The 63,173-nt window shown below is 34.6% G+C and overlaps 4 protein-coding genes across 10 annotated transcripts; 1 reads left to right on the top strand and 3 right to left on the bottom strand.

Moving 5' to 3' along the window:
- Positions 1 to 3,813: 3,813 nt before the first annotated feature.
- LOC107962062 (protein GRIP-like) lies at positions 3,814 to 8,314 on the bottom strand. The gene is made up of 2 exons (XM_016898286.2): positions 8,163 to 8,314; positions 3,814 to 5,998 (listed from the first exon to the last, which is right to left on the bottom strand). Exon 2 carries the CDS (start codon positions 5,111 to 5,113, stop codon positions 3,872 to 3,874), a length of 1,242 nt encoding a protein of 413 aa, XP_016753775.2. The 5' UTR covers positions 5,114 to 5,998; positions 8,163 to 8,314; the 3' UTR covers positions 3,814 to 3,871.
- A 10,031-nt stretch (positions 8,315 to 18,345) lies between these two features.
- On the top strand, positions 18,346 to 22,060 carry LOC107927182 (acyl-CoA-binding domain-containing protein 4). Its single transcript, XM_016858209.2, has 9 exons — positions 18,346 to 18,682; positions 19,237 to 19,764; positions 19,860 to 19,925; positions 20,028 to 20,194; positions 20,294 to 20,450; positions 20,551 to 20,641; positions 20,740 to 21,155; positions 21,275 to 21,379; positions 21,469 to 22,060. The coding sequence occupies exons 1-9, from the start codon at positions 18,539 to 18,541 to the stop codon at positions 21,745 to 21,747; spliced, it is 1,953 nt and encodes a 650-aa protein (XP_016713698.2). The 5' UTR covers positions 18,346 to 18,538; the 3' UTR covers positions 21,748 to 22,060.
- Positions 22,061 to 25,420: 3,360 nt separating this feature from the next.
- Positions 25,421 to 48,502, bottom strand: LOC107927272 (nuclear pore complex protein NUP160). Of its 7 annotated transcripts, none has more exons than XM_041104734.1 (28): positions 48,271 to 48,502; positions 47,528 to 47,769; positions 47,055 to 47,428; positions 46,896 to 46,962; positions 45,732 to 45,892; positions 43,132 to 43,217; positions 40,991 to 41,095; positions 40,771 to 40,865; positions 39,888 to 40,008; positions 39,394 to 39,576; positions 39,110 to 39,302; positions 38,424 to 38,995; positions 36,796 to 36,958; positions 36,388 to 36,665; positions 36,079 to 36,266; positions 35,479 to 35,555; positions 35,043 to 35,383; positions 34,487 to 34,555; positions 34,066 to 34,384; positions 33,243 to 33,368; positions 29,880 to 29,988; positions 29,707 to 29,778; positions 29,467 to 29,590; positions 28,519 to 28,626; positions 27,723 to 27,863; positions 25,925 to 26,098; positions 25,768 to 25,831; positions 25,421 to 25,633 (listed from the first exon to the last, which is right to left on the bottom strand). In XM_041104734.1, exons 2-27 carry the CDS (start codon positions 47,698 to 47,700, stop codon positions 25,790 to 25,792), a joined length of 4,461 nt encoding a protein of 1,486 aa, XP_040960668.1. In that variant the 5' UTR covers positions 47,701 to 47,769; positions 48,271 to 48,502; the 3' UTR covers positions 25,421 to 25,633; positions 25,768 to 25,789. The 7 variants fall into 7 exon arrangements, 6 of the variants coding, with proteins under 6 accessions (XP_040960668.1, XP_040960670.1, XP_016713805.2 ...); XM_041104736.1 differs by having other exon boundaries at positions 47,528 to 47,701; positions 48,271 to 48,499; XM_016858316.2 differs by having other exon boundaries at positions 25,421 to 25,831.
- A 1,905-nt stretch (positions 48,503 to 50,407) lies between these two features.
- On the bottom strand, positions 50,408 to 54,019 carry LOC107927313 (proteasome subunit beta type-4). The gene is made up of 7 exons (XM_016858381.2): positions 53,791 to 54,019; positions 53,606 to 53,670; positions 53,423 to 53,499; positions 51,681 to 51,810; positions 51,345 to 51,504; positions 51,070 to 51,255; positions 50,408 to 50,734 (listed from the first exon to the last, which is right to left on the bottom strand). The coding sequence occupies exons 1-7, from the start codon at positions 53,794 to 53,796 to the stop codon at positions 50,621 to 50,623; spliced, it is 738 nt and encodes a 245-aa protein (XP_016713870.2). The 5' UTR covers positions 53,797 to 54,019; the 3' UTR covers positions 50,408 to 50,620.
- Positions 54,020 to 63,173: the final 9,154 nt, after the last annotated feature.

Genomic DNA, 63,173 nt, shown 5'->3' with positions numbered 1-63,173 from the left:
GAGATCCTCTGGACACATATCTCGTTCAAAAAGATTTTCTAAGTCCATAGTAGAGTCACTCATATCATTGATATCTTGGACCTGTTATAGGTATCAAAAAATGTACAGGGAATGTATGAATTTAAGGATTCTTATTTAGTATGACCATGAATGTATGAAAAAAGAATTGAAAAGAATATATACTCAAAATGCGAAGATATATTTCATCACAATGTCCACATATAAGCCTATTTCAGTTCACAAAGTTTTCATTTTCTCTAGTTAGAACAATTAATGTTTGAATATTACTCTGGAAAAGCTCTAAAAACTTCAGGCATTTCTTCCGCAGTCCAATTGTTTAAACACTCCCAGGTTCAACGGGATAGATGCCTGACGTACTTCCTCTTCAAATTCTTCTTCACATATGGCATTGATGCTTAAGTTCTTAACATTTCCTCTGCGGTCTTCTTTCTTGGAGCCCTCAGTTTAGAATACATAGTTCCTCCCGACATGAATGTCCTGGATATGTGGGGGAAAGCCATAGGTTCCCAGTCGACTTCTTTTCTGTTCAAACGCGCCTTCCTTCTATCTTGTCTCTTTTCTAACTCTTTCCTTCTCTGTTTGGTATTTGGTTTAAATCCTAACCAAAACGATCTTGTTTGTATTTCACTACTGGTGCCCCCATCCTTCCCTGAAGGCATCTTCCAAGTCCTTCCAGGCACAGCTCCTTTCCCAACTGTCGCTTGTAATCCATCTTGTGGCTTTAGACATGCTGAGCGTCGGAATCTTCTTTCCCCTATGACAAAGGTTGCATTTACGAACTCCAAAGATCGAAAAGAACATTCAACTGCCTCGTCGTCTATTCCCAAATATGGTGTATCATTGGTTACCAATGCAATGATATCTTCCTCGGCGTCAATTGTAATTAACCGGCCTTCTATTACCAATTTTAACTTCTGGTGCAATGATGAAGGCACCGCCCCTGTCGAATGAATCCAGGGTCTTCCTAATAAGCAATTATATGACGGCTTGATATCCATCACTAGGAAGTCCACATCGTATGTATTTGGGCCAATTAAAAGAGGTACTTCTATTCTTCCTATCACCTTTCTTTCGGTACCATCAAATGCTCTCACTATATTTTGGCATGATCTCATGTGAGAGTTATCCACCGGTAACCTACTTAAGGTAGATAGGGGTAAAACATTCAAGGCTGATCCATTGTCATTAGCACTCCAGCTAACATATACTCCCGCAACGAGCAGTGATGTGTAATGCTTTGGTAGATCCTCTTCCCCCTGGCGGTATTTCATCATCATTAAAAAGATGAAATTATCGGCATTGATATTATTAACCAAGCGGTCCAACTTATTCACCGAGATATCTTTAGTGACATAAGTTTCATTTAGCACATTAATCAACGCATTACGATGTATCTCTGAACTTATAAGCAACTCAAGTACGGAGATACGAGCCGGTTGCTTATGTAATTGTTCTACCACGCTGTACTCGCTATGTTTCAAGAATTTTAGAAATTCTTTGGCTTGATTTCAGTTACCGGCTGATTGACACTCGATTCAATTTCGTCTGTTTTTGTTTTTCCTAGCTCAACTGCTAAAGCTTTTTCTTTTCCAGATTCCACTATCGCGTCTGCCGGATCATAGCGCTTTCCACTTCGTGTATAGAATCCTTCCTTCTTTTCTGAAGCATTTACCGAGCTCTCTTTTCCTGGAATCATCACATTGCAATCGTAACTCCAAGGAACCTTTTTGTTATCCTTGTAAGGAAAGGATACAGGTTTTTGGATTATAACTTTTGGCCCTATTTGTATTCCAGATTCTTTGTTCATTGGCTTTGAAATGATAACCACTGGATGACGAAGCTTTTGGGTTCTCCTTGCAGATCCTTCTCCTGTAGCACAAACTTCTTCCTCTTTTAACCCTTTGATTTCTTCATAAAACTCCATTTCTTTGCTATCCATAAAGTTTTGCACCACGATTCTGAACTCGGTGCATTCCTGGATGTCATGATCTTCTTCTGCGTGGAACTCACAAAATCTCTTTGCTTGTTCAGGCCTTTCTATCGAATCTTGCTTGATAAGACCTCTTTTTACCATTTGTTTCCAAACCCATCCAAGAGGGGTTTTATCTCTGCCACGTTGGCTTTGACTCTTCTTCCTTCATTCTCACTTATCGCGTTTACCCTATTATCGTCATGATTGGGCAACGGATTTTCTGCTACATTTGGCCCTGATGAGTCGCCAATCTTTACGATCCCCATATTGATAAGTTTCTCCACTAACTTCTTGAATGCAGTGCAGTTCTCAATCGAGTGCCCCTTAATCCCCGCGTGGTACTCGCATTGGGAGTTTGTGTCATACCATTTGGGGTACGGAGGTTGCATGGGTTTTAGGTAAAATGGAGATACCACATGTGCATCAAATAAATTCTGATACAATTCTTTATACGTCACCGGGATGGGTGTGAATTGAGGTCTTTCTATATTTGGCCTTGAATTGGACTCCCGTCTCGAAGAACCTTGCTGATTAGTGGTTGTTGCTCTGGCTTGTCCCACCGTGATTGATCTAGAATGGTCCTTGTTAAACATGCTTGTGTTGTTTATCTCATGCTCCTTCTTTCTCGGTGCTGACCTTTTAGCACTTTCTCCTGCTTCTATCTTGCCACTCCTTATGGCATTTTCTATCATTTCTCCAGACATCACTATGTCTGAAAAGCTTTGGTGGCACTACCCAGCATGTGATTGAGAAATGGAGCTTTCAAAGTATTGATAAAAAGCATGGTTATCTCTTTTCTAAAAGTGGTGGTTGAACTTGTGCTGCTACCTTCCTCCATCTTTGAGCATACTGGCGAAAGCTCTCATTAGTTTTCTTTTCCATATTTTGCAATACAATTCGATCGGGTGCTATGTCCATCACATGTCTGTACTGTTTTATAAAGGCCTGCGCCAAATCTTTCCAAGAGTGGATTTCAGCTCGACTCAATTGATTGTACCATCTAGCCGCAGACCCGATCAAACTATCCTGAAAACAGTGAACCAACAGCTGCTCGTTGTTGATGTACCCGGTCATTCTTCGGCAAAACATAGTGATATGAGCATCGGGACAACTTGTCCCGTCATATTTTCAAACTCTGGTATTTTAAACTTAGGAGGGAGGATTAAATCAGGCACCAAGCTCAGATCTTTAGCGTCCATTCCTCGGTGGTAATCAGCACTTTCCATGGCCTTAAACTTTTCCTCCAGCCATTTATATCGGTCTTCCAATTGCTTTGACAGATCCACTTTCGTCTTTTCCACTTCTGCCACGTCATCGAGGTCAGGGACTATGAGATTGGTGGGATTCTCTCCGGAATTGTTACTTATTCCGATTGGAGGACTCGTTTGGAATTGTTGGGGTCTAATTGTAACAGAGGGTCTTTGTGGATACATTTCAGCTTGAGTATGCGCGTGCAGAGGGGTAAAGCCTGGAGGGTAAAGGGGTTCATCACTATTTCCTTCTTCAACATTAACAATAGGGTCATTTCCCTTGTCTTTTCCTCCTTTCAACAGTTGCGTTAACTTTGCCATCATGTCGTATTGGGATTCTTGCATCTCTCGCTGAATCTTTTCCAACCGCTCTTCTATCTGATCTTGCATATCTCTTTGGAGCTGCTCAAGTTTTTCTAGTCTTTGATCCATGTTCCTTGACTTCGCTCAAGTTCCGTAAGAGTGACGGTTTTCCAGGTTAACTGAAATAATTTTATTTAGTTAGGGTTTTTTAATGGTCATTAATGCATATAATGCAATGCATGAAATGAATGCAAAAGGCGTTAATTCTAGTTCAATTTCATTATGAAAACTTTACTAGAAAATAAACTTTTTTACATAAGGTGGATTATATATACGACTTAGCCCTAAAACTCAAAATTCTAATCCTCCTAAGCAACGAGGCTAGCTCCTGTCCTCGACTCGACTCTAATTCGTACTTCACACTTAACACATCAGCTTGTACTGCTAACGTCTGCAAGTGATCAGCCACCTCTCGGATTTGAAGCACGGCTTCTCCCATGATTTGATCTCTATCTCTTACTTGGTTCTGAAAGTAGTGCAACTGCTCGGTTTGACGATCTTCATTAGATCTCATGTGCTCAATCCGCATCTCGCAACTTCGCAATGCTACTTCTAACTCTTCAATTCTTCGTTTCATCTCTTCAATTCTACTTAGGCTTGCTTTTAATTCCATCACAGAATTTCGATTTCGATGCCGATGGAGAGATTCTTCTAACTCGGACACTCTATTTTCTAGTTCCCCTTTTTCTTTCTGATTCTCTGACAGACTCTTCTTTAAAGTCTCGTTCTGGGTTTGAACTTCTTGAAACCTCGTTTCCCATCTATCAGCTTTGTTCTTTTCTTCTTGAACTTCCTTGCGCCATTGTTCAGAAGTCTTTCCTAACCCGGCGGTTCTCATTGATGATCGCAACTTCTTGTAATCTGTTTTCAGACTGTCCAGATCTTCTTCAGCCCTAGCTTTTCCTTTTCTTAATCGCTCCATCTCGAGCTTCTGGACATCTACATCCAACCTTAAGTTTGTTTTTTCTTCCTCCATTTGCTCTATCTGTTTTTCCAATTCTGCACTTCTTCTTTCAAAATCTTGCTTCAAAATTTCTAGTTCAGAAGGGATGACCCGTAAGTGCTCCTCTATCGAATGACTGCCTTCGGGGCTTGATTTGGGGATATTGTCATTGATTCTTCTGACCCTCCATTCTTCATATTCGGGGGTTGTCATTGGTCCTACAGCTAATCGCTTCATTTGGCGAGTCTGATTCCACGCATTGGATATCTCTCGAATCCTCTTTTTGTAGCCATCACCCCCATACGAGAATTCACACTCGGCCAGCCCCTGGGTTGCGGGTATAAACTGTCTTGATCTGTACTGTCTGAGCACTAATAACGGGGCATAGCCAATAGCTCCCCAGATTCCAAGCAAAGGGACCCAATCAAAACTACCGCATCGGTACAAAATTTCGTCTGGAAGTAACCACGGAGCTCTCCATTCAATGTCTTCTTCATGCAAGTTTTGAAGAATTGCCATCCATTTTTCCATTGAAATGTCGTCCCTTCTCGGTGTAGCTATCATCTCCTTTAGCGGCGAATAGTTTTCAGAGAAGACCCGATATGACACCTTATCCACTTTCCAAAAATGACTGTGGAACCACGCAAGTAACAACTATGCACATCCAATGAACCTGCCTTCGCCCGCTCGCCGACAGGTACTCAATGATCTGAATGTCTCCGCTAAAATTGCTGGAACCGGGGTAACTCCTTTATCAAGGCGGTCGAACAAATCAGTAACCGCCTCATCAATATGCCCCAAAGCTCTAGGAAAGATAACTAAGCCATATATGCTTAGGGCGAAGATATCTACCCTCTTTTTTATATCCGGGTGCACTAAAGCCACATCTTTCAAACTCCTCCAAGAAATGCACTTGTTATCCCCTTTTTGTTTAATTCGGGCCGTAACCCACTGCTCACTCATGCCTGTTATGTTCATTAACCTTCTCAAAAAGGGTACATTTGCGGCTCTTGAGTAGATTCTGTCGACTTGACTCTTTCAACACCGAAGTAAAGCCATATATTCTTCTATCGTAGGCACCAAGTCAACTTTCCCGAACGAAAAACAACTATAGGCGGGATTCCAAAATTGTGCGAGAGCCCGGAATAGGTGCTTATCTACCTTCATATCTAGCAGGTACGGCAAGTCCCCGTAATGGGAATAAAACAACTGTCTGGCCTCCTCGTCCCAATGGTCCCAAATTCCTTTCAACTCTTGTAAATCGTTCTGGGTTATGCTAATGCGGGTAAAGTCCCATAGCTCTGATATATATCCTTCAGCCAAACTATCCCCTTTCTCTTGCTGTGTCGTTTCCGACCAAATTCGGACTGCCGCATTATCTTCCACCTTATCAAGAAACCTTCTTTCCATGATAAGCTTTCTTTCTAGAAACCGAATATGAACCAACGCCTTGAAATAATGAAATGCCATGCAGTTGAAATGTCATGCATCCAAAGTAAAACAACAAATATCAGTACCAGATATAAACATATAATCCAAGACAATTCAAAAAGAATAAAAGCACATCAGGGTATCTACTAGGGTTTGGTGTAGTTCTACTTAAGGTGAGTTCCTAAGGTTTACTACATGGGGTTTGGTTCTAAAGCAAAGGTACCCGAACCAGCAGATTCTTCGATCTTCACCCATTATAGGCTCATATAGACCGAGTTCGGTTCAGGAGAATACATTTCCCTATGGCTGCACGGAGATGAAAATCTCACGAAGACATAGGTACGGATGTATCCCGAAAGCGATCCACTATCCTGCACGAAGGTGAAAACCTCACGAATGAGTAGCTTCTCACTCCCACTTAAAAGGTGTGACCAACGGTCATGCAATGCAATGCAAAGATATAAAAGTTTAAAATACGAAACATGATGAAAACTATAGCTCAAAACAAATGAAATGCAATGAGAAGATCGTATATTTAAATCAAATTTTCAACTTTCGACAAAAAGACAAAAAATAATCAACTCGTGGCTTGACTCACTTATTTTGAAAAAGTCCCCAGCGGAGTCGCCAAGCTGTTGACACCATTTTTTGGATGAAAACGGGGTCGACTTGGATTTTGAAAAAAAAGAATGAAAACGGGAGTCGCCACCAATCCTTTTTTGACGAGGTGTGATTGGGTCACCTCAAAAGGTGATTGTTTTTAATAAATGATTTAATTTTATTAAAACAACGATTTTGGTCTACGAAATTCAGAAAAATGAGTTCGGGAGTCGGTTACGCACGAGGAAGGATTAGCACCCTCGATACGCCCAAAATTGGTACCTAGTTGATTAATTAGTGTCTTAGTGTCGAAAATTTGAAAACTTGAAAGAATTTAAAATACGATCCCTCTTTGTAAAGAAAATGCTCAAATGTTAAGGACCTTCTCGTCTCACAATATAAAATGTCACATCCAGTAAGTTAGGACACGACATCTTGAATTTTCGAGAACGAGCTTGCCTTTTATATAAAAATTCGTGTATTTCAAAAGGTTATTCAGTTAGTTAAGGTGAACGAGGAAAATCGAAACCCAGTAAGTTAGGGCACGTTTCCTCGAATTCCCAAACACCGAATATTGCCTTTACTTGCAAAAATCTTATTTCGAGGTAACGAAATGCCATACCCAGTAAGTTAGGGAACAACACCTCGTATCTCCGAGAATAAGCATTTTTCAAAACTCATGTCACGATTTAAAAGAGTATTCCGTTATTTAGGTTAAAGGAGAAAAATCGAAACCCAATAAGTTAGGGCACGATTGTCTCGAATTACCAAATACGGAATATTACTTTTATGAAAGAATTATTATTGGGTTGGATATAATGATAATAAGAATAATATTAAAGTAAAGTAAACAATAATACTATATATAAATGTATATATATATATATGTATATAATAGAAATACACACTACTATATAATAATAATAAATATAGAAATACAAAAAGCAAATATAATAAAAATATTAAATTAAAGTAATAAAAATAATACTATATATAAAATATATATATACATAAAAATATACACTAATATATAATAGTAATAGTGATAGCAAAAATAATAAAAATATAAGTAATATTAATAATATATTAGAATACAAAAGTAAAGTAATAACAATAGGGGTGATAATAATAATAATACAAACAATAATACATATATATAATAATAGTAGTTAGAAATAAAAAATAATAAAAGTAACAATAATGATAGTAATAATATAAATAAATATGGAGAGGGCATATATAATATAATAATAATATAAAAATAATATATACATGAGAAATAATAATAATAATATAAATAATAGTTAAAATAATAAAATAATAAAACAAAGCTCTCAACTCTCTTTCTCCCTCTTTTCTAAATCCGGCCGTTGGTCCGGCTTTGCTTCGGTCATGGACCCCCACGGGCCGCCATCGGCGCCACCGTACACGGCGGCCGGACCTCAAAAAAACCTTTTTCGATAATGAAAATATGGGTAAGCTTCTTACTTTTATTTTTACTTTCGTATAAAAAAACAAAATAAAATTGAAAGGAAAACAATAAACAAACAAAGAACTAAAGATAAGAATAGACAAAAGAAACCTCTTTTGCTTTGATCTTTGATTAATCTCCAAAAACTAGCCTTTCCAAGAAACAAAAATAACCTTTTTTACAAAAAAACACCTCCGAAAAACAAAAAAAACCTCCTCCAAAACAAAGAACAATCCTTCTCCAAAAAACCAAAAACCCACCCCTAGAAACAAAGTCTTGAATGGCTTTTATAGCCAAATTTTACAAGTGGAGTGGTTGGGGTGGTTTAGGTGGCCAAGGGTGGTGGAGTTGGTGGCTAAGGTGGGTGGAGTTGGTGGCTAAGGTGGGTGGCCAACAAAGGTGGTGGAGTAGGTGGCCAAGGTTTTTATTTATTTATTTATTTATTTTTTGTGTTTGGGTTGGGATTAGGTTGGTTTAAGTTGGGCCAAAATTGGGCCTTTACAGAAATGACTAATTTGCTCTTTCATCTAATATAAAAGGACTAATTTGCCCATTTTTTTAAGTAAAGGGATCAAAATGCAATCTGACTCCTAGTATAGAAGCCTCCATGATACCTTACCCGACTTTGTATAATACAGGGTGTGTATGGAATTGATGCATCTACCAAGTACACTAATGGTATCAGAATGTATGTATGTATGTATGTTGTTGGGAAAGCCAGAAGATATACTGTTTTTCCTTCTGCCGTTTAATTTCTAATGTTGTGTATTAAGGTTCCATTGAATCAAGACCAGCCCATCCTCCACTAACCTACCAACTTAATTAGCTGTAACTGGAAAAAAGGGTTGTTTTGAAATATGGTATATGTATATGTATTTTGTGAGTTTATGTGCTATAAAATGTCGTGGTTGTTGGGCCCTCTAGTGCCAATTGCAGTTCTTCTAAACAGTTAAGGTGTTGAAGCATTCATTGAGAATGTCAGGTCCATTAAGGTTCAATGGCAAAGGCATACTGGTACTTGCATATTGGTATATGCACTAAGGTTGCATTGAATCAAGACTAGCCAATTCTCCACTAACCTCTAACTTAAAAAAGGGCTAATTTCACTAGACCTCCTTGAACTATCCCCAATATTCTAAATTTGTCTCGAACTTTAAATCGATCTAATTGAGTCTTAAAAGTATTTGTATCATACCATTCAAGTCTTTTGATGGGTCTAACTATAAGTTTGAATGTTAAATGTCATTGACAATCTATTTGGATAATTTACTAAAAGTAAATAGTATATACAAGAAATGCTTACGCAGTTCAGACTAAACCTATATTTGCAGAGTATTGCACAGTGAACCAATCCGCTAAAATTTTCGCAACACAAAAAACAATGATTTAAACTCAACTCATTTCTCTCAAATTGTAACTTCACTTTTATACGATCTAACTTTAATTCTAACACTTTGCTCTCTTAACCACTTAGCAAGTGTTTATAACAATCATCTAAAAATGATTGAAATTACCACACATCAGTATCTAGAATGAACAAATATTTTTCTTTCCAATTAACTCACTACCGATAACAATTTGAAGAAACTAGCCTATAGTTGTAAAAATATTTGAACAATGCTAAGAGTAGTGTCAACTGCTTTTGGAACTGTGCAAGAAAAACGATCAACACAAAATAATTGTTTATATAGTTCGATTTCTTTACATTTGTGAGGCTTTGTCTAGAGAGAAAATCCATTATCTTTCAATCTCATACAAGTGATTTAATTCCTAATACTCACTTGTTTAGCAAACTCACATTTGCACCTAAATAACTACATCTATAAACCAAGTGACTTACTTGTTTACTTACAAAAATACACTCACAATAATAAATTCTTCAATGAATAGATATCTGCTAAAAACCCTAAATCCCTTACCTATGCAAGTCTCAAACTGAAATATCATTTTCGATTTATTCTAGATTAAATACAATTAATCTCTCCACTAATATAACGATATAAAAAAATAAATATGATAATAATTTATAATAAAATTAATGTTAAAAAAACTTCCTTTATTCAAATTCTCTCAATTTTAAAGGAATCTTCCAACTTAAACTAAATTTAAAATCATTGATGAAATCAAACGTGTACCAACATCCGACTAGAAAGGATGCTCAAATTCATATGGTAAGAGCTCAATTTCATAGGACCCAACTGAATGGATTGACCCGAGATTATTTATTTGAATATCACAGTTAAATTTTAAGATGAAATGGTCAAACACAAACAGTACTGAATTGCGTTAACCAAGTAGTGTAAGTGGCGTCGCTCATGGGGTATTGGGTTTCGTATACGGTCAACGGCACGTACCCGTCACGCAGTGCTGTGCAGTGCAGGGCAGTGCAGGGCAGGGCAAGGGCCCGCCTCGGCCTCAAATTCCAATTACTTGCACGGTATCTAAGACGCAATCCCAAAACTAACAACATACACCTTCTTCCAATCTTTTTTTTTGGTAAATTTTGCTATTAGTCCTCCTAGTTTAAGAAAGTTATACTTTTAATTTGATCATTTTTCATTCTTTGTTTTTTAAATATTAAAATTCTAGTCCTTGTCACAAACGCTACAAAAAGATTGCTTGAATTTAAGAAAGAGTCAGCTTGAATTTATCCATGATTTCTTTATTCCTTATTTCTAAAAAGAATCTTATCTCTATTTCTAAAATCCTATTTTAAAAATTCAAATTATAGAATTAATATAATAAATAGGATTTAGTTTTTTATTTTATTATTTTTTATTTTATTATTTATCATTTAAATATATAAATTAAATATATTAATAATATATAAATAATATTAATAATATAATAATATAGAAAGAAAATATGCGCTATATCGAACTAATTATATACTTATACTTAATATATTATATACCTAATGTCATATTTTCATTTTCTCGGGAAGTAGTGACATACGAGCACTTGATTCGATTTATTTCTTTATCTCCCCGTGAATTGTATGTGTGTAATAATAGGGACAAAATTTCTTCAATTCCAATGGACTGGGCGTATTGTGTCGATTTTTTTTGAGTAATATACCTAGAAATACCTGTTGATTCCTTATTAACGTCGTTTCGAACACAACTGGTACATTCCAAAATAATCGTTACTTGAACATCTTTACTCTTGGCCATGAACCTCGTTTGAGTTTTTAATTCACCCAACTTTTCTATTTTTCGATCAAAAGCGAAGAAGAAATGAATGAAAAAAAAAGTTGCTAATTCAAAACCAAATCTTGAAAGATTTTGTTGCAATCAATATAGTAATTCAATATAGATTTATAGTAATAGTAAATAATAAGAATAAGTAATACAACGATTTCGAACTCTTTTTAGAATCAAACCACCGTACGGTATTTTCTTTAAGTATCTTGTAGGATACTATTGTTCCAGCCACATTTCTCTTTTCGCTCTACTAGTAATTTAAATTGAGCTTGAACCTGAGTTTCGGTGAGGTTGAATTCATTTTTTTCGTTATACCTTCCTTATTTATTTTATCTAATTCTTATCTAATTCGAAAAAAACTAAAAAGGGGGGGCGAGATAGTAGTCACAGATATTTGATTGTATCTCGATCTAATCTTTTTCGCCCCATCCCGCGACAATAACTAGAATTAAAAAAAAGGGAATGTTAATGCATCCGAGAAGAAACGATTGACCTCTATCAATAAACCCACTAAAGAATCGAACCAGAGAGTACTTAGTATCGATGCCACGGAAAGATATGTTTTTAGATCTCGCATTTAAAATCCTCCTTCTTTATCGTATTACATTATGGTAATACATATATAATCGCATGTATGTGTGGTTAAAGACCACTTGGATTTGTCTATTTGTTCCCGAAATTCCTAATTCAAAATTCAAATTTAAATGTACAATGATTCGAAAGATAAGATTTTCCCTTTCATAAAACAGCAAAACAAAATAGGTCCCTTTCCTCTTGAGAATTCCCGTTAAAAATATTCATTTATTGTTCATTATATGGTTGTTATATGATATGAGACCAAAAAGAGGAAATGGAAAGATCCATTTTGTATATCAATATATGAAATAAGGGTGTGAAAAACAAAACAAGCTCGTTTAATAAATCATTTAAAATTCGTTTATTGTTCCATTAGTATATATTATTAAAATTATTACGGTTTATTTTTTATTTATATATAATCATTGATATTTATATTTTACTATTTTATATCTAAGAAATAATATATATTTATTATTTGTTTGTTTATTATTCAAGAACATTGTTCGTGTGAGTGTGTTCAAATATATGTTCATGAACATGTTCGTTTAACTTAAACGAACGAACATGAACACGTATAATTTTAAATAAATGAACACAAACAACAATTTTGAAATTTTTAACAAATATAAATTGAACACGAACAAGCTTAAAAATAAACAAACGAACATAAATAAAGGTCCATTCGTTCGAGCTCAATTCATTTACAACCTTAGTCAAGACCGAAAATTTAAATTTGAAAAGCATAAAGATTAAAATTTATTAAATTATAGTATAAAGATTAAATTCACAACTTTTGCAAAACTTAGGGCATAGCAGAATTTAATCATTTTTTTCCATATTAATTTATTATCTATACTGAGAGTTTGTCATTGTCATTCTCAAAAATTAAGTTTGAATCCTCGGTTTTTCTTTAAAATGCAATGTACCTCACCATCATATTCTACTCTTGTTAATATAATTTACATATAATAATATTTTCTAACATAAATTTTATTATAGGTTCTTATTATATATCCTATTTTCAATACAAATGTCTAAAACTACCCATAACTCCTCTCCAACTCTTAAATAAGAGGATAATGCGTTTTAGTGCACTCAAACTCACGTCTTCCTGTACTAATAACAATACCGATCCCAATTAGCACATATAACAATATTAGAACCTATGCCACCCGTACTTATAAAACCTCACTTTTACTACTTCAACCTAGGGGTGTTCAAATTTTGGTTAAGATCGAATTAACCGATCTAATTCGGTTAATCAGTCAGTTAACTGATCTAATTCGATCGGAGGTCGATTAATGATTTTCTGGAAGTTCAGTTATTAATTAATTCGGTTCGAAATCGGATAATTAACTGAATTAACCAAACTTAATAATTAATAATACAAATTATATGTAGCTTTAATTCAAATAAATTGGTCAAATTGACATTATCAAAAAAAATATATGTTTTATACTTGTTTTAACAAAAATATACATAAATTTCAGTTAATTCGATCAACTGTATGAATTAACCGAAATATTTCGATTCGATTAACCATTAAAGATTTAAAAATTTTAATTAATTCGTTTAATACTAATTTAATTTGATTAATTCAACCAATATTTTTTCCATTCCAAATTATTCACATCTAATAGAAAAACAAGACCTTCCATTATTCCTTTCCTTTTCCTACTTTAATCCAAAACACTGTTTGTGTTATTCATTTCTCGATAAGATGGGATGGGGAGCCCTTTCATTTCCTTTCTTTTCCTTCGTCTCATTCATTGAAAAGAAAGCGAAAGAGAAAGAGAAAATAATAATAATTTTAACTTGAATTGTTTTTTTTTCATTTTTATAATATTATTAGTAACTTCAAAACAATATATAATATTATTATATTTAATAATTAAATTTTATTGTCAATTGAGTTTTAGTTCAATTGGTATGAGTATTGTTGTCAATGCTGGAGAATGTGGGTTTGAATGCACTACAGTGCAGTATACTCCTATTTATGATTTAGAGAGAGGTTATAGGTGATTCTAGATATTATGTCAAAAAAAAGTAAATATAATTAGAAATTTGAGAGGGTTTAGGTAAAAATATTAGGCTCGAGAAATGGACTTGAGCAAAAAATTAGATCCGTTTAAAATATGGATCAAGTTTGGGCTTGAACATTCAAGGAGCCTAGCCCGATCTATTTTTAAGTTTACAATACTTTATATTATGTAATTTATGACACATTAAAAAACTATACTAAATATATAATACTACTCTAATGTAAACATTAAAATAATGTTAAGATGACTATATACAAATTTTTAATAAATAAAAAATATTAAAATATTAGATTAAAATAATTTTAAAATTAATAATATAGGATAAATTAAAAATGGGCTTGGGCTAGTCTTTTGCAAATATGAGCGGATTTGGGTAAAATTTTAAGCCCATATTTCAAGTCAAGTTTGGACAATAAAAAAATATGTTAATATCATATTTAGGCCCGACTCAAATCCGGCCTGACTCATGACCACCTCTATTCACGTGTCACAATTTTAGGGTTCTTTCTTAAAAGGTTGTATATCTTGCTTTATATATATATATATAGTTGTTGTTGTTGAAGTGATGACATAGATTTTTTTTTTAACAACTTTAAACATTTGGGAGTGGTCACACTAGGCCCTCTCAAAAATTATGAGACTTTACTTCAATCTCTTTAAAAAATGTAAAATTATAAGTGATACAATAGTGAAATTGTTTTCACACCTCCCAAAATTTATAATTTACTTTTTATTTATTTCAAGTATGTTAATACGTAAATCAATTATTGGTTGGAATATAATTGATTGATTTTGTTTTATGTTTCCTTGACTATATGACCAAAAACAATGACAAAAAATTCATATCATAGAAGGTGAGAAGCCCAAAATTATGTAATAGAAGATTGATATAAAATTTAAAGAAAAAAATAGTTGAAAGACCAGAGCTAAAAAAATTATATTAAAATAGATTAAATTGAATTTTTTTAGTTTATAAATTTTATTTTGGTCACTTAATTAAAAAAATTATAATTTCATCATTTAATTATTCAAAAGTTTTTATTTAAGTCATTAAACTATTCAAAAAAATTTATTTAAATTTCTGGGTTGTTGAGGTTTTTTTTTTTAAAGTTACGTCAAAAAGCTCTAAGTGACAGATTTAATTATTGGTATAGTGGATCAATACTTATCAATGAATAGAAGAGCATATCTTAAATCCAAATCAATCTAAATGTCAACATCAGAGATTGAAGGGGGAAGAAAGCTTTCGATTGATGCAGACGTTGTGAACAAAGAAAGCCATATAGTCCAACGACTTAAATGGAAACTTTTGAATAGTTAAGTGATCAAATTGTAACTCCTTTTAATTAAGTGACCAAAATAAAAATATATCCATAGTTTAGTGATTAATGGTACAGTTTACCCAATTAAAAAAAAAGATAATGTACAAAACTAAACATGAACTTTAATTCAATGTACAATACTATACATTAAATGTTAATTTAATTTTCAATAATCACTAACACAATTATTGATATAATATCATTTTATACTAACATATCCCACACACAAATAATTATAAATATTTAATATAAAAATAAATTAGTATATTTATTTCTTTAAATGTGTACATTTAAATCAAAAATAAATTTTCATGTATGCATTCGAACTATAATTAAAGTTTAATATATATAATTACACTAAATCAAAATTAATATATCGAACCAAAGTTCACGTAAACATCCTTATTGTGACAATCTACCACGTGACCTGTTCTCCTTAAAATTAAAAAAAAATTATTTAGATCCTTTTATAATTTTTAAAATTTTAAATTAACAATGATAAAATTACACTTTAACATTTATAAAAATAATAATAATTTAATTTAATTTTTTAAAAATTATAAAAATTTAAAATTTAATTCCGGCCCTAAATAAAATTTCTAGCTTCCTCCGATTACCCATTACACATATTTGCTTCACAAGTTAGAAAGGGGAGGACAGGGAACATCAGCGGTATATTGTTGTAACAGTAGAGACTAGAGAGTTGTTCTACCGCCATTACCTCAAAAACTCTCCCGTGTTTTTCGCGTGTACTATTCCATCCCCTCACCATCTCCATCACTAGTATTTTATGCCCTGTTTTTCTTGTCTGTCACTTTTTTTTTTAATTTGTTTCTTACTTTATTTCATTATTTTTATTAGTAAATTAAAGGGTATCTTTTATTTTCATTTTATAATTTTAAAAAATTATTTTTTTAGATTCGTAGATGTTTTTTTAATAAAAATTATTATTAACGTTTGAATCATTAATTTACACAATTAATATGTTTTATCATTAGGTATAATATTTGTTGAAATAATTATTATGTAGTGGGTGACTGTTACCAAGTTTTTCCCAGCAAATGAGGAGACAGCAGGTATATTTAGGGGCGTTTATAGTTGGGTTAAAATTATATTAATTGATCGAACTGATTTAACTCGATTAATCGATTGATGGTCAAATTTAATTTGATTAGAGGGCGATTAATAATTTTTTAAAAATTTCGATTATCGATTAATTCAATTTGAAATTGGGTAATTAATTGAATTAACCGAAATAAATCATATATGTTATATAAAATATATTTTATATATTAACAATATATTTTTTGAACTATTAAAAAAGAGAAAATAAACATTAGTAATATATATTTTTTATATTTATTTTAATCAAAAGATAAAAAAATATAAATTTCGGTTAATTCAATTAGTTTCAAAATATTTTGATTCGATTAATGGTTAAAAAATTTTACATTTCGAATAACCTTTTAACCTATTAATTGAGAAAGAGGTGGTTGATGGTAAATAAATGGAAAAGAGTTAGATTAGTGGTGGTGGTCTGATGTTATCAAAACAACATATAAGACATGTGGGTCTACCTTATGTTCCCATTTCTTTATTACATACATCACTTTGAGTAAACAACAGTAATCTCAAACCTCAATTTGTTTCATTTCAACAACATTATCATCTAATACAGTCAAACCTTCCCAAGTTATCATCTAATTTTTATAAATCATCAAACTTTGGTGTGGTTGAAAAACAGAGGTTATGTTTTTGTAAGTATCTGGGTTCGAGATTTATTATGCTAATAGGTTATTAGCATAGTCATCAATTTTAGATGTTAAATATTATCTGTTCGGATATGATTTAGTGTAACTAAATTAAATATATTAACAACTTGAATATGATATGTTAAAAACAAACGACATCAATAAAATTTAGGAGGGCTATTCAGTTCTTTTGCAAGCCTGTACAGTAAATATAATAATGACATATTTGAGTTTGCAATTCAATACTCAAGTTAAATTAGGCAAAATGCCAAATTTTAAAATTAATTAAGTCATTAGGCCGATTTAGAGCATATTTACCGAAATAGGTCGGTTTTGAAGAGAGAGGGGAAACCGGGTCCAGATAAAATGTATGGGTCCCGAGCGCTGTCGCATTGTCGTCAATTGAAATATGCATTTGAGCTTTCACAATGTTTACCTCAAGCACAAACACAAATAAATCGGTCTTCCGTTATTTCCAATCCTAAAATCCATTTATTGCCCTAAAGAACCCTAACAAAACTTAACACAAACCTTAAACAAACACCTGACCACATTTTCTACTATTTCCAAAATCAATATATCTACTCCAAATCGGACTAATCACTAAATTAATTTTAAAATTTGGTATTTTTGCCTAATTTAACCCAATACTCAAGTTAAAAAAATATTTATTGATATACTATTTATATTTTTAAAGATTTAATTAAAATATTTTGAAAAATGAGGATTTCTTGTAAAATTAAACCATATATATATGTTTCATGGCGTGGACATGTTGAAGGTGATGGATATTGGGTTTGGAGGAAAACCTTTTGACAGCTTGAGAGCATTGGAAACAACAGGGAGAGCAGCACTCCATTTCCCAAAACTAGAAAAAAGAAAAGAAATTCCACAGCACAAAGTCCCATACTTTTTGAAGAGACATTTCTAGATCGACATCATCAAATAAACCGACCTTGAAACTTGGATTCAGAGTAACAAAAAAAAAAATTAAAGCTTCTCATCCACAGCAATCCCAATATCAAAATCAACAATAACCATAGAAGAAAAAAAAAGATAAACCTTTGCTCATTGAAATGTTAAATTCGAAATATCTTTTCTCGTTGGTTTAATCACTGTCAAATGAACAAAATTTTGGGTTTTTCTCCATCGTTCTCCACACCCCCAGTAAACCCCACACCCCCATCATTTTCATTTAGACAAATGTATGAAAAATATATATAAAAATGGTTTTTTTTTCTATTTTTAAATAACAAACAGTCGCAGTTGCTTGATTTTACATCACTTGTTTGTTTATAGGGTCTCAACAACGTATTGGTTTGGTAGTACATATAACATAATATATGGAGCGTGAAAAAAGATGGTTCTTTTTCACCTTGTGGTTGCCACAGTGATATATAGACTTGAAAGCACCCATCTTTTCATGTCAATTTTGACACTGATAGTTGATATATATCAACTTTGGCCTGTTCATGTCCTTCTCTTGGTCCTCACTATTTCTCTCTCCCTTGCTTGCTTTGAAGTAAAAACTTAAGGCTGATCCAAAAACAAAGACCAACCCTTTAAAGAGAGAACAAAAACACAAACAACATGCAGACAGTAATGGAGTCATTTGGAGCTCAAATGGCAAAGAGGAAAGCAATGTGGCTTTATCCTAAAGTCTCTGGGTTTAATCCTTCTGAGAGATGGGGGCACTCTGCTTGCTATTCTAATGGGGTTGTTTATGTATTTGGGGTATGTTAAATTAACTTTAATTATTCTTTGGTGGGTTTTTTTGGCCTTCCATCAATGCTACATGGTTATGTTTGGTTAAGGGTACATATAACGTTCTTTATAGGTTTTAGTTCTTTACTATTTTCTATGATCCTTCATAGGTGGAAGGTTATTTGAAATTTGTCTTGGTTTCAGTTTCCTTAATTAGTAAGGCCATGACTATAACTAGGATGCCTATTAAGCTTCTCTTTTTGGGTTTAACTGTTATGCTGTAACAATATCAGGTGATATGTTTTACTTTTAAGTCTTGTGGAAAGTTTGGTTTTTTATATGTATATTTTTGGGGTTCATTTTAATCAATCTTTTTGGAGGAATTTGTGCTATGTTGGAGACGGTTATGTTCTCTTTGACTTGTATATTGAGCTACAATGTTGTTGAATTCTGTATATTTTGATGCTTACTTATATTAGGAGGAGAGTAACCATAGGAAAGGATCAAGAAATGGTTTTAGAAGATTATGGTCTTGATTTCTGTTTAAATGCCGAAAGTTGATTGCCGGATTTTGTTCATTGCAGGGGTGTTGCGGTGGTCTACATTTTAGTGATGTTCTCATGCTAAATCTCACCACAATGATTTGGAAAACTCTGGAAACCACAGGGCAGGGACCTGGTCCTAGAGACAGTCACAGTGTTGTTCTTGTAGGGACTAAAATGATGGTGTTTGGGGGCACTAATGGTTCTAAGAAGGTAAACGATCTTCATGTACTGGACCTTGTATCGAAAGAGTGGATACGAGCTGAATGCCAGGGCGTCGCGCCATCACCTCGCGAAAGCCATACAGCAACACTTATTGGTGAAGACAAGGTAGTGATTTTTGGAGGAAGTGGTGAAGGTGGAGCGAATTACCTGAATGATTTGCATGTTTTGGACCTTAGGACTATGAGATGGACTTCACCTCAGGTGAGAGGTCATATCCCTGTCCCTAGAGATAGTCATAGTGCCATTGCTATAGGAAACAAGCTTGTTGTGCATGGTGGGGACTGCGGTGATCGATACCTTGGAGATGTTGACATCTTCGACATGGATACTTCGACCTGGTCAAGGGTATTGTCTCACCAAATTCTTTAATAAGAAAAACATTCGAACTGCTTTTCTTGTATCTATGCTTTTATGAAATATAATTCCGGTGTTCTTTGCAGTTGGCTGTTCAAGGCTCATTACCAGGTGTCCGAGCAGGTCATGCTGCAGTTAATATTGGAGCAAAGGTAGCACATTTTGCTAATTATCAACAATTTTTGTTTCGAATTTAATGTTCATATAATGAATATCACGGATTCACAACCGGAGACAAATTTGTGATTTTGAAGGTTTTCATCATCGGAGGGGTTGGAGATAAACACTATTACAATGATGTTTGGGTACTAGATGTGATTGCTTGTTGTTGGACACAGCTTGATATATGTGGCCAGCAGCCTCAAGGCCGGTTTTCTCATACTGCTATTCTAGCGGAGTCCGATATTGCCATTTATGGAGGGTAAGTTCCTTTGCCTACATTATAGGTTTATCTCCCGGTCTCTCATCGTGACATTGGGTTCCACTTGTAATTCCATTGAACTTTACTTGATCTATACAGATGTGGGGAAGATGAACGTCCGATCAACGAATTGCTGGTTTTACAACTCGGAAAGCAACATCCAAATGGTCGATACAACATTTCAATGTGCAAAACTTTCGGAAGCCATTGGAACCAAGAAAAGAGAAGATTCTTAAGAGTAGCACCTGGCAACTTGGTAATGTATAAACAGAAGATTAACCACAAACTTTGTACTCCTCTTTGTCGTTTTTAGTTGACCTTATGGAATAAGAGGTACTTTATTTATTTTGAATCAGAAAAGCATCTATTTTGCCGATATCGAAGTAGCAAAACATGGAGATAATGAAGCAGAACAAGAAGCAAAGCATTCTTCTCGGTTCGGTTCAGGTTGGTTTGGAATCAAATTACCTTACCTCTGGCCTCGGATATAGCTCTACGGCTTGATGTTTTGAATATGATCATTTCATCTTTTCATTTCTCTTTAGATACTTCAAACCCGAAGAGGATAAGAACCGCCACTGCAAAGGCATGGGAGGTTGAATTCGAGCAAGAAGAACATTCCCTTTCTCTCTCGCAGCATTCGTCTCCTTCACAATCTGATCAAGAACAAGCTCCGCTACAAAAGCCCCCTGATTCCACCATGCCCCAAGGCCTTAATTTGTTTAAGCAGTTCCATCATGTTCCAAGCAATTGTCAGCCTTACAATGTTTCAAATAACCATAAGCAAACCAGATATACTGTCCATACAATGCAACAAGATCCCCAGTTTACAAGAGAACTTCAAAACCCTCGGAAACCTGAACAATATCTCCATGTTGGTGATACTGGCAGACAAGGAAGTGGAACACAATACTCCATTGTTGAACAGAGACACTTGGAAGCAGGGCCTATTCACAACCTGGTAAAGCATCCCTTTTTCGATCGCATTAGCATTATTACTCTTCTTTTCCGAGGTTTTCGGTTTATATTCTATGTATGTCCACTTGCTCACGCTTCACATTGGGAGATTTTTATCCTCAGCTTGGTGCTGAAGTTCGAGGTAAGGTCGATGGGGCCTTCGACTCCGGTTTCCTGGTGACAGCGAATGTTAATGGAAAGATATTCAGAGGGGTCTTATTTGCGCCTGTAAGGCCTTGTATTCTTTACCATGAAAGTTCCTAATATATTATTTGTTCAACTATTCCTTACCATCACTTCATTCGATCTGACGTTAGGGGTCAGGTGTCATCTCAAGAGGGCCAATGCTTGCTCAAAGTCCGTCATCAACATGCCAGGTCAGTGGAGCTCAGCCATTTCTAAACTCGAGCAATTTAGAACCCTTGAACCCATCTCAGCCACCACCAACAATGCGTATCACGCCAGAATCCGGTCACAGCTCTCGGCATTTGGCAACTAGTGCTGCTTCATTAGCAACAGCAAAAGACCCAAAGCTAAGAAGTGATCTAAGAGATGTGGTTCTAACACTAGGAGGACCTGGAACTGGCCCTGTTTGACACCTTGTAGAGCACTGAAAAACAAAACCGGCTTGTTGGCATCAAATTATAGACCTTTTTCATAAAGAAAGAAAAAAAAGGATGATGGCCCCTTAATCATGTAGATGTTGAATATATATATATAAGTTTTTGTTTTTATTTATTAAAAGATGATTATTGTATTTGAGTGCTTTATTTTTTTGGTGAGGTGATTATGCTTTTGAGCATCAATCTGTTTAACTTTTTGCATGTAGCCTTGATAATGCAAGCAGGGGCGGATCTAGGGCATGCGGATTTTTATAATTTATAAAATTTTAAATTAGTAATAGTAAAATTATATTTTGATCCTTTAAAATTGATAAAAATTTAATTTAATTTTCTAAAAATTATAATTATATTTTTACTATGAGAAAAATTTATAATTTAATTTGATTTCAAAAGTTCTTTTATGTCGTATTTTTTTGTTTCTGTCACTGAATTATGGAAAAAGCCTTTTTCTTTAGTGCGGTGATTGGCTTGTTTTGGGCAAGGGTTTTGCAATCATTTAAAAGGCTTTGTGACTCTTTTATATGAAGATGAATGGCATCATAATAATTAAGTGGTCCTCTTGAAAATTTGTTAGGAAGAAAAGAAAGTCCCACTTAAAATATTAGTCTCTGTACCATATACAAGTAATTATTTAGTCTATATTTTAATTTGATTATTATTTTTTTATTTTTTAAAATTTGAAATTTCAATTTTAACTCGATCAGTAATAATTAAATTTGTCCAGTTCAATTCTATTATTTCTAAATGTCAAATATATAATCATACGTGTAATATTACGATAGTTTGTTATTTTCATATAATACTCACCAAAAATGTCACGTCATTTTAGTTATGGGATTTAATGGTTATAATTTGAGTTAATGACTAAAATTTCAAAAATTAAAAAAGTCTAGAAATTATCAGACTTACGCATAATACAAAACTAATAGCAAAATTTGACCTAACAAATTTAATGATTACCATTTGGGTCAAGACTGAAAGTTCGAAATTCAAAATTACATGGACTGAAATTGGTTAAATTACAGTACGAAGACTACATTTGCAACTTATGAATAGAGGTGCTCATGGGTTGGGCCTGTGCACGGTATCAATACAACACATATTTGCCCAAGCTTAGCCCAACCCAAAATATGAGTCTCAAAATTTCCCAAATACTGCCCATTTTGTAAATGATTAACTCAAGCCCGTTTAGATCCACTCGTATCTTTTTGTATTTTAAAAATAAATATTTTATTTAATACTTAGCAATAGTATATTATATAATTTTCTATTAAAGTTTTAAAAATAAAAAATTCAATATTTACATTATTGTATATTTAATTTTAGTAGGATTAAATTGGAGAAAATATATCAAAGGAAACAAGCGGTGTAGAATTTTGCCTTGGCTGCAACAACGGTGTAATGGTTATTGCTTTTATAATAGCAATGGTTCTACATTTACCATCACTGTTGGATTGGTAAAGAGTTGGATATTTTTTAGTTTCGAGATTAAATTTTATGAATAAAAAATAGTATCGATAGAGTTTAATTTAATACTTAAAGATTTAATTTAATTCGAATTTAAATTTAATCAATTTTTAATATGAATATCGAATACAAGAAAATTTCAAAAAAAAAATGATTATGACAAATTTTTTATTCCTGGTACTAGACCCAGTAGAGTTTAGTAGTTTATATATATATACACTGTTATCTCTTTATATATGCAGCTAATGATCACTTGATTGTGTTAGTAAGACTGAAAATTTAAGAACTTAGTGATTCAAGTTCTATTATGAGCAAATTTTTTTAATTTCTGTTTCAAATTATTATATTTATTTTTTTACTATGTACGGGTTTTATTTAAATTTATTTCGATCTAAATTTAGATATATTCTAATTCTCAACTCTTAACTTATATTGAGTTTATTTTAAGGGAAAAGAACATCAATAGTCGTTAAACTTTGATTAAAATAACATTCTAGTTACTAAACTTTCAAAAATGACAAATCAATCATTAAACTTTCTAGAGGCTCATATTTACATGAACAGTGCGGACTGCAAACTGCCTTCAACCTCTTGTGGTGATTTTTTGGGAACTTTACATAGTGATTATTCACCTTACCATACTGTCTGGCAACTTATTTTAGACAATCTTTGTTGGGAAATAACAATCTAATCTCAAGTTTTGAATTATTCATGTCAAATTCCATGTTGAACTCAGGCCAAGTTTTGTCATTTGAGTCGGACTCATGTGCACTATTTAATGTTTCAGATTTATCTTTATCAGACAATTCCCCTAATTGTAGATCATCCATGTTTAAGCCATCTAAATTAACCCTACCCCTACCACATATATTCATTCCAACATTATTAAACACATCATCACCTATTGCACAATCAGATCTATCAAAATCACTTGGTTCTTCTTCACTCTCACTCTCATTAAATTCATCATCAACTAACCTGCCAAACAAATTTAATATCAAAAGTCACAATAAAGGCAATGAGATCTTTGGCTTTTTCATACACACTAATGACAAATAATATTTAATCTCATCTAATATTTGACAAGCTTCCACAACCTAGATATACATGTCAGACAATTTAATACAAATATATTCAGTTCTGTTATGCACATGGCAGACAATAACCAAGCAACACATGTGCAATTACACAATACAAACATACACAGTGCACTATCTAAATTTTGCGTGCACCCACAGCTTATTTCATCACACAAAACAAATGACATCAAGACAACATGTTTCACTCCCATTAAATTCGAATAGCTTACAACCCTAAACAATTTTTTAAACAAATTCCAATTTCAATAGCTTACACAAAAAAAAAAAACTTGTGACAGTTCCCAAGAATTTAAACAATTAATAGCACAAAAGCATAACCCCATGTTAGACCCGGCGAATGCAACATATTTGCACTAACAAATTCAAAAAATCAAAAACCTAAATTAGAAATGTTATTAAATCCAATTCTAAAACCATGTCCTTAAACCCAAAAATAACTCAAATCCAAAATAAACTTATCTATTACAATGATGGAACAACCTTAATTGGTTCTCTTCTATTAACCATTCTAACAATGTTGAAAATTTGCACATTAATTCTCCCATTTCGAATATTTCCAATCCCTCCCCGATGATTCCTTAAAATTTTCAATGGCCTCCCTTTTCACTGAATGATTTTTTTTTCTTTAACCAAATTATTTTTGCCTACTCAGTTTCTTCTCAAGTTTTAATTCGTTTTTACTTTGCGCATTAAGTTAATTTTTTTAATTACACGGTAGAAATTAATTACACATCACATCAAATCATGTCTAACATTACACCATAACGAACCACTCAGCTGTCACATTAAGTCTAACGAAAAATGACTTCAAGTGACTGATTTGACAATTTTCAAAAAATGTTATTTTAATTAAAATTTAATTATTGCTGTTGCACTTTTCCCTTATTTTAATTATAGTTGATTTGTAATTTTTTTATAAAACTACTTTTAAAGAGAGGATTGTCATCTTTTACGTACCAGAAAAGTAAAAAAACTCAAATCCAGATTTCCACAGCCTACCACAATAATTCGAAATTGAAAAATGAATAGGATGCATATTAATGTATAGAAAAATGAATACATATAAGAAAAGATACATGAACACCACAAATATATAATTTTTTAAACGGGCTTACAAGTTTACAACAAATAAAAATAATTGATAAACGGTAGGTGGCTGAAGTCCCTGTCTAAGATTACAATTGTCACTTTTTAGTGCATACAAATTTCTTACTTGTCTGTCCAATACTGGATTTTCTTAAAAAAAAGCTTGGCACTAGATTTGTATCAGTTGGCATTCACTAAACTTGAACCTAATTGTGAAAGGTAAACACAAAACATGGAAAATTTTGGTAATTTTTCTTTACAACGAGTTTATGGGCTGCAATCAGAACCCTAACCAAACCAAAGTTTTTCAAGGATTCTGCATGATGGTTCGAAATGTTACCTTAGATGTGATGAAATTTTCTTTAGCCTGCAGAAGAAACCGCATCAACTGAATCCACCTTCAGCTGAAAACAAGTGAAATTGTGCCAAATGGTCAGCAGTGAAAAGCCAAAAACAAATATAATCCAAAACAGCCACCAGCGTTCAATAGAACTTACCTGCTTTAGATGATTTAGTAAAGATCTATACAGTAGGCTTTTGAGCTTATCAGATTGGTCAACCATGTGCCCTGATTTGATCAACCCCTCTAGTTGGCACCAAAGCCGCTCTACTGTGTTATATGGGAACCATACTGCAGACGATCTTTTGCGATTAATTATGTCTACTGGTCTCTGCAAAAAAATATAACAGTAACACCAATCAGCAAAACTAGCAGTGTACAACTTTCACTGGTAACAGACAAATGAACAGGTTCGTATTTAGAGAACTATACATAAAGCATAAAATGTGGTTCAATAATTTGCGAAAAAATCCTAGTGATTTGACTTTTCATTCGGACTCCATAATGTTTTTTGGTAAATCTCCAATGTAACATTAGGAGTCGGATGTAGAATCAACCGACATGGTAACAACCAGATTCAGAAGACTTCTGTGATTCACGTTCTTTAAGAGCTCTTTCCTATCAGACTAAACATAATCAATATGTGGTTGCAAAGTCTTCGTAGAATAGAGAAATGGTATAAAATTAATACAATTTTAGAAAATACACTATTAAAATAGAATTTTAAGAACAAATTTGCCCCGATGGACATTAAAACTGGAAAGTAAGAATGTAGAGTGAATACATTATACGTGATAATAGAAAAAAAAATCAGGATCAAAAGCAAAAAGAAAGCATATGAGGACATGTGAACCGGCTAATAGCATTTGTGGAAAAACAAAGAAGCAACAGTTCAGTAATGCATATTGCCTGTGAAATAAATATGTTCACAGGGGAGGGAAGAACTATTTCAAAGTAGGACAAAAGGTTCTCCGAAAATGCCAAACATTCCCCTTCCCTGACTTCCAAATAAGGAAAAATAGTGTCTTCTGAATCGAGCTTGAGCTTTTCTCTATTTGAACTAAGCTCAGGTCGGTTACAACTCTAACCATCACTTATATAATTTAAAGCGATGATAATTGTAGATACTCTATAGTACACACACACACATACACACACACACACACACACACACACAATCCTATAGTCAGAAAATCAACAAGATGTCCTAGTAACTCTTTGCATGATCTAAACTTGATTAACTTGCATGAATATACTAAGTTACAAAAAATGCAAAACTTTAATATCCTGCCCCTTAAAATAAAACTAAAATTGTATGATAAAAAATAAATAGAAGTTTTTCCATGGTTGCACCTAAAGGCAGATATCTTCCACTCCTTGTTTTTACTAGGAAACAAGTAGAAGCTAAAGCTGCAAAGAACATGGTTGACTAGCAGGGATGTCAGTTGACTATTACCGAACAAGCAACCCACCTCCCCATCCCAATAGGGTAAGGATTTTTATTATTATTGACAAAAAAGGGGGAGGATATTGACGAAACAAGGTCACCATTCCTAACGTACTGACCAAGGTAGGAATGGGAGGAAAGGGGTGCAATTTCCTTGCCCATGTATGGCCTTCTGTCATTCCCACTCATTAGGACCATATTTGATAAAATATCAGTTACAAATAGCTGCCTCCTTTCAATTTATTAACCATCAAATAAAGAAAGGCATCCACAATTGATCCATCCTCTTCCCTGTATCTCTTCACAACCAGAGAGTCCTGATCTAATTTTGTAAGATGATTTGAAGATGCATCTTGCAACTCCAGTGACTTTTGACTAAAATGGGCGATGTCAGATATCTAAGTAAAACATGGATTGAAATATCATGGATGTTTCTGACATTAGGAGAGTCACTATATACAAAAACGCATCAAGGAAAACAGACAAATACCGAAATTTTGTAACTTACTGTTGATGCAAACGCTTCTACATACTCAAGAAACAGATTTGTTGCTTCTGTATATCGACCATAATCAACGTATAGTCGAAACAAGGATGCTGAACTTGGCTCTGGACCAGTCATTCCCCAAGGCCTTTCCCTCTGATTTTCCTAATCAAATCCGACAGAATGTGATAAGCAAAAGTTTAAGAATAAGCAAACATTAATCCAGACAATATTAAAAACAGTTGTAGGCAGATCAACTACATTCATTTAAAGAAAGTTATCTTGAATTCAACTGGTACAAATGGTTGCTGACGGTAAACTTTCAAACCCATTTTGGGGTTTTTTCTTTTCATTCCTTTTTTTTCCCTACTTGGTCTTTTGTATTTCTCCTACCAGACCATTTATACGATCTCAAAGAAAACAAATAGAAAACGATTATTCCAGGAATATTTGGTTGCTTGGATATGGCTTTCACAAGAATGAATTTACTAGCTTGATGAACTTTCATGTGAAGCAATTATATATCAACTTACAGCCTTGTCCTTTTTCTTTCCTTTTCATACCTGTGTATTATTGTGTTATCTTAATAGGCCCAATATAGGCCATGCATACGGTTTTTGCCTGAATATTATATCATACTATCTCACATCTTAGAAATGATATTGTTTCTTGACAAGAAAATAGATGAATACGGAGAGTCAAAGAAACATAGCAGAGACCACTATACAAAACTAGCAACATGCAACTTCTGCCATTCACAGCTTCTTGTATCAAGAGAGCAACTGATTTTGAAGATTCATCTTCTGCGTAGAAGTATTACCTTGAACATTTTAACCAGCCATAAAGGCAATTCAATGTGAGGATCAGTACGAAGAAGTGTTTCAGCAACTATTACTGGCAATCTAGAATGAAAGTTTTTGTACTTCTCCTGCAATGCATAAACATCTCAGATGTGTTAGATGGAAAAAGAGGCTAAGAAAAGGAAAACAAAAAGGGCAACAAGGATAAAATTTTAAGGTTGCTTTTGAGTTCTTTATTCTTTCAATGGTCAGTTCAGAAAACCTGACACAAGTAATTACTACTCCACATCTTTAAACGTTATCACAATTCAAAATTACTCAGGAATTTTACCCCAAGAAAAGGAAATTAGTTGTGACCCTTTGCGTGTCGACACAATTATGACATGAAACACGAATACATAAAACCCATACACATTTAAATGTCATTTGTGTGTCATGTCAAAAGTCGCTAGGACTACTGATAACCAACCTCAACCTCTAGCACATGCACTAAAAAGAAAAACAATTTTGAAAAATTGTTACATGAGAAACCAGCATCGCTTTTAGCATCATTTTTATCCTAGGTTAAACCATAATTTCTGATGTTAGGCCCCCAATCTGAAAACCTTGATGCCAATTTTCCTTTCTTTCATATTATCTTTAATTAAAACTAAGTATGATTTGCTTGTATTCAATGGAAAAAATCAAGTGCTGCATTGCAATAAAAAACAATTAATGTGTTTGAATAACTAAAAACTAAATCAGTACTTTTTGAACAAAAAGCATGATTATATAGAATAATCATGTTAGATTGGGATTGTATTTATTCATTTCTTTTAGTATGGTTTTACTTTTTACTATTTGCATTTGCCTTTTAGCAATATTTTATTAAGGTGACAAAAAGCAAGTAGCAAAAGAAACAAGCAAAATACGACAAATTTCAGAACTAGACAAAATAAAGAATATAGAAGCAGGCAGAAGATACGAACAAGATAGTGCTCAAGAGTTTCCCAGTGACAATTCGCCTTAGTTTGTTCACTGGTGAGCTCCATATCAGGTGAACCGTGAACAACCACTTCATCTTTGGATGAAGTCAATAATAGACTCTGCGATCTAAATTCAATCAAAAAGGTAAAGCCACATTATGTAATGAAGATTAATTGCTTCATAGGCAAATCAAAAGAAGGAAAATGTGAAACATATGATGTGGAAAGGACAACTGATTTTACCTAGTCCAAGACGAGCTAACCGTACTAGGGCAGCACTTCAATGCAATAGCAGAGAAGATCTTTTCCAGTTCCCTGACCAAAAAGAACCATCAAGTAAAGGTCAACAGACATACCAGAAGCACATATTACCACCAGGAGAAACAATGAAGCAGCAGAAGGGTAAATATTTCCACCTCTTCAGTTCTGAATCCTTCCAGAATTTTAAAATAACGCTGAAGGCCGTGTCATATAAATTAGTTAGGACTAGAAGCTCAACCAGATCTGATGGGGCTTTTCCGATCCCTGGAAAGCAATTAAAAGTTTAAGAAATCATCCAAAAAGAAGTGACTATTAGAAGTGCATAATAAAAGCTCCACTCAACAAAAATTGAGATGGAGAATCCAGTTTTTTCACTTTTCTTTCAAACAAAAACCATTTATTAATATCATAAGCATAGTACACCATCTGTATACAAGAGCATACACCTAAAATTGAAATAAGAATGAGAAAACAAAACCATCTCAAAACCCAAATTAATGGAGAAAAAAATATAATGAACTTCTCAATTTGCATAAAAATATTAAAAACAATAATAGCAGCCTTATCCGTTCATACCTACCAGGCCGTTCTCTACAAACTATACTAAGCTAAATCATCCAAGAACTCCTTTTCTTCAAAAGTGCCTTTCCAAGCATGTAGAAAAGCAACAATTATACGGTGTACCCCAAATTACCCAAGCCAATTTAAATGCAGAGCAACTAGAACCTTCCAAGCTATAAGACTAAATTTTAAATACTGCCCACTAGTGCTAATGTTCTTAGACGAGCAATAACTTGCTCTGCTTTAAAATGATACACAAAAGGTTGTACCTCAAGCTAGTGTCCAAACAACCTAACTGACTTTCATGGCTCTTTCATCTTTCAAATACTCCCCCAAAGAAATCAAACAATTCCACAAACAGAGAACCTCTCAGAATACCAAACACCTGAAACTCTTTATTGGTCAACCATCAACAAATCTTATCATTACTAAACCCGCACATCTTTACAGAAATATGTCACATCCATAACAGAAACAACTGATATACAAACCACCCATTTGAGTACATTTATTAGACCTTTAAAAAGGAAAAAGGCATAAGGTGAAGCATGTCACAACATTTACATAAGCCTAAAACTACTAAGCCACAAGTTTTGGAGGAGTTCAGATTGGAAGGAAGGGAGGGAAAGAAAAGAGTGAACCCTTTCCCTTGCTCGGTAATCAATGAAATAAAAGGAAGGAAAAGGAAGAGTCCTGCCATTTCCCATCGAAAGCTAGAGGGAAGGTGAGGGAAGGAAAAGAGAAAAGGTTATATACTGAAATTCTTGCTTTCATGGCAACAAGAACCTTTTTGTGTCTAAAGTTGAATTGTGTTCCTGACTGAAACTTACAATATAAGAACCAAAAGTTATAAGTAAAATAACAATACATGGGCCATCACATGGTGCACGTAAGGGAGTTCTCAACATGTAAAAGGAAAAAGCATATAGAAGCTTCAAGTCCATGTACAAGGGATGAAAATGAAAATGGTTTTGCTGGGTTGATGTGGGAAAAGGAGGAAATGTGATGACATAGTGGGACATGTATAGACAACGGGACATGTTACAAAATTTTTCTCTTAGATCTTTATGAAATATGTATATTGCGTTTATTACTTAAAATGCTGCCAACAAAGTAAATGTTACATTTGGATTTTAGTGTTTGAGATAAAATTATTTTAGCTTTCTAATATATTAAGAACTACACATCGTACCCTGTGTACCAAATATATCTATCGTTTACATTATTATTTTGCTAAGAAGGTATAACTAGAAAATTTTCTCATTCTCCTTCTTTCCTTTCCTTTCCACTCCATAACCAAACAATTGATTTTGATAATCCTACCAATTTCCTTTCTCTTATTCATTTAAAACAAGGAAAGAAACGAACCCTTATTTTCGTTTACTCACATAACTCCAAAAAAGTGAGAAAAAAAACCCAAAAAATAAACGACTTAAAAAATGTACAAAACAAATAACTCAACAGCTAAAAGTAGAAAATTTATTTTTCTTTTAAAATGAAAAGAAAAAATAAAGTAGCTCATGAGATCTTCCAACCTGGAAGAATAATTTACTCAAGCAATTTAGCCCATGAGAATTCTGAACATGAAAGACTAATTTTCTGAAACCGAGTCAAATGGAAATGGAAAACAACTTGTTTGCCCTTAATAGTTTGTATACTGAAACTAGGATAGCATCAAAAGCATAAACTATTCAGCTTTGAATGTCTTATTCAGGAAAGGCACCCTAAATAAGACACTAAAAAAAATTAGTCTGATTAGATATCTGTTTAGACTGTGCCACTTCAGAATACAAGAGTGATTGGAGGGCAAGGGTAAAATATAACAATCTAAAATAATTAAGATAGGTAAAACTACATAAAGAAACACAATATTTCTTAGTTCCAAGATTAGAGTTGCTTGACTGCTTGATTGCTTGACCATAACTAAGAAGAAAGAAAACCTCCGCCTCACTATGAGGGTTCCTTAGGAGATCAAACCTAAAATTGATTGCATCACACGTAAAAATAGCAACAATACTAAGAATTCTCATCATAATCTGTCCACAAAAGAAGAGTACATGGATAACTATCTAGGCTACTATCAACCCTAATCCTAAGAACTATTCTAAGTATTCCAAATAGGACTTTAAAGGAAATACTTAAGACTCCAAGAGTTAACAATCTTGGCACTCGAAACAAACCCTAAGGGAGCATTTCATTTGGATATTGTTTGATTAACTTTGGTAATACGATTACCCCTATTTAGATTACTTAGCAAATTACTGGTTATGTCAAATTCTCTTGTTTGGTTGAATTGGTTGGAGTTAAACCTGTTCAAGGGCTGGGCCAGGCTACCTGTCCAAACCCGAAAACCTGCTCAAAATTTGGGAGGGTCAGGGCAAAAATATTTGGACTGGAAAATGGGGTTGGGCAAGAAAACTAGGCACATTTAAAAAATGAGCCAAGCTCAAGCTCAAACATTCAAGGCCTAAGCCCGACCCTACCCATTTTTTCTAATATAACACATAAAAATTAAATCTATAATAATATACAATACCATAATGTAAACATTAAAAAAAGGTTAAGTTGCCTATATATAAATTTTTCATAAATGAAAAAATATATAAAATTATTAAATGATAAATTAAAAATAATATAATTTTTTTTTTCAAAAAAGATTTTAAAAAAATATGCACAGGCTAAAATGAGCTTGGGTTAGCCATCTACAAATATAGACAAGCTTGGGCAAAATTTTAAACTTGGCTTGAGCAAGCATAAAGAGTGTTAATATCATGCTTAAACCAAAACCAAACCTGGCCAAGCCCATGAACACCTCTCGCTGGAGTGCAATCTTGCTTATTTACACCTATATCTTAATTATTTACAGAGTTGGTAGTCAACAACAACCATAAAATGATAATTAAACGTCACAAGCATTAATAAATGAAGTACTCTCAGAAAAAGAAAAAGAAAATTACCAGAATATGTCCACTTTATGTTTGCCAGTGAAAGCTGATATTCTGCTGATGTTAGCACAATCTCATATTCAAGTTTCTCAATATCAATGCAAAATTGCAGCCTCTGAGATGGCACATCATTAACAGCTGCAGAAGAAAGAAGGAGATATTAATAAGGTCAGCGTCATCAAGACCACAAAGTGCAGTCCAGGTGCTAGGCGCAAAAAAAGCACTAGCCTGACTGAAGTGAAGCGTAATATATGTACGTAGTTTTTGCAAGTCTGACTATATATAATATATAAAGCTTAAAATATATAGTAAACTCTAAAGTATGGTCTAGTTTTATCTACAGAACATGCAATGTTTTTATTGATCAATAGGCATGATTTCCTTATAGTCAATGTCTGTTGCTGAATGCTCAAATATGGAGAAGTACATGGTTTGACATGATCTTTTTCATACTAGTAAAGATATATGAAATGAGAAACATGAAAAATAAAAGAAATTAAAGGGAACTTCAATCAGGAGGGAATTTTTTATGCCTATCGCGATACATAAAAGCATGCCAAGGCACACACCCGTGTGCCTAATCAAAAGGGCCTTGCTTGGAAGTGTCTGAGGCATTTTTGTTGAATAATACTAAGGCACACACCTTGACAACACTGAATAAGGTCACGCACAGATTTGAAACTGATTGGAGAACTGAGCACATACATAGACATAATCAAACTATCGAATAGGTTCATTTTTCCTATAATGATAAGATTAAGAGCATGCTTCTTCTGATGACAACAAAATGAGAATATCACAGAATAATAAAGCTCTTTGTAGATGTAATAATTACACTGTTCTTTCACTGTTGTTTTAGCCTTTTTATGTGGGTAATGCTCATTCCGAAGAGAATATCCCTCAGGCAAGGCATCAATCCAAGCATAAGCAGGATGGACAAGCTGCAGGGCATTAACAGCAGCAGAGAGTGCATTCAGCCTCTCCTGCAGTGTAATTGACATATGCTGCTGATCTTTCTGAACTGTATCAGTTCGTAATCGAGCAGAATATAGATACATGTAACTAGCTGCCTTTCGCCAATTATGCCTGTGAATTTCAAATGCATAAAGCAATTTGTATGGATTTGGCTTTGCCAAGATATCCGTACGCTCCGCCTACAAATTACAGCATAAAAGGATGCCTAAGAGATCAGTCTGCAAGAAAATAAAATCAAGAAGCAGCCGTAAAGATAACACCTCCTAGAAAGTATTACATACCTTCCATGCAAGTTCTCGCTCAACCTTGTCTGCCAAACCAATTAAGGGCAATTGACCATTGCAGAGTATCTGCCATGAAAAAGGAGAACAAGTTCCCAATAAGTAACATGTCAACTGATTTATTACCCACAGGCACAGAATATAAATGACCAAATAAATAATACAGCAAGCACTGCAAGAATAAGTATGGTAAATGAAGATGCCGATCCGTGATGCAGAGCAAGCAAAATGGTAAAAACAGCAAGAAGGAAAGTTGCAATTCCCTACAGAAATTTACATCCTTTACAGCTGATAACTATCATGAATCCTTTCCTTAATTTCTATTTCGCTTCAACACCTTTATTTTCAAACAAAAAGAAATGTCAATTCTTGCTTTACTAAATTCTTTTATGATTTTTGTTCTTAGGATGCTGTTAATGGCATCGAAACTACTCATCAAGCATTGTGCTTTAATTGAGCTTGTAAGTAACCACATGCAAGCCATGACAAAATATGCATGACACTGAACCGAGGCAGAATAACTGGAACAAACAAAAAGTGGGATATATAAAAGAACCTTTATTGCTCCACATTCATAAAGAACAATAACAAAGCGCCTTAAGCAGATGTACTTGCTCTCTTCATCTGGATTGGAAATTATTGCACAGTATGCATCATTCAGAAGATTAAGATCTAAAGTAAACTTGAAAACATTTGCCCAAAGACGTCCTTTGATGGTAGTAGTGGATTCATTAGATGAATCTCTCTCAAAGCCATCACCTCCAAGGCCAAGATCATCAACTTGCTCCAGTGCAGCAAGAGCAAATTGGCAAGCACCCTCGCTAATGTTATATTGCTCAAATAACTGCATTACCCATTGATAGTAATGAAGCTTCCATGCAGCAGATACATGACCATCTGAACCAGAAAATTTTAAAATCATCTATTTGCGCAAGAAATTAAATTGTCCAGCTTTTTTCTAGGAAACAACAATATTCTACAGATGAACTTACTAAAACCAAGATATGGCAACCCTGCTTCATCAGACAAACTCTGCAAGGCCTGTGAAGCTCCTTCTCCTGATGCAGCTCTGCATAGGACAAAGCAGTGCCAACTCAGTTGAGACATAAATAAAATGACCAAGTCTTAACAAACGAGGAAAAGCCTGTAAAAGACAATTTTGAATACTCAAAGCAAATCCAAACAGGCTCCAACTCCTGTTTACATTGTTAACTATAAATATTCATCAATGATAGGACTTATTTTGGAGATAAGAAAGACTTGTATTGCACTGCATTACTTTCATAGGAGAAATTTACTTCTAATATAATAGAAATTAATTTAAAAGGATGAAAGGTATAACTTATCATCACCCTTTGGTAAAGGTGTGGTATTTATATCAATTGCTATAGTTAATAAAATTTTCAATTCTAAGAATATTGAAATACTTGTAAGTTAATATTATAGAATTTCAACTGTTTATACTTCAAGGCTAAAAAGTATAGGAAGTTAAAATATTTATAAAATGGAATTAAGAGGAAAATAGGTTCAAAATCAGAAAGATGAAGTAGCATTAAAATGGAGGACCAGGATATGACTAAATTACTAATTACCTGAAGAAACAGCTAACAGCTTCACCGACTTTCCTTCCTTTCAGAACTCCATGTAACCCACGCTGAGTTTGAGCAACAAGACAGCATCCAAGGAGATGTTGAAGTAAGCACCAATCACCACTAGTATCTTGAATACTTCTGAATATCCTCTCCCTTCTTGCATTGGCCTCAAAAATAGCAAGTAGGTACTTTGACAGGGTAAAAATTTTGGCCCCCAAAAAACAAGGCAGGATATGAATTTTAGATAAACTCTCAGATACTATATATTTTAATGTAAAAAGTCACAATCGTGAGAAATGAATGACAAACCTCAACGGCATCATATTGGCCATTCCTAAGAAGGACAATTGCTAATTCAGTTGAGCGCCTCAAGAAGGAAGAAGAAACGTCCCCAGTATTTCCCCATACTATCCAGCTAGCAAACTTCTGCACTGAGGTAATAATTTCATGTGGATTAAGGAGGCATCCCAAAGAAAGATGTCTCTCATATCCAGAGGAACTTTGATTATTTAGTAGAAGTAAAGAGGCTAATGTGAAATCACATTTCCCAAGTTTCTCCCTCCATGATCTTTTATTGATCTTATTATCTGAAACATTAACAAGAACAGAAACCAATCAAGCCAACCAGTAAGTAATAACAAATTCCTCTCTCCATACCATAGTATGTAACAGTTCCGATTAGCTAAAGCAAATAAGCAGAAACCATAAGAAACTTACCAATCTGCAGCAATGAAAGTTGAGAACTGAAATCTTCAATTGCAGGGGATTCTGATGGTGTTGTGCAGAAAACAAGAATGATAAGCCACTCAGAAATAATTTCTTCAATCATCGGAACCAAGTCAACTTGTATTCTAGTTATGTCATCATGCACCAAGTTAATCTGTATTAAAAAAAACTTTAACATATCTAAAACTCAACAGATTCAAAAAAAATAAAAAATAAAATTCATATTCTGCGTAAAGAGACAACAAGATAAATGTATAAATATGCACACAAAGTCAAGAATCTGACTTGAGTACTTATATTTTGGGCAAGTTGCAAATAATGGTTTTCACTTGTAAAAGGGAAAGACAATATGTCAAACAAAGAAGACTAAATAAACAACTCAACTCATTTTGCACATAATATAAACCAAAAGATTAGTTTAAGAAGGTGATATTTTAACATGAGAAAAATATTGATATAGATATAATGCTTCCAAAAGTCAGACTTGGTAGCGGTAAATTCCTCTTAAAGGGTGCCTAAACTATCAAGAGTACACAATGTTAACATATAAATATATAATCTACTACTAACTGTTAAGAAAGGAGACAGTTCAAAACAAGAATGATATCTTCATAGAAATACTGTACTCAAATCTCACAAATGCTTGTGCTTACTGTCCTCTCAAAAGTTGACTGAAGTCAAAACTAGGAAGCATATACAATGTCCTTTTTAATAAGTTTTATTCACCGCTATCAGTAAAAACCACCAAAATTTGGTATGAAGAAAGGCTTGACCTATTTACTACTATTCTTTTCCTTATCCTACATGAATGACGCACAAGATGATAAAAGTTGTATTAAATAGTAATGGAAGGAAAAGTACTGGAAGGGACCCGACCATTTTGAGTATCAAAATTTGGTATCAAAGGCTTTATCATTTATCTTGGGCCCAGATAGCCCAAGGCCCATAAGCCACTATTCTTAAGATTTAACTTCAAGAACCCTACATTTTTTTCCATAACTTGTCCCCCTTTGTGCATCACCTTTCCAGTTCTGCAATCTTCATCCACTACAACATCTTTCCACAGCTGCAATTTACTCTCACTTTCCAGCAACGCCTCATTCCACTAATCCTTCTCATTCTCCCCCTTCTTTCTTTGTATGTCTTCCCATTATTATCTTCTTTCTTTTTGAATTTGCAATATCAGACTTCTCTCTGTTATCTTTTTCTCACTCTTTTTAGATTTCCAGCATATAGGCTACCCAATGCAAGCGCAATTTAGGAAAACACTAATGAAACTAATACCAAACAAACCTCTGCTACCAAGTTGGTGGCATTGTTTACCTGCGTCAGGCACAGATCCCATATCATGTCCATGTCCAGGATCGTGTCATTTGACACAATACTGAGCAACATAGGTCAATATAAACTTTAACATGATCACATATAACCATGTCACGACTCAGAATTCCCCTAATACCAGATTTTCCCCTTCAAAAGATGCATAATTTGGTATATTCCCTTCGATATGGAACTATGACCAAGTCTGACACAAACATAGAAAAGCATGGACATGTATCCAATTTATTTTCTTTCATAACAAATTAATATAGAATCAAGTATAACAAGGAATAACTCACCTGCCCACCAATGCTCATCAGATAGCTTACAAAAAGAAGGATGTCCAATGCATACTCAAACATCACCTTTGCAATCTGGCAGGAAGCCTGAACCAAGATGGAATTGTTGAGACAAGATAATGTTTCAGCACCTGAATTCTGTGTAAATTTTTTAGGGACAAGAAATTGTAGATAACTCTCTATGACATCCAAGATTTTTCTCCATGAGGCAGCTTTTTTGCAAAGATCATGAAGTGATAAAAGCATGTCAACAGAGAATTTTCTTAGATTTTTATGATCTCTCTGTTCCCTCTCCAAAGCAACATCAGATCCAAGACCAGATAAATAGCCTGCTCTTGTTGATGGACCATATCCAGCTCCTAAAATCTTCAGCAAGCGAGGAATAATCTCTTCAGATGAGATACTCTGTCTTCCAACAAATGATTCATAAAAGACAAAAGAAGCAGTTTTTCCCAACTGTTGGCTGATGTTTACGACACATCTGAGAACTTCAAAAAGAATCTCGCGATCAGAGTTGTCATTAAATAAATCCAATCCAAAGCTAGCAAGATCACCAATATCTTCTGACGGCCCTAGCAGAATACAAAAACAAGAGAGTATGTATTTAAACAGTTAAAATAAGTCCATGCTGTGTATAAACCCAGTTCAATACTGTATTTCACAAAAAGCAAGGATCTCCATCATACCATCAGTAAGCAGCTCAGTATTTTCCAAACTACGGAACAAAGAGACAGAATGTTTTCTGATTAGACCAACAGCACCTGAGGTGGACTGTATAATCAATGCATACGGAGCATTCTTTTTACACCAGTATTGAAAATAGCGACAACAAAAATTTTTCCACCCTCGAAATATAGATATAGGACTTTCAGCCATACTCTGACAAAAAAAGTCAAAAGTTAGATCAGCTATCCAGAGAACATAAAAGTAGCCAGAGGAACAACAACTAAAGCAATGAAGCAAAGAAAACCTCATGTTCAACAAGTGAAAGAATCTCCTTTTTGAGTCCGTCCACAGTTAATGACTGAAATTCATTATCAGTCCAGTGCTTGCTGTAATCTAGAAAAGTTGAACGAAGAACTTTATTATGGTAAACCCCAGGATGAAGAAGCCTGCGTAAGAAAATAGAAGATACAAATGGCACAATCTGATCCTGCAAAGGTTGAAAGGATGTAATAAGCAACATACCTCTCACAAACATTTCTGTTCAGTACAAAGACAAGTAAATAAAAAATGAAAATCACACCATGCACAGCAAAGAACTGAAAGGAGAAGTAGAACAAATGCATGGTTGATTTACTTCTATTTTCAATATAAAAGCGGCTAAAGTAAGAAGCTATGTCCTATTCAGAAGCTGTGGACAAACTTTGAATGAGACAAATACTATGCACTTGGCAGTCAAAGAACATAAATAAATAAATAAAAATCCATAGAAGTATAAGAAAGAAACATTGATGAGAGAACCTTTCCAGATGACAAAATTGAACTAATTATTGATATAAGATCATCTGAAGTGTGTTCTGAACTTTGAAACAGCTGGTCTGCAATAAATTCTTCTTGTAAAGCATAGCAGTATGCTTCTTCCCTAGAAGAAAGGTTTCGGAAAAAAATTAGGAACCACAAAATTGCTAAGCAAAATCACTACAGCACCAATATGTGTTTGTTTTAGACTTGCCAACTCTGTCCCAAACCCGAAAACCCAACACAACTTGATTTGACCATACAAAATCAACAACTCGATCCTGCCCACCAGACCTTAAAACAATCCAAACAAAAAAATGACCCAAGCCCAATAACCTGAACCCGATATGACCCGAACAAGTAACCCAAAATTACATGAACCCAAGATACCCGACTTGAAAATCCCAATTAAATTGAGCCCAATATGACCCAAACAAGTAATCCGAAAAGACATGAACCCAAGACACCTGACTTGAAAAAACCAATTGACAAACCCAAATGATCTGAACACGAAACTAACTCAAATCCAAAATAACCTGAACTTGAAATAAGCCAAAAAATTTATAACCCAAATTGACCTAGATTAGATTAACCCAGCCCAAAACCAACCTGACCCGCCCAATTAACAATTCTAGATAGTTTGTATGTATTTTATCCCTATCCATGATAGTAAGTACTTATGCTAAATGTATAAACAAAGACACAGACCACGAATTATGAAAGTAGGGGACACATATAACAACCATATCCTTGAATTCAATATGCTTCAACAATTATAGCCACACTATGTCTAACCAGGTGTGCTGCAAAATCATACAGCACAATAATTATGGTAGAACCATGCAATAGTAAAGACCTTTCATTGGTTAGGCATGTTAAATCTCACATATTTGTACTATTGAAAAGGTGGTGATACGCCAATCCATTATCCTTTAATATCCAGATCTTGTCTGACGTAAGTTTGACATCAATGCATCCCCCCTGACAAAATTGAAACAATGAGATATCCAGAAAAGTATTTAACATGTCAATTTTAAGCGAATGTTTACCAAAAACAGAAAAAGAGAGGGAGATATGGAGCAACAAATGGAAAACCTGTTTGTTACCTCATCCACAGGAAAATTTTTTCCTGAAGAGTCTACAGACAAGGAGATCCTGTCCCCCGTAGAACAGCAGAGACCATAAACATAAATCACCTCCATGCTAACTTCCTTAAAAGTAAACCAAGAAATCAATCAATATTGAAGCAAAAGGTAGAACAAGTTACTGGCACTATTTTATGTGAACAGTATTAACAATATAAAATTAGAAACTTAGGCTCCATTTGTTTTGGGAAAATGTTTTCCACATTTTCATTGGAGAACAAGCCAAATGAGCATGCATCAATGGAAAATACATAGGAGAACACAACAAATAATATTCTCAATCAATTTTTCTAAATTCCAAATAACTAAATAAAATAACAACACCACCACCAAAAGATCTAACACTTATCTGAAACTAAATGGAATAGAATTCTTAAAATCCATTTAACTTAAGGCGAACATCCTACTCAAAGAAGCCAATGCCCATAACAAGTACCTAGCCCTTTAGCTTAATCTATAAGAAAACCAATGGACCACAATCCCCAAAAATATCATTTCAATGCCGTTGGATCTTATAATTCACTTGCGTTTCATTTCTTTTGTCAAGCTCCATCACCAGCCACTTCATCATCATCTGAACATCTATTAGCTTCTCACTCAAAACCATCACCTATCGTATTTTTATCGCAGTCAGTAGTCCTGCAGCATGTATTTTTTATTATTTTCTAGGATGATAAGGATGAACTATAATGACCCATAGCAACCATCTTTCTAGTTTAAAACATTTGCATGTCCTACTTCGTGAGTTTTTGGTTCTCAATGTTCTTCAATGAGCTAAGAAAGAACAGTACCCAGGTAAATTATTGTCAAGTGTTTATGCAAATGATATTGTCATAACAGGTGATGAGTGTTGGAATACAAGAGTTGAAGTAGTTCTTGCGAAGTAAACTCCAAACAAAGGAATTGGGACACCAAAACATTTCTTGGAAATCAAGGCAGCTCAATCCCGTTTGGCATACCTTTCGAATAAACAAACTATGCGTAACAGAATTCAAGGATCCAAAGTAATAGATCCAACAAACATGTAGTTGACAAAAGTTGATATTTGATCCAAGGCAATTTCACAAATTAGTTCAGAAGTTAAACTATTAGATAGTTACTTGGACAGACATTTCTTTTGCACTCAGTGAAGTTAGTTAGTTTCTTGATTCTCCACTAACTAATGATATGGATGCACTAATACACATTTTGAGGCTTCTCAAGGGAGCTTTAGGATGTCGTACAATCAATGAGAATTACAGCTAAACTAGACTTAGGATTATCTTGATGCAGATTGGGAAGGAATCCTTATGACAGGTCATTGATAAAGATTTATTTTATATTAGATGGTTGATATTTGGGATAAGGCCACTCTAGTTAAGGTAAAGGATCATTTACCATCTATCTTTGAACAAATGCAAACTTACCAGTTACCACTGTACCTTTTTATTTAATTCAAAATGGCCAAAGGTTAACAATAAAATATTCGGTAGACTAATTCTTTATTTCCAATCATAATGTTATTTTACCCATTTACTTCGACCATTTCTGGACAAAACTAAAAAGTACATTACAATATTGCATCCTTCAAATATAAGCAGTAAATTTTATCTATCATCTTATATTTAGTGGTAACTTTAGACCTTATCCATGAAAATTTAGTATCTTGTAACAGTAAGACACGTACTACTACCAAAAGCTAAAGCCCTGACCAGAATCAGAGGGTAAACGCATGGCCCATACAGTCATACTAGTTGCCAATTGATTTGGGGGGAAAATAAGAGTTTTATTTGCGGCCTAGTGACCTCAAAAGTGACAACTGAGTAACCATAAACATTGCTTCCAAATCCAATTTTTCATGAATAAACCAAGCATGATGATTTGTGCCATAATTAGAGAAAAGGGATTTCAAAAAATGAGATTCAAACAAGCTAAGAGAGATCCATAGATCAGTTTTCAGATGTTTACTAAGTTTCTAGGAGGTTCAAGTGTGACTAATATCTGTAACAAGTTATAAATATGTGATTGTGCACTTCAACAATTAAGTAGGGCAGAGAGAAATGCGATAACATATTTGCTTAGAAATAAATCTGGACAACTAGAGTTAATTCAGAAATACATACCAACGTACTCTTATACAAGATGGCCAAAGGAACAATGCTTGAATCACTATTATATTCACCCAACCATAACCTTGTTGATGTAGCTCCTGCAATTACAAGATACAAAAAAACATGGGAAATGTACTTTAGATAAGAAAAAGCTCATAAATATTAAAGAAAGTCCACAGTGTAATTTTAGGCCGCCAAGAACATCCTTTAGAAGTGGATGTTGGAGAGATCGTGTTTCAGAACAACCTTGGTTATTCCTTCAGATAGTGGAAATTTTTTTTAATTACAAGTACCCCAAAAGCTCCAATTAAACTTAGAAGAATAACCAATCTATATATAAACTACAATGGAAATGAAGTGAAAAATGCATGAGTAAAACAAATAAGCCATATCTTTAAATTTTAAGGTTTTGAAAATTACTAGATAATGACTATTAAGGATAAAAACATAATGCAGCTACAATAGATGACATTGGAAGACCATCAATAATCAAACACATCTGGATCATTACAAGAATTAAAAGGCTAGTTGTTCCTAAAATATCAACTACAATTATATAAAAGGAAATTTCCTAAATAATGCTATTTACAACTATGTCTTCAACATACACAACTATTGATGATGATATGTAGCCTCTGCTATAACTTCAAACTTTAGTGAACAACTACAATGCTCATTCTAAACCATAAAGCACAAGATAAAACTCTAACGCTTGTCTCCACTTCCATTTGACAAATGACTAGTGTTATAAAAGGCATTAGGCACACTAGGCCAAGTAGGTACAGTGCAAATTTCTAAAGATAATAAATATATGCATGAAAAAATAAAGGAAATCCATCTATTAAAATATAAATAATAAATTGAAAGATATGGTTTTGTTAATAAACAATAAAGACCTCACTGAAATAGATAGTCTAATGTTGTTCCAAAGGTTAAGAACTATCACAACTATTGCCATCAAACAAATTTCCAAGATTTCCCTATTTCAGCCTTCATTGCGCATCAACTATTTTGATTTATTATTCCTATAAGTAGAGCTACAACTGTCCTTATTTAACAATCAAAGATAGCCAACACAAGAAATTAAAAACTAGGGGAACCAAAGAACACTTAATTGCGCACACTTAAAGTGTGCTTCACCTAGGCGCATAGCTTGGCAACACTGCACCACCACAATTGCAAAATAACTAATATTTCAAGCATAGTTACCATCTATTTATTTATCACTGGCACGAAACGGTTCAGAAACCTGTCAAACTAATCCTCTAAATCAAGGAACCCAACCCTTGCTAGCTTTACCAATAATGTCACATCATTACAATTAATATTGCACCGTATAAAATCTTTTCATTGTTCACTGACCAACAGATGAATAGCAATAGACATGGATACCATAGTTAGAGAATCATACTCTAGGAAATTTAAAGGTTTAAGTCACGTGTTCTTTAATAAATTAAAACCTTTAGGCCCAAGGGTAAGCACCCTTGAGGGTTAAGAGGTCATTCATACAATAATTAAAAGTCAAGTACTATCTTGGCGTTCATGACTACTTTGGTCATTTCCCATTTCCCAGTTTTGGCCTCAATTTCAGTCCATTGGATCTTATTGTGCTTTTAAGATAGGGAGTTTCATGCAGTGTACGTAGTAAAACAATAACATTAGTTTACACTCAATTGGCTGGTTTTCTAGAAGCTAACCAGCACTACATACTCAATTGAACTAAATATAATCTAACCAAATCTTCAACTTACAAAGGTAAGTTTATTTTAACAAATTTAATCCTGTTTTACCAAAATTTAGAACAATCCTCCACAAGTATTGAGCCCCAGTGTCATTTCATATATCCTATTCACAGTGAAGTGCTCAATACATTCCATAGGTCAAGTGGTAGAGACGGAAATTGATCGTAAAGATTCTCCCACTAGTTAATTTGGAATCTAAAGTGACTCCCAAGGCCTGGCAAGGTTATATATATACAAACTAAACACCTTTGGTCATGCACCCCTTATTCTTAGGCTTGTATGGTTTCTAATTATTGCCACTCAGCAGATTTCACCAATAAAACATTTCATTAAGATGGTCTATTTCCATTAAATACCTCTTTCAAACAACCACCCATCAAGAAGGCTTAACTTGGCATTGCCAACAGAAAATTGAAAAAATAAGACCTGAGGCAAGCAACAAAATTCTAAGCACATACTCTCACCAGAGTACATTAAAGGCATATAAATGTTGAACCCCTTCTTCAAAGGTCATTTCATATGACACTGTATAAATCTGATATTTGGCACATGTAAATATCAAATATAGGGTGTTCAACAATCAGAAAACGGTCCCTCTATGGTGGAAACTACACTGGTTTTCACCAATTAATAGATGAAAACTACAATGAATTAATAGATCAAGTGAAATATTCCTGCTGCTCCCCCTCTCACAAAAGGCTTCCAGTCAGCATTATGTTTTATTACAAAGGTTAAAGGAAAGCCATTCTCCTTGCAAGGAGGAGAACCTATTGCTTGAGAAGCCATAAAACAGGAACATTTAGAGAAGGGACATGATGAAAGTTAAGACATAGTTACAGAAGAATGGTGAAGTCAAGTGGTAGAGGTAACCTTCAAGTGATGTTGGCACAGTCATTGCATGACTTAATATTTTGTTGCGAGATAAAAGATCCCATGCTCGTAAAAACCCATCATGATGAAGCACAAATACAACTTTTTTCCCAAGAATCTCTTTTATTATTAAATCCTGCACAGCCCCAACACCCCTCCCCCTGCATGACAGATGAGCAAAATTGACCTATATTAGAAGAGAAAACAATGATTGTGACACAGATATAATCAAATCAAGCATAAAATTCAAAACATAAGTTTAACCTTTTCCAGCTATGTTGGATTATGGGTTAGGTCAAACCGTGTCAAATCCATTCATCCATACACACTCGCTTGTATCTAACTCCTGGTTAGAGTTTAGTAAGAAACCTATTCCTAACAGGACTATCATACGCACTATATTGAATCCTAATACCAGTGAAAATTAACTTACTGAGAATATCAATTAGAAGAAAAAGTTCTCACTCCAAAACTCTCTCCAACGCAATCCTTGGGCATCCACCAAGATCCTAAGACTTGTGGTATGGAAGTTAGTAGACAACTCTAGTAGCTGCCACCATCAATGAGATGGAACAAGAACCAATACGAAAGTTGATTCAGAAGAAGTTTTTTGGAGGTACAGAGAGTAAACCATTTATAACTATAGCAGGTTTACGGTAAAACACTAGACCTATTCATCTTGTCCAACCATAATTTTAAGCTTTTCAGACAACATGCAAACGAACACTACATAAGCCAAATCACACTTGATAAAGAAAATTAATGCTAATTTGGATGTTAGAAAAAAAGTGAAGGAAAATGAACAAGAAAACAAGATGGAAACAGTATTTTAAAAGAAAAAACTGGATTCCTTTTCCTTTAATTAGTCTCTTAGTTTATTCTCTCATTTTCCCTTCAGACTCAAACAAGATTGGAAAATGTTTTCTCCCATATATTATACTTTCAATTCTTTCACATTTAATACATTTCAATGTCTTCACATTTTTCCCATGATTCAAAATTTCAAAGACAGCCTAAAAGCACATTTTGATGATTCATACTGAATTTTTGCCAAATATAGATCATTAAAACAGGCAAGCTTAGTAAATATACATTCCCAGATGAGTACAATACTTTTTGCACAATGGACATATATATATTTACTCAAAGTAGAAAAAAAGATACCTTGACATGAAACCCCACAAGCGACCTAGGCTAACCCCTGAATCATCACGCAGTTCAGATACAAAACCTAAATTGAGAAAGTTAAGAGTCAGAAAGTTTTACATGTGATAACAACCATAACATAACAAAATAAGAATGAGCTGTAAAAAGATTAGATACCAGGAGCAGTTTGGTGAAGCGAGCCAAGTTGGAAGCATGTAACAGATCCATCATTTCTCCCAAGCAAAAGACATCCAAGGTTCGCTGCCATACAAGTAATTGGCTCATTACAATTAGAATAAGCACGCACATCAAGCTCTATAAGTTCGTCCCTGGAGAAAATGGAAGTCAAGTCCTTGGAAAGTTTAATGAAGTAAGCAATCCCGGAGATAGTTATGGTATAAAGCAAGTAGTGTGACTTGGTTGGAAAGGCGCTAACAAGAGCGAAAGCCGAGAGTGGGTGAGAGAAACTAAGGCGGAGCCCAGTGTTGTGAGGGAATTCCTGCGAGAGCTTGAAGATTTCCAGAACATTCGATTGAGCCATATGGATTTGGCTGATGGATTGCAAAAATTATATGAATAAGAATTTATCAAAAGAAAAAGAAATCATAAAGGTTACGTTGATGAACTAATGTAGAGAAGAAAACACTTACCAAATGAGATAGAAAGAATCATCTCCATCGATGTAGGTGGCGGAGGCGGAATCCGCCGTGGGAGGAGCGAACCCACCATTGTCAATGTGGTTGATGGATGAAGGAATCGTGAGGTCAATCCATTTTATGGAGTCGCTACCAATGACAGGAACCTCAGTCCCCGCCACCATCATCCTGAAATGTCAATGTCTTCAATATTTAGTCAAAACCTCCACTGTGCCCAACTCAATGTCCAGTGGTCACTGTAGTAGAATACCAGGGTTTTAGTTTCAACTTCTAAACTACGCTACTGTGTCCTGACTCAGTAGGGGTGAGCAATTAGCCGGTTCGGTGCAGAAAACCGAAAACTGACTTAACCGGCTTCCCCATTTTATGGAACTGAAACCAAACAGACTTTGGGGGAGAACCGAAAAACCGACCCGAGTTAGTTTTGGTCGGTTCAGTCGGCCAACCAACCGAACCGAGATCATTTTCCTTTAATTTTTTTTTCAAACATGATAAAATAATGATAGCAAAAGATGATCAGCATTATCAAAAAAAAAGTTATGACCGATCAATATACTAAAAATACTCAATGAAGAGAAGAAAAATGCAATAGTTTCTGCTTATAAGTTATAACCAATCAATATACCAACAGGGAAATATACACTATGTATTCATACTAAAAATACTGCAACACAAAGGAAACCTCCACAGATCTCTGCAAACATGATTAGAAAGAACAAATAAACCCTAGAAATCACCTTAGAACCGAGAATTGAATGACTGAGAGAGGCGTCCGTTAACTGGCTGACCAGTGCGAAAACGAGAGAGCCCTTACTCCGACCGACAACCGACGGAAAGAGATGAGGAGAATAGGTCGACGGCCGACCGGCAACGATGACGAGGCAGAAGTGAGGAGTTGAGAGGCCGACGGACGTAACTTCTACAGCAGGGGTTTTGTTTTGGGGTTTTAGTTTTACTTTTTTTGGGTCAGTACTATTTAGGAAAAAGATTTCTTTTTAATTATTTTCTTTTTTTTATTTATGATTTTGGGTTGGCCCACGGCCCGTTGGGGGTAAATGGGTTATGAGATATTGGGTTTGGGTTTAATATATATATGTTAAGTGGGTTAATTTTTAATTTAAACGATTTTGAAATTCAAAATTGAAATTAACCGATATCAGAAATCAAAAGGAAAATTGGAACCATCTAAACCGGGTCGACTCAATCGAAGTTATCTTTATTTCTCATCTTATAATATATAAAATAACTTTTTCGAGATTTGTAATTATCTCCCAATAATATTGTTATCAATATTTGAATATATATTTTCATTTTAAAAATATAATGTGTCTTATTATTACGTTTTATATTTGTTAAAATTATTATTATATACTAGGTCACTCAGCAGGCTTGTCTATCCCTTCCGAAAAATGGAAAGGTTAGGATAAAAATATAGGTCCAGAAAATAAACTTGGACAAAAAAGGTCCATTTTTTAATGCTACTATTTTTTCATTATTTTGTTATCATTTGTTGAAAAATATTTATTTTAATATTTTTAGTGTATTTGACGTGCTATATTTTTTAAATTTATTTTTATATAAAAATAATAATATAAAAAATTTAATATGGATGGATTGGGCCAAACTTAAATTTTAACATTTTTATCTGAGTCGAGTTTAAATAAAATTTTAAACCCATTTTTCAGACCAAATTAAAATCTAAAAAACGGATCTAAATTTTATATTAGCCCGGGCCGGCCATGAAGAACTCTAGGGTCACTGTTACCATGTTCTCACAGCAAAATGAGAGGGCCGGCATTAGTTAAAAAAGGAGTGGTTGATGGTAAATAAATGATAAAGACTTTGATAGGCGGTGATGGTCTGATGTTATTAAAACAACATATATCAATGTTACAAGACATGTGGGTCTATCTTATGTTCCCATTTCTGCATTAAATCACTGTGAGTAAACAACAGTAATCTGAAACCTCAATTTGTTTTAATTCAACAACATTATACAGTCAAACCTTCACAAGATATCATCTAATTTTTATAAATCATGAAGCTTTGGTGTAGTTGAAAAGATGGAGTTTATGGGTTTTAAATATCTAAACTCGAGATTCATCTTAGCAATTAAATGTATGAGCCTTTGAGTCCCATCATGAACTATTGTCATGTGTAAGTTTTAATGCAATTAGGTAATTCATTGGCTAGATTGTTTCAGTAATTTTTTTTATGTTATAATAAGTTATTACCCATTCGGATATGACAGTAAAGTATTTAGTCAAGTATATTTAGTCGTAATTAGTTATGACCTTCCAGAAGGAGAGGTGTTCTATTTACTTTGAATCAGAAAAGCATCTATTTTGCCAATATCGAAGTAGCAAAACGTGGAGATGATGAACCAGAAAACGAAGCAAAGCGTTCTTTTCGGTTCAGTTGAGGTGGATATAGCTCTATAGCTCGATGTTTCAATATGATTATTTCATCTTTTCATTGCTCTTTAGATACTTCAAACCCGAAGAGTACCGCCACTGCAAAGGTGTGGGAGGTTGAATCGAGCAAGAAGAACATTCCCTTCCACTCTCACAGCATTCATTTCCTTCACAATCTGATCAAGAACAAGCCCTCGTACACAAGTCCCCAGATTGATTGGTTAAATAAAAAATTGATGGGCTGACAGTTCAACCAGAACCATATAACCGGAACAGAGGTGAACCGATAAGTTTAGAGCAAAGTGGCACTAGATTTTTTTCTTAAGGTGTCCATTTCCATGGCAATTGTTTAAGCAAAGTAGATAATGAACTGATGATCAGCTTCTATTAAATTTGATGCTCTCTGCCTAATTAAATAATCAAACAGGATGGTCTATATCTTGCATCAACAAACTGGAAAGGAAAAAGCATCTACTTTAACATTAATCATGAAAACAATCAACCTTCAACTTAATCGTTTTAAACAACCATGAAGATGCATCATAAGTTCATAACTCAGTTTCCAAATCAAACATAAAGATGCATCAGATTTTCATTTCAACTCCTAGTGGGGTCATCGATGTTCTTCTCGTACCATAAAATGTTTCCACAAAGCATAAAATGATGGCGACGTCTACCATGATCCTACAGCACCCTGAGTAGGATTCTCAAAAGCAGAGAACTCCCAGTAGGTCTTTAACGAATATGGCGGGGAAATCGTCATGCCTTCTTCAGTGATCTTAGCTATCTGCAATCATCCGATTTCAAATAAATGAAACATTAACTAATAGGCAAAATTTTGCCTCAGATAATCAAATGAAAGGACAGCAGTCGTTGAGCTGAATAATAGAATTGAATGAGAGCTATCCTGAGCAATACATTGACCTAAATCACAGCCACACTAGCATGTAACAAATGATGAAGTTAAAGAGTCTATCAGATTCATAATATCCATAGAGACAGATTGTTAACTAATGGAGTAAACCAGAATGCCATACACAGTTCGGCTGCTGTACAAGTCCCTACCAAATTATAAGTTTTTATTCAAACATGGAGCCAGCATGGTAAATGGGAAAAGCAAACCTGAAGCTTGTTAATAGCTGATCTATCACGATAGAGGAGAACACGCATGCATTTCTCCAGTAATTTAACACCATCCTCAAAGCTCAAGTTCTCATGCCACTCTTGTCGAAGAATTGGTCGTGCAAGGTGGTTTCCGAAACCAGTTGCAACATGATTGTCCTCAAAGTTTACACCAATCATACTGACCTGAAAAGCCAAAGTTATAAGAACGGTCAATTACAGGCTTAAAAACTGCAAATTGTTCAATTAGGTCAAAGATATAACTCCAAGCCTACCGTTCCAAGATACTTCTCTCCTTTTTTAACTCCACCAAGTACAAGGGAGTTCCATAATGGATTGAACTTGTTGCGCCTGTTGTACATAACTCGAGTCAAGTAATTGTGCACCTCTTTAGGCCCCAAAGAGTTGCCGTCATCCCACATATTGTCATATAAGCTACAATAATCAAACATCCAAAAGCAACAGTTTTATGTCAGAATTTAAACAGTAAAAACATGTGTTACCAACAAAACCTAAATCAGATTTGTGGATAAAGAAAATGAATAATAAATTCCATGAAATAACAACTAAGAGAATGGGAAGGAGGGGGAGTTATATCAGTCAATACTTACATAAGCTCGTCAAGATACTTCAAAATCTCTTGGAAATCACTGATTTCCCCACTAGCACCCAGAAGGGAATGCTTGCCAATAGGCTTCATTCGCTCCACACTCTTGTACCGCAGGGTGGACCCATACGAACCTGTCAATAAACAGGAAGCAGGCATGAAGTGTTACCTAAAACGCGGATCATTTCGGTACAAGCAACAAAAATTGGAACAAAAATCATTAATTATCTAATAAGTGTAGTCTTCTTTTAGTTCGTTTAGTAGGAATGGAATATTTAACATTAAGAATGTACATATATATGTTTCAATTAATTAAAATAATAAAACTTGATTTAATTTATTGATAAAAATAATTAATTCTCATAAATTTAATGATGAAAATTATAATGATCCACTTTATTTTAAAGTATGTTTAATTAATAAAAAATTAGATATACATTCTAGTTAATTTATATCATCTACCTTAAAAAAATAAATCTATCCACCACTTACCTTTCTTTTTTATTAGAAAAGAATTTAAAAACCAAAATAAATATACGTGTCTCTAGATAATTGCTTCAAGAATCAAAACAAACCCACAAAGATTAAAAGTCCACTGCTTAACATTCTGCCAGTTTCCTTGCATTTTCATAACAGAGTTTTCCACTTCTCAGGGAAGGATCACAGATTTCACTGAATTGGATCGCTTTGAACCACTAATGGGATCAAGCATTCCGATTCATAAGTTGCAGTGAAAAGAACAATTTAGGTAACAGAGAAATCAATTGCATATTGAAATGAGGAACCAGTCAGATTGACAACAAGCCTCAGGTGAACGCATACTAGCTTTATTGCAATTCCGTGGTTCTTGAAACAACATACTTCCAGGTCCAGCTCAGATCATGCATGAGGCACCAGATATAATAGGCAATAATGTATTTGACAATTGCCATTATAAGTGCATATCTTGTTCTATGGGTCCTTACAGGTTGAATAAGTTGATTTCAAAAACAGGGAGGGAGAGAGAGAGAGAGAATAAGAACTTGAATGATAGAGTATGAAGGTTCAAACTAATAAAATCATGTTCCTACTTACATGGAACGTGCTACAATAAAAAAAACATATACCATCTACATAGTCTAGCTTTCAATATAAAATCTGTAAGTGCAGATCACTGAGAGAATACTCTCAAACAAGCATCTTATTAACGGTCATTTCAAATACAAGGTCCGAATTTTATTTAACATACAGATTTATGCTACAGATTACAATGACCTCAATTTCGGCATTACCTATGTTACTCAAACTCAGGTGTGAGTATTAGTTATGGATATGTATCGGACATGAATATCAATGGATAATTCCAAGTTTTTCCATATATTTGAAGGACCCTTGGATGTCATGTCCTAATATCCAAATGTTGGACACCAATAATTCAAGAAGAATGAAGAGAACCTAACAGCTGACTATTCTTATGCTACTAACTTAGAAATAGTCGGATAATCTAACTGAAATATCAATCCTACAATAACATTAAAAGCAGTATTAAAGGTTGAAGATAAGGAAGATTCGATGACCCATATCATGATCCAAAAACACATAAGAAAGACTACAAAGGGCCAGAACCATTAGCCTTTTCACTTTCATAGTTTTCTCCAAGAGCAAGATCCATTTTCAAATAAAAAGAGCAATTCAAACACACACAGAAAAACACCAAATAAAAATTCAGAAAAAAAAATAATAGCTAGTGAAAATGTAAGAGCTAACCTCCCATATCAGCAGCCATCAAAATCCCATCTTTATACTTTAAAGCCACGACTGATGTTCCTGTCACATATGGATACCTAACAAAATCCAGGAAAAAAATTAAAAAAAAAAGGGGAAAATTTTCAAACACCAACAACCAAAGAAAAAACCCTGGTTCATTTGGGCATCAGATAAAGAACATACAGTGTCCTTTGGGAGTCAGATTCAGGGCCAAGCAAGCAATTTTCAGGTTGCTTTGAAGCCGTAAACTGCATTAGGGAAAAAAAGAACATTAAAAAAAAGGTCAAAATAAGTGCTTTTTTTGAAGGATGAAGTATTAGATTAACAATTTAAAATTGGGTTTCAAAGATAACAATGGAATGACTTACATTCATTCTGATTTAGGGGTTTAGATCGCTCGAAGAAGAAGAAAAGGCAGCAGTGCAGAACTGACAATTTGATGCTATAGAAATAAAAGCAGGAAGCTTGCTCTTTTCCCTTTGCTCAAGAAACTCTTTTTTATCAAAACGGGCCCTGCTTCAATTAGTATCGGGTTAGGCCCGGATAGGTTACGTGATTGAGTAAGTTTTTGGGATTTTTGAATTCTCAAACTCGAGTTTATTTGTGTAAATTAAGCAATTTTAAGTTGAGCTGTTAATTATATGGATTGAGACTTAGTTCGATTGATATAAATATTATTATCAATGTAGTAGAATGTAGATTTGAGTACGTTCAAGCGTATTCTTATTTATGAGTTTAGGAGGAATTATGGATAATTTTAGGTATTGTATAAAAAAATACGATTAGAACATATAATGAGATTGTTAAAAAAATTGAACTAATTATCCCATTCAGTATTCATAATGATTTATTTTGACAGTAATTCATGATATTTTATCAAAATTTGTTGGTTGAGTGAATTTGATACTATTTATAAAAGTTTTAAAATTAAATTTTGTGAACCAAAAAATAACATTAGAAGAGCTTACTCATCAATTGAAGGTTTATTCTGACTTGACTCCAAATTTACTCATCATAATATGAAATTTCACATTCGAACCTAATCACTACGCTATCGTTGCACAACTCTTATTTCAATACAAATTTCAGACAATATTTCACTCCCAAACTAGAATATTTTTTTCTATCAAACTTCCCATTCACTACTTCATATTGTCTCAAGAAACTTTCTATAAAATATCACTAACTATTCCAAAATCCCAAAATCTTAGAAACTCCAATGACAATCAAACATTTGAGTACCCCCGAACACTTAATCAATGTAGGGTACAATTGACATAGATCACAAATGTCCTTGTATTGATGTCCGATGCGTCTCGGTCCTCTCAAGGCCTAGTTACACAAACCAGTCTCCTGTTTCCCTCTCTGAGTCAAGCTTGTATTTGATTAAAAGAATGTCGTGAACAATCCCTAACACAATGCTCAACGGATCCACATCCAAGACACACACCCATTTTCCTCCAACACTCGCCCAGATAGCGCCTATCACATAAAACACAAATCAAAACCTAACATACGCTCCCAACTGCCTCAACCCGCTGAGACTTAACTATTCTGGCCTGTTTCTTGAATCGCAGATTCAACCTAATATAGAACTCTTGAACTCGATTAACTCTAAATTTTTCACTTGATTTGATTGAATACTCACCTCTAGTTAAATTCATAAAATATTTAAAAATATATTTTATATTAATATTTATATATTTTTATAATAAACTAAATTTTAAAAAAAATTTATTTAAATTGAATTTGAGCCAGGTTGGTTTGAGGAATATGAGGATTCTTAAACTGTAGGGGTGGGAAATGAAGTTCCTCTCCAAGATTGTTGGGCTCAGGAGGGTCGAGGAAGGATGGTTAAAACGATTCATTTATACAAATGCCATGACTGCTTTTGTTTTTTAGTTTGCAGCATCTTTGTGTCTGTAGCCACTTTTGGTGCTTGTATGTTCTTAGAAATCCCACTTGAGTTAGGAAAAATCTGATCTGCACTCGCAACATTCAGGATTCTTTAGGAGCCAATCTATAACCTTCCAGACACAATCTCAATGATAGCTCAAAAAAATGTGTCACTTGATCGAATTACTGCCTTCCTCCGGCTCGATGGCTTGCAGCCTGATGTTATAGAGAAGCTACCCAGTGGTAGTTTTGATACAACAATTGAGATTGCTGATGGGAACTTCTCTTGGGATATGTCATCCACTACTGCTGCTCTAAAAGATATACACTTGAAAGTTTTCCATGGCATGAGTGTTGTCGTTTGTGGTACAGTCGGCTCTGACAAGTTAAGTTTACTTTCCTATCTTTTGATAGAGTTACCAAAGATATCGGGAACACTTGTGTGGTACAACAACCTATGTTTCTCAGTCACCTTGGATACTATTGAATTATACACAGAGAATATCTTGATTAATGAGTATATCAGGATTACATTACTTTTGCATGATACACTGATACATGTATTTATAGTAATACACGTAAACAACAACTTAACTGCTAATTGCTTACAGTTTGTGTTAACAAACTTCTAACTGCTAACTGACTTCCTCTCATCACTCTAACATTCTCCTGGTTTTTTCTCTTCTTGAATACCAGACAATGCGTCTTTTGTGATGACTCTAAGAGCATGTCGAAAACTAGCAAACTGTTTGTGAGTGATTGGTTTAGTAAGAACATCTGCAATCTGACTGGCTGACGACACAAAATTGACTTGTAAGGAGCCATCAAGAACTTTCTCTTGCACGAAGTGAAGATCAATTTCAACATGTTTAACCTTGGCATGGTGAGTTGGATTGGCAGCAATAGAAACAGTAGAGGTGTTATCACACCAGACTATAGGTGGCTGTTCCATGGGTATACCAACTTCTTCTAGCAACTGCTTGATCCACAGAAGCTCAGACACATAATTTTCCAGGCTACGATACTCGGCTTCTGAGGAAGACCTGGAAACTACAGCTTGTTTCTTAGAGCACCAAGCTATTGGATTTGTCCCTAGGTAGATCGCATACCTTGTAGTGGATCGTCTATTTTCAACAGATGATGCCCAGTCGGCATCCGAATAACCTACCAGTCTGAGCTGTCCTTGTGAGAAGACCAACCCGTGCTCCAGAGTACCAGCTAAGTACTTAAGAACTCGTTTAACAGCCTTCCAATGAGCCTCACCTGGTGCATTCATATACTGACTAAGCTTATTTACACAAAAAGATAAGTCAGGCCGTGTGATACACAAATACTGCAGCATGCCGATAGTACTGCGATAGAGCTGACCATCAACACATGTCTCATCATTACCAGCAGCAACTAGCTTGGGCATACTAACCATAGGGGTGGGTGTAGCTGCTGCTCCTTCCATGCCTGTTTTACGGAGGATTTCTTGAATGTACTTCTTCTGTGTAAGAAACGGCCCTTGAGGAACAGACTGAACTTCAGTACCAAGAAAAAAATTGAGAGGCCCCAAGTCTTTTAGAGCAAACCGACCATGAAGCTGAAGCACTATGCTGTCAATGTCTTGACTGGAGTTGCCGGTGATGACTATGTCATCAACATAGGCCATAAGCAGCAACCGACTTTCTCCAATACATCGAATGAATAGGGAGGGATCAGCATTTGACTCACAAAATCCAAGCGTGCTTACCAAAAATTACTTGAGTGTGTGAAACCAGGCACGTGGTGCTTGGCGCAAGCCGTACAAGGCTTTACGTAACTTGCATACCATTAACTGACCGTTGGGACCGGGTACCTCAAAGCCAAGTGGCTAGTCCATGAAAATTTCTTCAGTCAGCTCCCCAGTCAATAATGCATTGTTCATGTTGACTTGTCGTAATGGCCAGCCTAGCATCGTAGCAACAGCAAGGACAATTCGAATGGTGACAGCTCGTACCACGGGACTGAATGTCTCGCGAAAGTTAATGCCAGCATGCTGAGAGAACCCCTTCGCGACTAGCCGAGCCTTGTACCGTTCAATAGTTCCATCAGCTCGTTTTTTACTTTAAATAGCCATTTACATCCAACTTTTCGATGGTGAGGAGGAAGAAGACACTGGCTCCATGTGTTATTGCGTGCAATAGCACTTAGTTCAGCAAGTACTGCATCACTCCAACACTTCTGTGTCATGGCAGTATGAATATCCGTAGGAACATCAAGAGGTGAGTGAACACTACTGAGATAAATCTTTGGCTTGTAGATGCCAGCTTTGCTGCGGGTGACCATGGCATGTGAATTGTGGGGAGCAAGACAAGGGGATGGAGTAGGTACAACAACAACTGATGGAGAAATATATGCATTCAGAGATGCCTGTGTTGAACTTGGTAGGTTAGGTGAGTGTGAAGAGGTCAAAGGTTGAGGTGAACTTGGTAGGTTAGGTGAGTGTGAAGATGTCAAAGGTTGAGGTGTGGTGATGGACATTGGGGCAGAGGACGACTGATTGTGTGATTGGGTTCGAGGTGAAAATACAAGTAGTTTGGAGCTAGTTTGTGTTTGAGGTATGGACATGGGTGAGGTAGAGCTGACGTAGGAGAACACTACTTCATGGAAGATGACATGTCTAGAAATGTATATTTTTCCACTGTATGTTTGACAGCGATATCCTTTATGACTAGGTGAGTAGCCGAGGAAAATACACGGTGTGAAGCGAAATTGGAGTTTGTAATTATTATACGGTCTAAGATTCAAAAAGCAAAGACACCCAAAGGTTTAGAGAAATGAATAATCAGGCTTGGTTTGAAACAGTTTTTCATACGGTGAGACAAAGTTTAGAGGTGCAGTGGGTAATCGGTTGAGGAGATAGACAGCATTACTGAATGCATCATTCTAATAGGTCATTAGTATGGAAGCATGGGCAAGCATGGAGAGTCCTGTTTCAACAATCTGACGGTGTTTACGTTCAACTAGGCCATTGTGAGCTGATGTATAAAGACATGCAAAACGGTGTACAATACCATGTTGTGCAAGAACACGAGTTCCTGAGTAACGACCACGTCCACGTCCTCGAGAACTAGATGGACGATAAGTCGGGTGATAAGTTGATCTAGAATCAGTATTTGCAGGTTCAGCCAATTATTGAGAAACAAGATTGGCAGAGCTTGGAGCCTCAGCCATAGTCACTTGCTGTCGAGCTTCAGCATCAATTAATATTGTGAAGACACTCTGCAGGCTGTATGGAACTTAACTAGCAACAATGATTGAGACAATGGATTCATATTCGCATGGTAGCCCATTAAGAATAGCAGTGACATCCTCATGTTCACTGATAACCTCCCTACAGCTAGCAAGATTGTCACAGTAGGACTTAACTTTCATCAAGAATTCTCTCATAGGAAGATCCCATTTTCGCTGTAAATACAATGCACGAGATAGAAAATCAGTCGAGAGGTAGTTTTGCTGCCATAGAGAGACACAATGGCATTCCAGATTTGTGCACTCATGTCCAACCCAATAAGATGATGAAGGACTGCTTGACTTATTGAAGACAAGAGCCAAGAAGCAATAGCACTATCTTGCTATTCAAATCGTGTAAACTCATCATTTTCTTAAAGTACTCCATTATCGTCTAGAATTATCGCAGGAGGTGGAATAGTTCGCAAATCAAGAAATCCTTGAAATTTATATGCTTTAACAGCCAAAAAAACCTGTTGTCGCCACAATAGATAATTAGAGTCATCAAGAAGAATACTAACCTTCTTGGTGGAGAAGAACCTACTATCAATAGCACCAGTAGCAAGATTAGAGGCCATCATGGGTGTAGGAGACTGCACAGTGGACGGACTAGATAGTGGCTCCATACAAAACTAATGAAACTTAAGGTATCATTCCTAGAAACAGCGGACATCTGATACCATGTTGAATTATACACAGAGAATATCTTGATTAATGAGTACATCAAGATTACATTGCTTTTGCATGATACACTGATACATGTATTTATAGTAATACACGTAAACAACAACTTAACTGCTAACTGCTTACAGTTTGTGTTAACAGACTTCTAACTGCTGACTTCCTTTCATTACTCTAGCAGATACAAAGTGGCAAGATTATAAACAACATATTATTCGATAAGGAAATGGACAGAGACAAGTATGACAAAGTGCTTGAAGCTTGTACCCTCAAGAAGGATCTCGAAATTCTCTATTTTGGTAATTAGTTGTTTATAGGCGAGAGGGGAATCGATCTGAGTTGTGGAAAAAAGTAAAGAATATAAATTGCTCGTGCTCTATACCAATATGTTGATATCTATCTGTTTGATGATCTTTTCAATACGGTGGATGCTCACACCAAATCTCATTTATTTAAGGTAATGTCTTCCTATTATCACATGGCATGTATTTTAAGAGTTGCTGTAGTTAATTTAGTTGAAATAGTTATGTATGAGCTTTGAGTATCTTGATTATTCTTTTGGATGGTAGGAGATTTTACTAAACAATTTGAGATAAAAAAATAGCCATTCCATGTTACTGACTGACTCGTATTCTCATCTAAAATTCCATGTTGCCAGTACAATGGAATGGTTGTGCTTCCGTTTAGACTTACTGTCTTTTGTTACCTTTTCCTTCTCTTTAATCTTTATACCGGAGGGAATTATCGATCTCAGTAAGTAAATGCATATTGGCACCTTTATTTAATACTATATAACAAATATTTTAGTAGAATGACTTGATGCATTTTTCATTTGTTTAGCTAGTGTCGGGTTAGCTGTGACGTATGGACTCAATCTAAATATATTGCGAGCTTCAATGGTATGGAATATTTGCAATATGAAGAATAGAATTATATCTGATGAAAGAATACTTTAGTACTGTAGTATTCCTAGTGAGCCTACCCTTGTGGTGGAAACGAATCACCTAGGCCGTTGTTGGCCAAACCATGGAGAAGTTCATATTCGTAATCTGCAGATAAGTCAGTGTTGTGGTGTTCTATGATCTTGTTTCTAATGTATTAGATGTATTAAATAAACGATGATAGTCTCAATGTAGGTACGATATGCCCCGCACATACCACTCGTGTGACAAGGTCTGACCTGTACATTTCCTGGAGGGTTGGAAACAGGTATCGTAAGGAGAACAGGAAGTGGTGTAAACATAATTGATGGTGTAGACATCTCATCGATTGGGTTGTATGATTTGCGTTCACGACTCAGCATCATCCCTCGAGAGCCTACCATGTTTGAAGGGACTATACGAAGCAACTTGGAGTCTTGAACCCTCTTGAAGAATACACAGATGAACAGGTTTATGAGGTAGGTTCATTTTAGTTAAACACTGTCTATTATGATCAGAAATTGATTTCTAACATAAATCAATATTGTGTTTTAAAGGAATTGGATAAATCCCAACTCGAGAAAGGAGTTCGAAACATGGCCAGCCAGCTCGACTCTTCAAGCTCAATCCTTCTATCTTACAACACACGAGTTTATCTTCTTTTGCATTAGTCATATTTAGTATGAAAATGGTATAATATGTTCACTTAACTTATCATAGCTTAAAAACCTCGAACAATTGAATTTAACCTGAACCTTTATATCCTATTCACGTGTTAAATGCTATATTTCATGTTTTTTAACTATAATAGTTTTGATGAAAATGGCAAGTTATGTTTTAAATTAATACCCCATGTATTGAAAGGAGGTCAATTTCTTCCAGAGAAGTTTTTTATATGTTGTTTGTTCGAACCCCTCAGTAGGTTTACATTGTCTTAGAATGGAGTTAGGATTTTGTCTCTTAATTTTGCAAAGAGCTCAAGTAGAAGATAAGGGTCATAAAGGAATAGCACCTCGTCAAATCGTGCGGTTGATCAAGTAGCATATGTATCCTTAAATGCCATATAAGGGGTAAGGTTTCAAACCATGCAACGTTCACATCCCCTTTGTAGGTGGCCCAATCCGATGAGACATACCTAGTTTGAGAATCCCACCCCCAACTTAGACTTTCTTTAGAGTTAGGAGACAAAACTTTAGCTCGATCTAGAGACAATACCAAACCATTGAAGAATCCAACAACTACGAAACATTTAAAAAACTTCTTCTAAAAAAATCAACCTACTGTCAACACTATCATAATTTTTTCAATGGTTATAAATGTTGAAATAAGTGAAGCACTATATATTTTGGGGATATTTTTTAAGTTATTTAAGTAGATAAATACTAGAATAATCAATTGAGATTTTTTAGGAACATTTTCTTTTATCTTTTAGTAGTTTACTATAATAATGGACTTATTTTCCTAGTTAGGTTATGACTATTTTTTCTATTTATATTTAGTTCTTTACTTAATAAAATTTAGAACAGTTTTATTGAAAGCTCATTTGAAATCTTTCATGTCATCTGATCTAGGTTAAATTTCCAGTAACATCATGGTTAAAACAACTTTTACTAGAGATAAGAGATCCAGCAACCAAATAGAGGTAAAAAGTTCTATCGTCAAAACAACTACCGAGAACGCAATAACTCAATGGACAGAGGTGTCTCACTTCTCTTTTCATCTAACATCTCACAAGCTGAATGGCAAGAATTATCTCGAATTATCGTAGTTCGTGAAGTTAGCAATTGATGGGCGCGACAAGCTAGGTCATTTAACTGGAGAAGTCAAGCAACCACAGGTGTGCAATCCAAAGATGAGCACGTGGAGGTCAGAAAATTCTATGATAATTGTGTGGCTTATTAATTCCATGAAAGCATCTATAGGTAAACCTTTTTCTTTTTCTCCCGACTATTAAAGATATTTGGGATGTTATGAAAGATACCTATTCAGATTTAGAAAATGCTAAAAAGATCTTTGAGTTAAAAATAAAACTCTGGAAGGCTAGCCAAGGGGAAAAGAAAGTTAATTTTTATTATAACGAGATGATGTCTCTTTGGCAAGAATTGGATCAGTGTTATGATGATGAATGAGAGTGTCTCGGAGATAGTGTAAAAGCTATGAAAAAGAAGAGAATGAGTGAGCTTATTTATTTATGGCTGGTCTAAATAAAGAATTTGATGAAGCGAGATCTCGGATCCAAGGAAAAAATCATTTCCAACACTCCGTGAGATTTTTCTAAGGTTAGAAGAGAAGAGATAATGAGAAAAGTAATGTTAAGGCTAGGATTTGAAGCTAACGATGACAATTCTGCTCGTGACTGTTAAAAATAATGATGAGAGTGAAAAAAACGAAAAACCTTGGTGTGGCCACTGTAAAAAAATATTGGCACACTCGAGAAATGTGTTGTAAGCTCCATGGAAAACCAACAAATGGAGAAAAAAGAGTGAAAATGGTCGTGGATCACAATCTGGGGATAGCAGAGCTTTTCAAACGACAAATAAAAATCATGAGCAGCAAAGTTATCTGAAAAGGTCTTCATTCACTAAGGAAACCCTAGAGCGTCTAAACAAGCTTTTGTAATCACCACAATTTCAGATGAATTATTCTGTTTCTAACTCATCCAATAGTTCTTCCTCCTTTGCCCAATCAGGTACTAATTTTTCTATTTTTTCAACGTCAAGCCTTGTAAAACAAACACATGGATCGTTGATTCTGGAGCTAGTGATCACGTAACTAGTAGTCATTTTTTTCTCAACTTACACACATTATGTAGGAAACAAAAAGATTGAAGTAGCAGATAGGTTGTTCTCCGCAATAGCCAGGAAAGGCGCTATTAAAATTTCATCTTTCTTGGTTTTACATGTGCCAAATCTAGCTTGAAATCTCATATCGATGGGTAAGTTATCTCAATCCTCATACTGTCGTGTTATATTTGACTCCTCTATGTGTAAATTTCAAGA

This window comes from Gossypium hirsutum, chromosome D11 (assembly GCF_007990345.1).
Source record: "Gossypium hirsutum isolate 1008001.06 chromosome D11, Gossypium_hirsutum_v2.1, whole genome shotgun sequence".
NCBI lineage: Eukaryota > Viridiplantae > Streptophyta > Magnoliopsida > Malvales > Malvaceae > Gossypium > Gossypium hirsutum.
This window is presented reverse-complemented; position numbering and strand designations above follow the sequence as displayed.

Bases quoted from the DNA above. Each gene is read 5' to 3' on its own strand.
- LOC107962062 (XM_016898286.2), bottom strand. From the start codon at position 5,113: ATGATAGCTACACCGAGAAGGGACGACATTTCAATGGAAAAATGGATG.
- LOC107927182 (XM_016858209.2), top strand. From the start codon at position 18,539: ATGCAGACAGTAATGGAGTCATTTGGAGCTCAAATGGCAAAGAGGAAA. The intron at 21,156-21,274 runs GTAAAGCATCCC...TTTTATCCTCAG, and splicing joins CAGGGCCTATTCACAACCTG to CTTGGTGCTGAAGTTCGAGG. The intron at 21,380-21,468 runs GTAAGGCCTTGT...ATCTGACGTTAG, and splicing joins GAGGGGTCTTATTTGCGCCT to GGGTCAGGTGTCATCTCAAG.
- LOC107927272 (XM_016858316.2), bottom strand. From the start codon at position 47,700: ATGATGGTGGCGGGGACTGAGGTTCCTGTCATTGGTAGCGACTCCATA. The intron at 40,009-40,770 runs GTGAGATTTAAC...CCTTTCTTCTAG, and splicing joins CTTTTCAATAGTACAAATAT to GGAAGAAGCATACTGCTATG. The intron at 36,666-36,795 runs GTAAGTTTCTTA...TTAATGTTTCAG, and splicing joins ACTTTCATTGCTGCAGATTG to ATAATAAGATCAATAAAAGA.
- LOC107927313 (XM_016858381.2), bottom strand. The intron at 51,811-53,422 runs GTTAGCTCTTAC...GTTTATTGACAG, and splicing joins GATGGCTGCTGATATGGGAG to GTTCGTATGGGTCCACCCTG. The intron at 51,256-51,344 runs GTAGGCTTGGAG...TTGGCTTTTCAG, and splicing joins GAGAGAAGTATCTTGGAACG to GTCAGTATGATTGGTGTAAA.